This window comes from Protomyctophum parallelum (assembly GCF_964188405.1).
Source record: "Protomyctophum parallelum genome assembly, chromosome: 9".
NCBI classification, from domain to species: Eukaryota; Metazoa; Chordata; class Actinopteri; order Myctophiformes; family Myctophidae; genus Protomyctophum; species Protomyctophum parallelum.
The window spans coordinates 7,127,774-7,199,862 of record NC_139706.1 but is presented as its reverse complement, the minus strand read 5'-3'; the positions used below and the strand labels follow the sequence as shown (position 1 = coordinate 7,199,862).

General features: G+C 45.1%; 4 protein-coding genes across 4 annotated transcripts in view; 3 read left to right on the top strand and 1 right to left on the bottom strand.

The window, feature by feature from the left end:
- Window positions 1-6,208, top strand: part of LOC310863985 (T-box transcription factor TBX1-like) — a gene marked incomplete at both ends in the record, with an annotated part of 10,897 nt that extends 4,689 nt beyond the window's left edge. The window contains 3 exons of the mRNA XM_083772518.1: window positions 4,771-4,942; window positions 5,234-5,389; window positions 6,137-6,208. Coding sequence (XP_083628644.1) covers window positions 4,771-4,942; window positions 5,234-5,389; window positions 6,137-6,208 — 400 coding nt within the window. The remainder of the gene's footprint in view (window positions 1-4,770; window positions 4,943-5,233; window positions 5,390-6,136) is intronic.
- A 9,251-nt stretch (window positions 6,209-15,459) lies between these two features.
- Window positions 15,460-26,485, top strand: mfrp (membrane frizzled-related protein; the record flags this gene model as incomplete). The annotated part of the gene is made up of 14 exons (XM_083772517.1): window positions 15,460-15,513; window positions 16,507-16,615; window positions 17,034-17,120; window positions 17,348-17,527; window positions 17,651-17,758; window positions 18,301-18,520; window positions 19,466-19,590; window positions 19,726-19,851; window positions 21,098-21,174; window positions 21,656-21,804; window positions 24,086-24,216; window positions 24,322-24,456; window positions 25,529-25,656; window positions 26,261-26,485. 14 exons carry the CDS (start codon window positions 15,460-15,462, stop codon window positions 26,483-26,485), a joined length of 1,854 nt encoding a protein of 617 aa, XP_083628643.1.
- Window positions 26,486-28,332: 1,847 nt separating this feature from the next.
- Window positions 28,333-35,377, bottom strand: nudt8 (nudix hydrolase 8). Its single transcript, XM_083772998.1, has 6 exons — window positions 35,261-35,377; window positions 32,411-33,205; window positions 32,127-32,234; window positions 31,628-31,760; window positions 30,152-30,229; window positions 28,333-29,564 (listed from the first exon to the last, which is right to left on the bottom strand). Exons 2-6 carry the CDS (start codon window positions 33,202-33,204, stop codon window positions 29,358-29,360), a joined length of 1,320 nt encoding a protein of 439 aa, XP_083629124.1. The 5' UTR covers window position 33,205; window positions 35,261-35,377; the 3' UTR covers window positions 28,333-29,357.
- A 2,628-nt stretch (window positions 35,378-38,005) lies between these two features.
- Window positions 38,006-50,400, top strand: ftr86 (finTRIM family, member 86). The gene is made up of 15 exons (XM_083772515.1): window positions 38,006-38,198; window positions 39,468-39,621; window positions 40,386-40,630; window positions 42,141-42,236; window positions 42,986-43,228; window positions 43,555-43,714; window positions 44,245-44,319; window positions 44,849-44,890; window positions 44,984-45,034; window positions 46,583-46,702; window positions 47,397-47,438; window positions 48,189-48,260; window positions 48,814-49,016; window positions 49,729-49,973; window positions 50,229-50,400. The coding sequence occupies exons 1-15, from the start codon at window positions 38,037-38,039 to the stop codon at window positions 50,317-50,319; spliced, it is 2,001 nt and encodes a 666-aa protein (XP_083628641.1). The 5' UTR covers window positions 38,006-38,036; the 3' UTR covers window positions 50,320-50,400.
- Window positions 50,401-72,089: the final 21,689 nt, after the last annotated feature.

The following is a 72,089-nucleotide window of genomic DNA, read 5'->3' as shown; positions in this document are numbered from 1 at the left end:
AGCAAAGTCAGAAGTGGAAATATCATGCATAGGATTCACCACATAGAAGGTATTAAACAAATAATCACTGAAAATCTGGAGTAAAGCTGAACGCCAGTTATAATGCCTTTGAGATTTAAAACAATTAACTAAAAGCACTACTATGATAGGATACACAGAAAGCAACTTGGAAAGATGAATAGGACCCTGCAACATACTGTAACCTCATGAGCTTGCAGCTGCAATTAAGAGAAGGCAGGAATAATTTACCATGGTTTGATTTAAGGTTACCAGGCAGCTTCGAAACCATCAGCATGGCCTCTGAGCTAGAACATGAAATTAAACAGGACAAGCATCTCTACGTTGACGAACCTGGAATTAGACAGCTCTTAGAATGAAATAATCCATAACACAGATCCAAGTTATACCACTGAGTAACGTGTCGATAGATGGAACAGAGGAGCGTCCTTATTGATGGGTGATGCAGATCCCTTCATTATGACTGATCCGTTTCCCATCCCAGGTTTTTATCCGACCAAAGCATGCTACCGCTGCTTATAAGGTAGCTCAAATAACACGGAAGACTTGCATCTGCCGGCAAGTATTAAATTCAGCCATTTATCTGCAACCCATCTCCCTTCATACTCTTCCCCCAAGACCGTAGAAGGAGCTGCGTCCATGTCAACATATCAAGGATACAGATGTTTCAACCGAAACACTACTTAGGTGGCTGAGCGACTGCATGTGAATATAGAATTAATAGAACAAAAGCAGCCTAGGTGAAGATGCGGATTGATTAACTGATGACCTGCCTCATGGTTTCAGTAGCAGCAGAACCACGTATACCACCAATGTGAGCCTATCCGATAATGGCTGCAGCTGCGATGAAGACTGTATGCGGCAACCCACAGGGAGGACCTTCCCAGCATCCAAGGTTCATCTCATCAGTATAAAGGCTGTCGCTCAGGAAATGGAGACAGAAGCAGCATGAGAACAGCTATGAATCGCTTTAAAAAGACATGGATATAGCTAAAGTTGACGTTAAGGCAAATTAGCTTCAGTCACAGTGTAGTATCATCTAAGCCGTAACACTGATAGAATTCAAATCAATCATTTAGCAGCAGTGTTAGCAGCGTGGTAACGCCATACCTCTTTTCCTGGCTGAGCATAGGAAACACGACGCCTCTGTTCCTGGGCTAAGCATAGCAGAAATGTTAGCAATGAGCCAATTCCTGTCTTTAAAGACAGACTGTGCGTTTTATTTAATGTTAAACACTTCCCTGGAGCACCATAAGTACTTACCTGTAAAACAGACCCATAGAGTAAGACGGAGTTACGAAACTCAGTTCACTTCATGGGGCCAGTTCAATGGCGCGGCTCTTCTTCTACAAATGGGTAGAAGGACAGAAGTAGGCAGAAATGCCTGACCCAGGCAACAGCCCAGCTTTAGTATTCTTAAATCCATTATTTTAGATTGTTTGTAGTAATCGTATGACAAACACATTACAGAGACTTTAGTCGTCCTGAATAATACTTTTAAAACATGTCATGTTGCACACATGCCTAAATAGCTTCTTATTTGCACTGCCGTCGTTGAAAACAATGTATTTGAAACTCCACTTGTCCGCCTTTCAGGCTGCATGAACAGTGCTCGGTTTCTGCCCGCTCATCGTAACTCTTCTATTAGATGGCTCTGCTGTAACCCTTGCCGCCTATTTCTCCAAGAGTAGGCATAGGCATCGAGTCGGGGTGCTTGAGGCCTGAAGCACCCACTGACACAATGGGCGCGTTCGGAAATAGCGCACTGTGCAATGCAAACAAATGGACGAGTGCGCTCCCGCACTGGGGCCAGTGGGGCGGGGGGGCACCCACTATCACTATCAATTCGCATCCTAAATACCTCATAATAGGCCTACTAAAAAAAAATTGAGATTCCTGAATGTGCAAGCATCCACCTTATAGCCAGGTAAATCATTTATTTGAACAGCAGGATCAATTAGTTTATAGGTAGTTAGCATGAATCAATGGCATGATATTGATTCCTCCAGCCAAAAAATAAAAATAATAATATCCAGCATGGCTCTGCCCAACACTAGGTGCATGATACGGTACAATTCACACTGAAATATTCCTTGGGACCCAAGTGCCATGTGGGCCTATGCAACCAAGAGCAACCTCAATGCTCTCTCAGTTGCTCTGGTCAACTCCATTTACTTCTAACTGATGCTGCATTGGACGTTTCATTCTGATCAGAGAACTTGTGTTGCCATATTGGAAGAGACAAGCAGCTGGGTCAACGAAAACAAGCCACAAAACTATCTTGAATCATTATGAAAACAATCCAACGACGTCAAATAAGTTTATAATCATATAAAATTGAGGGTGCCTTGAATGAACCGCGGGTTTAAACAACAACAGACCCGGCAAGTGACTTAAATAAAACAAGCCCAAGACGCTTTTAATGTGCAGACGTGGCAACATACCTGACAGACGCGATGCGGACATACTCCGAGTAAACTAGTAATAGTGGCGACATTAGTGTTGACTCACTTGGCAACAATGGAATGCGGAAGTGCTCGTTCTATCTCAAGGGATAGTTCCAGCCAAGGAACAATGTTGGAACTATACAAAGCGTGTTGCCACTCTCCTACTCTACACTGTGGACAAATGCATGCTTTTAATCCCGTTGCCTTGAATCTATATTACGTCCACATATTGACTAGTAGCAGCCAAGACAAGAATGCGCACCAAGCGTGACCAGTCATAAAACGGATTATAAACTTTGGCCTGGATTTACATGTGAAGAACGGCGGAAAGCAGAGCAGACGGCAAGTAAGCTGCTTCCTTGACTAGTGCTGTGAGCAGGACAGGACCCGACGTGAAATTCATTGGCTAACAAAAAAAAACGATCTCGGTGTGATCGAGGCACAACGATACAAATGGCAACAGAGGAGGACATTTAAGCAGCAGCTTCAACTTAATCTAGGTTATTTCCGTCGGTGAACAAAAGCAGTGCACGTTCTTCCAACCAATTAAACTCACTGACTTACCAGAATTGTATGAAAGCAACGTTTAGTGCATAGCCTAATCGCCCAGACGCCACAGCAATGGCGAGACTGGTGACATTAGCAGCAGTCGTAGAATTGAGCACTTTGTATACAGCAGCGCACAGTATACAAAAAGCAGCAGCAAGCAAGCAAGCAGGAGGATGAATGCAAAACCTTCAGTTAAAGTAGCCGGTATAAGAGATTGGGTGAGCGTGTGATTGGCTGAGTGAATCATGTGGATGAGAGCGCCGGCGCGCTGACTGAGGTTCCCTGACTGAACTTGCTCTGCGCATGTCTACGACAGGCGCAAATGCTCATTTCTGACATTTTGTTCGACCCAGACCATGGGGTCCTGTTCCACTGCTACCATGCCACCTGGGACGCACCCATTTAAAAACATAAACAACATGTTTCGTGGCTCCCCGCGCTCTATGACGATATTATTCAGTGTGAGGCTTTCTGAATATGTGAAGTATAAGTATCCATACATGCCGCTGCGAATATCTCCTGTGGCGCGGAAGCCGTTAAGTATTTTTAATCTATGTTTGCCCGATTTGGAAGCTTGGATTAATCTCTTCCTTCCTTGTTTATTGACACCTCATTGTACCGCCTATCTGGCTAGCTAGTGGCGTTATAGCTATGACAGAGCAGATCAGAGGCAGGGACGTAGCCGCACAAGCCAACCGCACACCGGGAGGCGGTACAATAAACGGTAAACAAACAAGAAGAAATAAAGCGACCAAATCGGTCAAACAAAGATTAAAAATACTTAGCGGCTTCCGCGCCACAGGAGATATTCGCAGCGGGATGTATAGCTACTTAACCCATTCTGACCTGAGATCAGATTCATACGAGGTTTCCGACCGGACACACACTGGTCTGATGAACCCATTCTGACCTGAGATCAGATTCTAAAAAATGTCAGTCGCTCTTCGATTTTTCAAAAATAGCAGAAATAGCAGAAAATAGATCTGCTATTTTTAAATAGCTAAAGCATAACATGATGCTGACACCAAAATGGGTGCCCGGTCAGAATGGGTTAAAGTTCCCGAATTCAGAATAACTCAAGTAAAATAACGCCGTCTTTTGGCGCAGATCCTATTTTAGAGAGAATTGCTACATCCGTGTCCAGGGATTTCCATACGAAAATATAGTCATGAACAGGGACCCTACGTAAAACTCATAAAAATTTCAGAAAAGCTTTACGTAGGGTCCCGAGAGGGGCTACTTTCTATGGCATAGGCAGCTCCCGGCAGAATCCGCCGGGAGAAACTGTGCGCAGCTGCTGGACATGAGACTAATTAATTAGAGCGACAGAGAGAGAGAGGAGTGTGTGTGTGTGTACGGGCAGGTGTGCGTGTGTGCGTAAATTTAACAAAGGTGCAGACGATCAGAAATCAGCAGAGAGTGATCGACGTTTGCGCTGCTCTATGCCGAGCAGTGGACTCGGTCCCAGACTTTTTTTTTTCTCCCTGGAAATAAAACGTCTGGGTTTCCGAGGCTAGCAGTGGGTGACATGGAAAAATATAATAACACGATTCTTTTTCCAAGCACTATATGCACGATTCAAAGCGCTTTGGATGGCACTATATAAATGCAACATATTTGTTCCCGCGGTCATCAGGTATGTTTTGTTTGTCCCCGTGGTCATCAGGTATGTTTTGTTTGTTCCCGTGGTCATCAGGTATGTTTTGTTTGTTCCCGTGGTCATCAGGTATGTTTTGTTTGTTCCCGTGGTCATCAGGTATGCGTTCCACAGCTCGTCGTGGCTGGTGGCGGGCCGCGGGGACGTAGCGGCTCCGGGCAGGATGCACTTCCACCCGGACTCTCCCGCCAGAGGAGCTCAGTGGATGAAACAGACCGTCTCCTTCGACGCTCTGAAGCTCACCAACAACCTGCTGGATGATAACGGACATGTCAGTATGTCTGCCTGCCTGCCTGCCGAATGATAGTGTATTTATATAGCGCCTTTATCCAAGGCGCTTTACATACATTGTACATTACATTCACCCATTCACACACACATTCATACAACGATTTCGGCGGAATTAAACCATGCAAGTCACCAACCAGCACATCGGGAGCAATCAGGGGTCTTGCTCAAGGACACTTTGACACTAACTCTTTGAACCTTATGGTTACCATCCGGCCACTCCACCCCTGAACTCCATTGCATCAGTACCAGTGTCTCTGTGTTCTCTATGCAGATGATCCTGAACTCCATGCACCGCTACCAGCCTCGGTTCCATGTGGTCTACGTGGACCCGGGCCCAGACAGCCAGCTGCACGCTCACAGGAACTTCAGCTCCTTCTTCTTCCCGGAGACCCGTTTCATAGCAGTCACAGCCTACCAGAACCACCGGGTACGTACAGAGACAAACTTCATAGCGGTCACAGAACCACCTGGTACGTACAGAGACCTGCTTCATAGCATTCACAGAACCACCCGGTACGTACAGAGACCCGATTTTCTGTGGTCTGAAGTTTTCTTTGGGGTTTTTTGGGCCTTTTGAGCTACAATGAAAACAGGCAACACAGTGAAACAGTGACATCTGCTGGCAAATCCCATTGACATATATGGGATTTGCAGTAAGTGATGTCACTTACTGCCGGCAAATCAGAGCACCTGTTTGAGCCAGAAAACCCCAGATCACAGAAAATCTACTGAATGTTAAAAGTTCATTTTTTGGGTGCAATTGAGATTAGAAAACCTAAAAAAAATCAAGAACAATTCCAAAACCTTTTTTTTTATGTCACAATCCCTTTAAATCAGACTACAGGAAGACACTACACACAACACACTATTACATCATCACGCAGTATCAGTATATAGTTCCCAAACACTGGTTCTGGACCTATCTTTGGGTCGCGGGTAAATATTATTATTATAATATTTTGAATATTTTATAATGAATTGAATTAAATGCTATTCTCTTTTTGGTCTGCTAGTATTGTATCCCTCTCTATCTCTGTCTCTCTCTCTGTTGGCCTGTCGGTCTCTCTCTCTCTCTTGGCGTGTCTGTCTCTCTCTCTCTTGGCCTGTCTGTCTCACTGTCTCTTGGCCTGTCTGTCTCTCTCTCTATTGGCCTGTCTGTCTCTCTCTCTCACAGATCACCCAGTTGAAGATAGCCAGCAATCCGTTTGCTAAAGGCTTCCGGACCACAGACCCAGAGGACTGGTGAGATCCATGACACAAACATCACTTACAGTAACAATGCATTTCAAAATGTGCGTGTCTGTCTGAAAAAACAACCTTACAAATACGTAGTGCACTAAAAAGTGTAAAGCATAAAGCATTGTAAAATGACCTATTAACTGAAGTCAAGTAAAAGTACCTCCAGATTTTACTCAAGTACTTTACTTGCGTATATTTACTTTACTTTAGTTAATGTTACTGTCGGATCTTTACGTGGAAATGGTGACACAGTGCTGTGCGTGTGTGTGTGTGTGTGTGTTTGTGTGTGTGCGTGTGTGTGTCAACTGGAACACACCGATAAAAGCACGGCACACTCTGTGATTAATGAACTTTGACCTCTGTGTACACTCAGCAGTTTGTGTGTGTGTGTGTGTGTGTGTGTGTGTGTGTGTGTGTGTGTGTGTGTGTGTGTGTGTGTGCGCGTGTGCATGTGCAGGATGCATGGCAGTGGCAGCAGGTCTGTGACAGCATGGCATCCTCCACTAGAGGGCAGCATTTCACCGTGCAGCAGCTCCAGCAAAGCAACACAACCAACCAGTGAGTGAGCCCTGCTGAGACACTGGGGAGGCACTATAGGGAGGCCCTGGGGGGACACTGGGGAGGCACTGGGGGGACACTGGGGAGGCACTGGGGGGACAATGGGCAGACACTGGGGAGGCACTGGGGGGACACTGGGGGGACACTGGGGAGGCACTGGGGGGACACTGGGCAGACACTGGGGAGGCACTGGGGGGACACTGGGCAGACACTGGGGAGGCACTGGGGGGACACTGGGCAGACACTGGGGAGGCACTGGGGGGACACTGGGCAGACACTGGGGAGGCACTGGGGGGACACTGGGGGGACACTGGGGAGGCACTGGGGGGACACTGGGCAGACACTGGGGAGGCACTGGGGGGACAATGGGCAGACACTGGGGAGGCACTGGGGGGACACTGGGGGGACACTGGGGAGGCACTGGGGGGACACTGGGCAGACACTGGGGAGGCACTGGGGGGACACTGGGCAGACACTGGGGAGGCACTGGGGGGACACTGGGCAGACACTGGGGAGGCACTGGGGGGACACTGGGCAGACACTGGGGAGGCACTGGGGGGACACTGGGCAGACACTGGGGAGGCACTGGGGGGACACTGGGCAGACACTGGGGAGGCACTGGGGGGACACTGGGCAGACACTGGGGAGGCACTGGGGGGACACTGGGCAGACACTGAGGGGACACTGGGGGGACACTGGGCAGACACTGGGGAGGCACTGGGGGGACACTGGGCAGACACTGGGGAGGCACTGGGGGGACACTGGGCAGACACTGGGGAGGCACTGGGGAGACACTGGGGAGGCACTGGGGGGACACTGGGGAGGCACTGGGGGGACACTGGGCAGACACTGGGGAGGCACTGGGGGGACACTGGGGGGGCACTGGGGGGACACTGGGCAGACACTGGGGAGGCACTGGGGGGACACTGGGCAGACACTGGGGAGGCACTGGGGGGACACTGGGCAGACACTGGGGAGGCACTGGGGGGACACTGGGCAGACACTGAGGGGACACTGGGGGGACACTGGGCAGACACTGGGGAGGCACTGGGGGGACACTGGGCAGACACTGGGCAGACACTGAGGGGACACTGGGGGGACACTGGGCAGACACTGGGGAGGCACTGGGGGGACACTGGGCATATATACTGTTACTTTCTTAGCTTACGCATGTTTCTTGATAAATGTTTTTATGTGATCTATTCCCATGCTTTTTTTGTTCTTGCTTAATGTAAGTCGCTCTGGATTAAGAGCGTCTGCTAAATGCCTAAATTGTAAATTGTATATACTAGTCCTTACCCGTTCTGAATATATGCAAACAGCAAATCATGTTCAGTGTGTGATGTAATAGATCACATTACTGATAGGGGGGGGAATTGTTTACAGATGGTCTTGGGAAGTTGGGTTGGGCACTAAAGTATAGGCTAATTAAATGCTGTAGTACAATCATAAGTACACCATTGATGTGTGATGTAAATATGGTGGTGATATTCTGCCTATAAATGGAAGTTATTGAATATTTTGAAGGTCGGTGTTGCACTTTGTAGACGGTCCCTAACCGCTCACCGTCTGCTGCCCGTGGAGATATAAGCTATTAAACGGTGAACGCGGAGGTTGGCTTTTTGGGCTTCAAAGCAAGTTGTAGTTTGTTCTTTATATAATCAGGATAAGAATTAGATGTTTTGTGTGATTTAGGAACGTGTCGTTGTCATTGCATCTGTCTGTATGTATTTTGTCATTGTGTTGTTCCGACGGCACGGGATCTGTCTTCTCCAAACGTCTCCATTTGGCCACCCCGAGACCCCGACCGATAAGCATTCCGTTGTGATCGTGCTGTTCAGTGTGTCACGCAGCCACGCTGGGTGCGCGCAGGGCTGTAAGCTGTCGTTGTCAGTGTCCAGGCTTTGAGCGTGCATGTAGCCCATGTGTAATGCACGGCGAAGGAGGTGGTTGAGGAGGGGGCGGACAGTGTAAATGGTGCATTTATATATAGCGGCGGAGCGGCTGCAGTCCTGGCTGTGTGTCGCTGATCATAAGCCCAGAAACAGTGTCCTCGGAGCGGCTGCAGTCCTGGCTGTGTGTCACTGATCATAAGCCCAGAAACAGTGTCCTCGGAGCGGCTGCAGTCCTGGCTGTGTGTCACTGATCATAAGCCCAGAAACAGTGTCCTCGGAGCGGCTGCAGTCCTGGCTGTGTGTCGCTGGTCATTCACATCCAACACGGATACAGAACAGATGCTCCGACGGGGCTGGGTTTCGCTTCCTACGTCACACTACAAACGGTGACCTATCGAATTATGCGTCCCACACCCCCTCCACAGGCACACAATTCTTCAAGTTACAATTCTCCATGATCGTGTGGTGATGTAAAAACAATATCTGTACAGTAAATACGACAGTTGCGTCGGTAAAAAAGTAGCCTAGCTGGATTGTGGGAGCGTGCAGATTTATTTTGCCATGGAGAGATGTGTGCTAATAGTGTGGCTCGGTCGGAGATAGAGCACGGACAAATAAACTGGTTTTTATTCACTAATAAATTCATTATTAATCTTATTGGAAAAATGGCTTCGTTAAGACCTCCATATTATTATGGTCAATGCCTGTGTGAAAAGTGGGAGCGATTGGTGCAGGCAATGAGGAGATAAGTGTTTGTTTCTGACAGACAGACAGACAGACAGACAGACAGACATTCAGACATTCGCTCTATTATTATTAGGATATAGGCCTATATATATTTCTTTTTTTTGGTGCCCCCCTCCCCCATGGCGCCCGAAACGGCTGCTTCGTCGGCCTGTAGGAAGGGCCGGGCCTGGAAATAACACTCAGATGTTTTACTTAAGTAAAAGAATATCACTATTCACTACTGTCATTTAGAAATACTCCGGCCCGCAGCTTCATACCTGAACTGTATTATGCCATGTGGTTCATAATTTAATGTCATGTTGATATGGCACACTGACCATCAAGACAATATAAAAGCACGGCACTTCCATGTCAAAATGGTCGCCGACCCTTTGAACTGCTCGTGTGTTCCTTCCTTCCGCTGCAGGCGAAGAGAGCCAGCCCCCGCTGGCTGAGCAGTGTGGACTGCTCCTCCACCGTAAAGAGAGCCAGGCCCCGCTGGCTGAGCAGTGTGGACTGCTCCTCCACCGTAAAGAGAGCCAGCCCCCGCTGGCTGAGCAGTGTGGACTGCTCCTCCACCGTAAAGAGAGCCAGCCCCCGCTGGCTGAGCAGTGTGGACTGCTCCTCCACTGTAAAGAGTCCTTGGCCCGTACCACTGAGAGGAAGGACGGGGGGGAGTCGTCCTCCTCCTTCCTGCCTCTCCCGTCCTTCTGGGATTGTCCCGGTCCGTCTCTCTCTACGGACAGCCCACATGACCTGCTGTAGGACGAGAGAGAGATGCAGAGAGAGAGAGAGAGAGAGATACAGAGATACAGAGAGAGAGATGTTTATTTTTCCCCCACATCCAATTAGCTTATGTTTACTTGCTATTAGCCAGTAATCGATCGCAACTTGACTTTGAGAAGCTTAGCCAGGGTATATATATGCACATGCATAAAGTGAGTGGTAAAACGAGTGGCAAAGTGAGTTGCAAAGTGAGTTTAACGTTGTTTAACGCAATCAGATAGGACTTTTCTGTTTGGATGCATGGGCCGTCAAGGCCAGAAAGTAGTTTTTTGCCACTCAGTAGGCGTTCCCACATAACTATGACATCATAAATAATGATGGTGTCATGTGCATACTCTCTATAAATGGTAAATGGTGCATTCATCCAAAGCGCTTTACATATATTATTGTTCATTACATTCACCCATTCATACAACAATGGCAGAGGAGACCATACGAGGCACCAACCTGCACATCGGGAGCAATTTAGGGGTTCAGTGTCTTGCTCAAGGACACTAACTCTGGGGGAGCCCGCAGGGATCGAGCTGGTAACCTTGCGGTTCCCATCCGGCTGTTCTACCGGTCACTCTACCAGGGGTGAGATCCCTAATATCATCAGTCAGCGTCAGATTTTGATTGTGTAAGCCCCCCCCCCCCCCCCCCCCCCCCGCGTACCACCTGTTTCTAAATGTCACATAATGTCACGTTGCACTATTGAAATCAAACTCTGACACTCGCATAGATAATCACCTGCACGGATTTGTTTTGGCAGAAAGTAGCTCAGAACACGCCTCCGGTGCATTTTCATGAAACAAAAACTGTGCAGATAGAAAGAGGATAATTCAAGCTTTCTGTACAATGTTAACATTGTTTAATGCAATCAGATAGGACTTTCTGTTATTATGGACTGTCAAGGCCAGAAAGTTAGAAGTTATTTTGTTGCCACTCAGTAGGCCTACGTACTGCGGTACTGTTGTATATGCGTTATAAGCGTTCCCGCATAACTTCTGGGTACGACAAATTCGACAATGTCACGCCTCTATTGCCAATTAACGTGTGCCATGTTGAAATGTAAAAATCTTGTAAGAATCATTTATTGCAGCAACTCAATGGAGCAGCGTTCAATCAAATCAACTTACTTTCCAACTTTTGACACACCATCACTAAACCCGGGAAATAAGTTGAATAATGTTGGTATTATTTCAAAAATAATAATTGTTCTAATTCATTTTAACTTACTTAAGTGTAATAATGTAATTGTTACGAGACATTTGCTTTGTACTTTTGTTTAAATCCTAACCGTCTGTCACTCATGCAAAGTGTCATGTTTTTGTTGTGTGTGATGATGGAGGACAACTGAAGGGACCCTCTGTTTGAACCTAATAAAATAGACCTGGATATTTAGCTTTTGAGTGATATGTTTGGTTTTGTTTTATATGTGGTATTCTGTCTTCTTATGTTATCCCATTCTGACCGGGCACCCATTTTGGTGTCAGCATCATGTTATGCTTTAGCTATTTAAAAATAGCAGATCTACAAGCTCATATCTCAGCTCAGATACGAGCTTGTAGGTCTGCTATTTTTGAAAAATCGAAGAGTGACTGACATTTTTAGAATCTGATCTCAGGTCAGAATGGGTTCATCAGGACCAGTGTGTGTCCGGCGGAATCCTCGTATGAATCTGATCTCAGGTCAGAATGGGTTAAGTTATGTGCCGTTCTCCTTCATGAAAGCCCTGCCCCTACAGGTCTGGACCCAGGCCTGCATGCAGGCTGCAGCCCAGGGGCCAAAAGTATTGAAATCCAATTCAAGTGAGATTTGTGTGTTTTAGTTATTGTATATTTAGTTGTATTATGGTTAAAACATTGAGAGCTTCTGCTCTGATGTGTGCAATGCAGACTGCACTTGCCTGCTGTGTTGTGGGGTAGCTGTTGAAAGCCTGATCCAATCTAAAGCTCACCATGCACAGTGACTATAGTGTCTGTCTGTCTGTCTGTCTCTGTCTTGGACCCAGGTTTGGATTTTCATGTGAAGGACCCCGAGAATTATCTGAATTTGGCCGCGGACCCCCATCAGGAAATATGTTGTTCCAGGGATCCCCACCCTGAAAGAATATATATTCAAAGATTTGCGCCACATTTTCACGATTTTTCAAGAATAGCAGACCGACAAGTTCACTCGCAATCTGCTATATATTTCAATAGCTAAAGTGTAACATAATTTATAAAACACCAACAGGGGATCACTGGTTGTAATGTGTAGCCTACGACTATATATACTGTATATATACGTGTGTCCGTGTGTGACCCATTTGTGCAGCCAGTGCCATTTCTAATCTCTTGAAAGCCGAGATGTAATTAGCATTTAAATTCCCTTAACTCTGCCCTCAGTGCTGTTGTTGTGGGTTTGCAAATCGCCCGCAAGGCCACACTTATAAGTTATTAGTGAATGTGTGTGTGGGTGTGTGTGTGTGTGTGTGTGTGCGTGTGTGTGTGTGTGTGTACATGCGTGCAACATTGAGTGAAAGTGAAAAAGCATTAGTCAGTGTTGCCATGTCTGCTTATTATAAGGGCTTTGCAAGTCGCTCGTAAATATTGGTTAGTTACGGGATGCGTTTTTACATTTTCATGTCAAGGAGTCCTACATTAATATATTTGTCCATGGACAATGTTCCATCTGCCAATATTAGATGACAGGGACTCCCCATACAAGATTTGTATGTTAAAATGTTTCAAAAGACATTCCGAATTATCTTTTTTTCTTCTTCTAGATTTCTTTTGAAAATAGATAATCTACAAGCTCACAACGTGTCTTTTGGCCCTGTTTTATCATAGACCCGGTGTCATGAATGAGTACGGGATGAGGACCCAAAAACAGGCGACAGGCAGAACAGGTAAACTTAGAAATGTTGAATAACTAAACCAATAAGGTTCTTCCATATAAAGGGCAAAAATGGCAGGTAAAAAATAACAGGACTCTTGGAATACAAACTCCCTCAACAGGGAATCACGAACCAACAAGAACCAAATGCAAGCTGCAGAATTTAAATTGACACAGGATAACTACAAGGTAGGTCAGACAAGGTAGGTATAGCAGCAACAGCTAGGCAGACAGGAAACACTATAGGAACCATATACTACAAAATAAGATACAATAGAAACCAAGGCATCAACAGAGTAACAGAGAACCAAAACCAAACAGAAGAGGAGCACATGACCAATACAGAACACAGTGAAATGACAGAGACATAGCTTAATAAGAAGTTAAATAAGGACAGTCAAAGTCCACGGTCACCACGGACACCCGGCTACTTGTTTCTCGCATGAAATCTGTCAACGCTGGTATTAGTACGGGATTAAATGAAGGCTTTAAGCAAAGACCCTCAGCCCCTGGACCCTGACTCCCAGCCCCCCCACCCCCCCCCTACCAGGGGTGTGTGTGTGTGTGTGTGTGTGTGAAGGGGGGGGGTCCACTCAGTCCTCTCAGGTGACTGGGATTTGTGGAAAAGGCCGTGAATTCCAAAGGCAGAATTCCAAAAAGTCCTTTGTTACAACTCAGCAGTCTCACACACGCACACATGAATACGCGCGCATGCACACGCACCCTCCCTCCTTCCAACACAACCTGAGAAAACACACATATTCCGCAGAACTTTAGTGTATAACGGCACCGAGAACCACTTACACACATAAAGAGAGAGACATTCAGCGAGAACAGCATGGATGGACATGCAGGTTTTAAAACGCCCGGCAGGGAAGTCTGTTTGATTAACTGAATGCTTTATTATTCTTATTATTTTATGATACGGATGATGGATCATAAGAAAATGTCCGCTATACTATGCTGAGAGATTTTAACACAGAGGGCCACACTTTGGAGAGAAGTGTTTTTTTCTTTCCTTTTTTTTTTTAAATTTAAAGTTATGCTTTTAAGCGATATCCTCTGGATTGTTTTGTTTCACGTTGCAACGAGAGGCTGTGTTTGAATCCTGATCAAAATCCAAGAGAGAGAGAGAGAGAGAGAGAGAAGATGGACGACACAGTGAACGATGTCCTCAATCCTCAATCCTGTGTCTGACATCATCATGACATCATCATGACACCAGGCTCTGTGGTAAGAGTTAATTATTTGGACGACTGCCTGGGACCAGAGCCATATGAGGACAGTTGCGTCACTACCGGTCACTTCTTCTACCGGCCCAGTTTTCTACGCAGCGACCTCTATTGGCGAATAGTGACAAAGCCCTGACCCGGAAGTTCACGGAATGCACCGGAGTCTATGAGCCTTTGTCACTAATTCACTGGAGCCTATGAGTGTTTGTCACTATTTCACTGGAGTCTATGAGCGTATGTCACTATTTCACTGAAGTCTATGAGCGTTTGTCACTATTTCACTGGAGTCTATGAGCGTATGTCACTATTTCACTGAAGTCTATGATAACGTATGTCACTATTTCACTGGAGTCTATGAGCGTATGTCACTATTTCACTGAAGTCTATGAGCGTTTGTCACTATTTCACTGGAGTCTATGAGCCTTTGTCACACTGGAGTCTATGAGCGTTTGTCACTATTTCACTGGAGTCTATGATAACGTATGTCACTATTTCACTGGAGTCTATGAGCGTATGTCACTATTTCACTGGAGTCTATCAGCGTATGTCACTATTTCACTGGAGTCTATCAGCGTATGTCACTATTTCACTGGAGTCTATGAGCATTTGTCACTATTTCGAGTTACATGAAAGCACATGACCAGTGCTGTTTCTTACCCCTCATTGGGCTCAACTTTTCAATAGAAGGCTCTGGCTGGGGACCCTTGTGTTTCCTTGAGGAAGTGACATTGGACTCTGCGGAAGAAACAGCAAAAAGGTGCTTCATTTAGGAAGACTTGTCAGACCACACTTAATGCAAAATGGTACACAAACGGTGTGACAGCAGATGTCGTCGAATGTCCTATGTTGACAGTTTACCGGTGCTAGATCTGGTGAGAGTGTGACGCTGCATGGGACAGAGAAAGTATGGATTTTTCCTGATTTGTTTGTCTGGAAAGAAAAAGAAGCCATCTCAGCATCAGAATGTTCAGAACGGAATATCTGTGACGATCGGGTCAAATATTTAGTTCAGTGAACATCCGGTTAAAGAATATTTTTCCGGAGCTGTGTTCACATTCACTCTTATACTAATGAACTCCAACCTGCTTCCGGTCTCCTAAAAGAGGCGGGGTCATCCGTACGTGACTAACACAGATACAGGAAGAAGAGCGAGCCAATTAAACTATCTCGCCGTTGTTTTCGTCTTGGGTTGAGCTCTCGTCATGACCTCTGACCTCACACAGGTAGCGGTGTCGTCAGACTCTGACGAGTACAAGGTGAGTGAGTTATAACTGAATATATACAAATTGTATACAAATATTTTGAAAATAGCTGATCTACAAGCTCACAATGCGCATTGTGAGCTTGTAGAGCGGACTGGACTGCCCATAAGTCCGACATCCCGTTAGTCCGACCTACGTGGCCGGTAAAGACTGAGGTTAGGGTTAGTGACCTACGTGGCCGGTTAAGACTGAGGTTAGGGTTAGTGACCTATGTGGCCGGTTAAGACTGAGGTTAGGGTTAGTAACCTACGTGGCCGGTTAAGACTGAGGTTAGGGTTAGTGACCTACGTGGCCGGTTAAGACTGAGGTTAGGGTTAGTGACCTACGTGGCCGGTTAAGACTGAGGTTAGGGTTAGTGACCTATATGTGGCCGGTTAAGACTGAGGTTAGGGTTAGTGACCTATGTGGCTGGTTAAGACTGAGGTTAGGGTTAGTGACCTACATGGCAGGTTAAGACTGAGGTTAGGGTTAGTGACCTACGTGGCCGGTTAAGACTGAGGTTAGGGTCAGTGACCTACGTGGCCGGTTAAGACTGAGGTTAGGGTCAGTGACCTACGTGGCCGGTTAAGACTGAGGTTAGGGTCAGCGACCTACGTGGCCAGTTAAGACTGAGCTTACGGTTAAAGGTTAAAAATCTTTAATGTAAAAATGTCCCAATACTGTTGTTCATAATACAATTCAGGTATGAAGCTGCAGGCCGCATTTGGCCCGCGGGCCGCACTTTGGACACAGCTGGCTTATAGCAACCGGCCGGGCCGCATGTTCTAAAACATGCAGAATAACGAGGCCTCTTTATATCGAACACCAGATTTCTCGTATACCGGTAGTTGTCAGACAACGGGTGTAAATTAAAGTATGAGATATCTCGTACTTGGCAGACATTATTGTACAAATATACACGATTGACTAAAATAGTATAGGCTAATACTCTATACAGAAAGATGTTATAACTGTGTTTTTACAATACACGCACACACTCCCCTACAGAATGTGTTCTGCAATCCCGCCTTTGAGCTGGAGGGGGAGCGAGAGGACCGCGTGGAAGGATTCAGGACCGCCTCCTCCACCCCTGAGCTAATCAAACCGGCTGCAGCAGGTGAGTCAGCCAATCATCATTATTTTTTAAATATCATAATTCAAGTCCATAATTCATTCTGACCCCTCTCTTAAAAGCCCCAGCTTTAGAGTTATAAATAATAGAGACGGCACCAGATTTTTGGATGAAGGCTGGGCCCTATAGCCAAAAACAAAACTTAAGGTATTTATATAACTGATTATCACAAAAAATAGGAACAAAATATATTAGAATTGAGTGAAATCCCTGAATATACCTTTAATTAGTATGAACTCATGGTTCTTTGTCTCACCTCTTCAGTGTGTTTGCGTGTGTGTGTGTGTGTGTGTGTGTGTGTGTGTGTGTGTGTGTGTGTGTGTGTGTGTGTGTGCGTGCGTGCATGTGCTTCCAGGTCAGGGTGTGTTCCAGGAGTGTGCGCTGCGGTTCCGGGTGTGGTCAGGGTGTGGTTTGGGGGCGGTGCTTGTCTCGGCTGCCGTTGTGTTCCTCATAGCAGCCCTGGGTCTCACTCTGGTCCTCATCCTCACACGTGAGTCCAACACGCACGCACGCACGGAAGGAACACGTTATCCCAACCAGTTCCTTTCCCATCCATCAGGAGCCCCGGCTGGTCAGGGGGAGGCAGTATAGAGAGATAGAGATCACTGCATGTTTTTCTTTTGACACAAAAAGGCCCATTGGATTGGATTGGAGACATTTGATTGGGATTATAATTGCTGGTGAAATCAAAGCGTTTTGTTGTTCTCTGAGTTGCAGAGCTGAGTGGTCAGGAGGTGGAGGAGGGGGAGGTAGTGTCCGTCAGTCCTCTGGACCCCCTGGGAGGCGGGGGAGTGTCCCACACTGTCCCCGCGCTGGTGTCCAACAGCAGTGTGCAGGGGGACGTCGCCACCACCGCTGCCCCCCAGCCCGTGGGACACAGCCCCACGGCCCAGACACGTACGGGACAAACTATGTATTAATGATCCTTCTTACTGCCCCACAGCCCGCGGGACACAGCCCCACGGCCCAGACACGTACGGGACAAACTATGTATTAATGATCCTTCTTACTGCCCCCCAGCCCGTGGGACACAGCCCCACGGCCCAGACACGTACGGGACAAACTATGTATTAATGATCCTTCTTACTGCCCCCCAGCCCGTGGGACACAGCCCCACCGCCCAGACACGTACGGGACAAACTCCTTCTTATACACGGCTTGGTAGCTACATTCAAAACTAGTCTATACCGGACACCATAAAATGCCATATCACAATAGTACAATATCCAAAATCGCAGATTAATATCATGATACGGATCTAATAGTGATACTAGGGATTAGGGATGTCCCGATCACATTTCATTTTTGCTCCCGATCCGATTTTGAATATCTGCCGATACCGATTGTTCACAACCGATATTTTTTTAATGCCATAACACAATAATACAATATCCAAAATCACAGACGATATCCAGTGTAATTACATGATATGGACTATAGATTAGGGATGTCCCAATCACATTTTTTGCTCCCGATCCGATCATAATAAAATGACATGATCGGCTCTGATTTCCGATCACGTGATCGGATCGGGAGAACCCTACTAAGGATATCCCGAGCATGTAGTTTTTGCTCCCGATCCGATTCAGATTATTTGAAAATTACGTGATCGGCCCCCGATTTCCGATTCCCACGAGATAACCCATGCTAACGACGATCTCCTCATGCAGGGTGTGGCGGTATCCTGAGCGACCCGGAGGGAAGCTTCAGCTCTCCCAACCACCCCGGCTCCTACCCGCCCAACTCCCAGTGCGTGTGGGTGATCCGGGTCCAGCCGCCCGCCCTGGTCCAGATCCACGTTTCCTCTCTGACCGTGGAGGGCCCCTCCCCCTGCCTGTTCGACTGGCTGGAGGTCCGAGAGCAGACTGAGCACAGCGCCGTGATCACCAGGTATAGGTTTATGTCTACACTAGTACAGAGTGAGCACATACAAAGAGAAGAAGAAATGGTGCATTTATATAGCGCCTTTATCTGTTTATTTGTATTTTTCCCCCAGTTTTTCATGTGTTAATGAGGTGACAGTATACTTCATTAGACCCCTTGGTGTGGTTGTTATGTGCAATGATGTCTTCCCTTTGTATTTAGGGTTTCTTCCTGGAGGCTGAAACCTTGACAGCCAAACGTGCCAATGAATAAAACGGTCATCACTCTGTTGTGTAGGTTCTGTGGCAGTGTGGCGCCCCCTACGGTCAACACTCTGTTCTGTATGTTGTGTAGGTTCTGTGGCAGTGTGGCGCCCCCTACGGTCATCACTCTGTTCTGTATGTTGTGTAGGTCCTGTGGCAGTGTGGCGCCCCCTACGGTCATCACTCTGTTCTGTATGTTGTGTAGGTCCTGTGGCAGTGTGGCGCCCCCTACGGTCATCACTCTGTTCTGTATGTTGTGTAGGTCCTGTGGCAGTGTGGCGCCCCCTACGGTCATCACTCTGTTGTGTAGGTCCTGTGGCAGTGTGGCGCCTCCTACGGTCATCACTCTGTTCTGTATGTTGTGTAGGTTCTGTGGCAGTGTGGCGCCCCCTACGGTCAACACTCTGTTCTGTATGTTGTGTAGGTCCTGTGGCAGTGTGGCGCCCCCTACGGTCAACACTCTGTTCTGTATGTTGTGTAGGTCCTGTGGCAGTGTGGCGCCCCCTACGGTCATCACTCTGTTCTGTATGTTGTGTAGGTCCTGTGGCAGTGTGGTGCCCCCTACGGTCAACACTCTGTTCTGTATGTTGTGTAGGTCCTGTGGCAGTGTGGCGCCCCCTACGGTCAACACTCTGTTCTGTATGTTGTGTAGGTCCTGTGGCAGTGTGGCGCCCCCTACGGTCAACACTCTGTTCTGTATGTTGTGTAGGTTCTGTGGCAGTGTGGCGCCCCCTACAGTCAACAGCAACAGCAGCGTGGTGTTGGTGACCTTCCACTCTGACGCCAGTATCTCCGGAGCGGGATTCACTGCCCAGTACCGCGCAGTACAGAGCAGTATGTACGCACGCACACGTACACACACCTACAAAATTGCATTCAGAAAATCCCTAAATGTTGATGTCCCCACAAGCATATTAATACAAACCTGTGCGTGTGTGTGTGTGTGTGCACGCGCGTGTGTGCGGTCAGAGACCTGTCACAGAGAGGAGTTCCAGTGTGATGGAGGTCGTTGTCTCCTGCCCGTGTCAGTGTGTGACGGACACGCCCACTGTACCGACCAATCGGACGAGGCACACTGCGAGCACATACACAGAGGTGACACCTACTGCATACGCACACACGCACGTCCCCTAGCACTCACCTCTCCAGTCGGAGAGTGGCTCATGCAGTCGGTAGTGCTGTCGCCTCACAGCTAGAAGGTCCTGGGATCGATTCCCGCTGGGGACGCTGTGGGCGTGGGGGTGTGTTCTCTCCTCCGCGTCATAACATTTTCCTTCCACGCGCTACGTCCTACCGGGGGAAACCCCGCCCCCTGTCAGGTGAAAATAATTGGCTTGGTCTCCACATGCATTGAAGGAAGCATGAGGTCAGTCCGTTGCTCTCCCCAGGTTGGCAGAGCACAGGAATACATTAAATGACACTGGGTGAAAAAATGGGTTACAAAATTATCGGATACAAAAACATCAGACCCGTCTGAATTGAGTGGTGCTGTAATGTACCTCCCTGGCCTGTGTGTGTCTGTGCGTTAGGCTGTGCAACAGTGACACTTGGTGGTGAACAAACGCTATAACGCTATTTTGGTGCTCGGACCATAGACTGTAAAAAATATGGATAAAGCGTTCCCCGGGTCTAAGATGGACGTAAAATGAAGCCTGTTATTCCTGCACTGTAAGTCGCCATATTTCTAGATCCGTTTGGGCCCAGCTGGCCATTGGCTGGCTCCGTTTGGGCCCAGCTGGCCATTGGCTGGCCCAGACAACGAGGCGGGACTTCCCCTCTTACTCTTCGTTGGTTTTTATTTTGACTGAACGGGGGGTGGCTCCCGATCATAGACTGTAGCGGTAGCCACGCCCCTCAGAACATACGCGACTTTATGGTAATTTTTTTAATAAATGGGACCATCATTTTCCAAAAAGAATATTATGACATGAGAAATGAGACTTTAAACTAGTGGCTGGAAGCAGAAAGTATTCATGACCATGTTTATTAAGGTAATACAGTCTAGGTGAAGTTGGGCCCAAATACATGGGCCTCTATGGAGCTATGGGTTTTTTTGGGCCCACAACAGGCCATTATATGAACTTTCAGGAAGTCCCGATTTCCTCAGTGGCTTCACGAAATATCTGTCTGACTGCCCCCCTGGCTCGGACACAGCCACACACATTTTCGTGCTCGGACAGAGCCTTGCAGTCAGCCACACACATTTCCGTGCTCGGACACAGGGACAGACCCAGCCACACACATAGCTGTCTGTCTATAGGAGTGGTTGCACCACTCAAAAATAGATGTACCACTCAAAAATAGTGTCAACATTGTAATCTTTGCTGTTGTCATTAAACAGAATGCGGGGGACAAAAGAATGGATCCTCGGGGTACCTGACCAGTCCAAACCACCCCAGGCCTTATCCTCACCAACAGGTACAAATAATATACTATACCCCTATAGTTGCCATTTTGAAAACTGGCGGCCATCTACAAAAATGGAATTCTATGTGGCCCGAGGTTGATTATTGAGGGTGGTATAAAGGTGATCTGCGCCAGATTTCATGCTTGTAGCACCAACTGTGTATTAACCACGAGCAGATGTACAATTTATTGGCAGCCACATTGGAAAACATGTCGCCATTTTGGAACCTACTGTTATTTTTTTATCTTACTTGGTAGGAATACCTCCAGAACATATTCTCTTATATCAAAGATTTACAGCCCCAGCAAAGTGATATAGGCCTAGCCCTAGTCCAAAACGTAGGTCCAGTTGTAGTTGTATTTTGTAAACTGGCGGTCCACCTTGAAAATGTTGGAATTCTGCATGGCCCGAGGTTGATTATCAATTAATCAACCTCGGGTCTCAATTAATCAAATTAGGGGCTCTCTCTCTCTCTCTCTCTCTCCCTCTCAGTTGTGTACGTGGCGTATATCTGCAGAGGAGGGTCACGTGATCACTCTGAGTTTCCAGAACTTCAGTTTGGAGACGCAGGACGTCTGTGAATTCGACTACGTGGAAATCCACGACAGTTCGGACACCGGAGCCGGACGCACACTGGGACGGTACCGTTCTCATTAGAATTAAATCCAAGATAGCACAGACACCAGAGCCAGACGCACACTAGTCGGACGGTACCGTTAGAGCTAATCTTATACAATACAGCTAATGTTATTTTGAAAGAAACAAATCAGACAAAACAGGAAAGGGCACACACCAGTGTTGGTGAGGTGCTGGCCTAAGGCAGTAACCCCAAAATGTCACTTACAGAGTATAGTGGTTCCACAAACTGTAAACAGTAAACAAACCAACATAGACTACAGTATAAGTGTATACGGGTATCAATCACAAATTCCAATGTAATGTACAATGCATTATCAAATATTATTTAAGAAAGAGACAAACATTGTGAAAATAGCCGATCAAACTAAGCTGACAAGTTTGGCATACGTTGACTAGCAATGAAAAAATTGCCAGCACTCAAGAAATGTCCTTTTCACATGATTTCACTTTGGCGTGCATTCATTCTCAGTTATGAAACTTGCCACATCAGCTTGACATTCCACGGGCCAGTGGTTTGGATTACAGGATGTATGGAATTCTCTTCATAAAGCTGCTTTTGAATGTCCACAATGTGCATGCAAATGGACTTAACTCCCAACTGTACAATAAGTCCGTATCGCTGTCACTTATCCCTGCGTATTGTCATTGTAGCGCTTTTGCCTAGCGTGCAGGCAGCGTGTGAGTGTGTATGACCTCATTTATCTGCCATTTATCTGCCTGTTGTAAAAGTGTTATGACTCCGGTGAGACTTCGACACCCATTTTCAACGTATCTTCATATAAGTTGTCCTTTAATTAAGGGTGCGGTTCCCAAACTTTTCAGCCCGTGACCCAAAACAGAAATAAGATATTCGGGACCCAAACTAGTGAAAATAGCCGATACAAGCTCACAAGTTCACAACATGTAGTCAACGTGTCACTTCGTGCCACGTTGTGAGCTTGTAGATCGGCTATTTTCACTACTCACTACTCTAATTCTATGGAATTTCTTAGGTTTTTCTTTTATTTCTTCATAAATTACTGAAAACAATCATTACATTTTGTTTTTAAGTTTAGCTTTTTGGGATTAAAAAAAACTACGTTTTGAAATAATCATAACTAAAAAACAAATGTAGGAAACGTAATAAAATAAGGGGACCCATAACAATGTGTCCGCGACCCACAAATGGGTCCTGACCCTGTGTTTGGGAAACAGTGCTTTTTAGCACACCTGTGCTTCTATAGGTCATCAGACGATTAACACACGTGTGCTATAGAGCGGCGAAGTCCCCTTTCATGACGACGAGCGGCCCGGAAGTCAATTTCCAATTCATTTTTCCCCATAGACATTTCTTAAAGTATGTAATTACAGACCTGTAAGTCAACTCGGATCGTGACAACACATGACAACAACCCCACTCTGTTCTACCCTTTTTTTGTTTTTTTTCAAATTATTTGTTCGGCCCAAAGAATCATGTTTGTTGTCATGAGTTGTCACGATCCGAGATGGCTTTGACCGAGGCTTACAGGTCTTTAAATAAATACTTTATGAAATATCTATGCGGGGACAATGAATTGGCAATTGTCTTCCGGGCCACTCGTCAGGGGCGGGACTGCGACGCTCTATAGGTCCTCAGACAATTAACACACCTGTGCTATAGGTCCTCAGACAATTAACACACCTGTGCTATAGGTCCTTAGACAATTAACACACCTGTGCTATAGGTCCTCAGACAATTAACACACCTGTGCTATAGGTCCTCAGAAAAGTAAAGCCCTTCGCTAAATCTCACCCCAAAAAGCGATTGTCGAGTGCCAATTCAAATAGTTTAGCAACTGTTTCTATGCAGGTCAAGCTTTTGCCATCTCATAGCTGTCAGTGTTATTTTGCATGGCTGTGTTGTTGAACATATACAGTACATGGCTTAACGTTGGGAAAGTTACACGACTGACCCACCCAGGTGATGGCAATAATACTAATGACCGTAGTCTTACCGTGCAACATGAAAACTCCTGCCGGGCGCTTGTTAAAAGTTGATTTCTCCCTCTGTCATGTCATGCGCACATTTGCCCAGTACATAGCCTACTGCAGGCCTGGTTGACTAGACATTTTGAAGGTTTTGCTTCTGTAATGATCCATTATTTACAGTATATGGCGAAATCCCATCATTTAACATGCATCTCAATGGGTGAGAATGACAGCTTGACCTGTCTCTTCGCTGCTAACGTGCCTATTGGACAAGAACGGGTTGGGGAGGGACTTAGCGAAGGGCTAATTAACACACCTGTGTTAACACCTCTGTAGGTTCTGTGGCACAGACGTCCCTCCAGAGATGACCTCCTCAGGTCCTCAGATGACGGTGGTGTTTGTAGCCGACGAAGGAGTGTCTGACAGCGGCTTCAGTGCCACCTACCAGGCTGTGTCTGTGACCAACAGTAAGCTTGTTTTACCTACCAGGCTGTGTCTGTGTACCCCTACACGGGTTCATTAGAGGGGCTTCATTTAAATTCTAACGCCACTTGTCCTGTCCTGGGTGGCAGGGACGTGTACACCGGAACAGTTCAGCTGCAGTACCGGGAAGTGTCTCCAAAGGGAGTGGATCTGTGACGGATGGAACGACTGCTCCGACGGAGGCGACGAACGCAACTGTGGCAACGCAACCTACCCTCAATTCAGTGAGTCAATGTTCTCTCCACCTACGATCAATTCAGTGAGTCAATGTTCTCTCCACCTACGATCAATTCAGTGAGTCAATGCTCTCTCCACCTACGATCAATTCAGTGAGTCAATGCTCTCTCTACCTACGATCAATTCAGTGAGTCAATGTTCTCTCCACCTACGATCAATTCAGTGAGTCAATGTTCTCTCCACCTACGATCAATTCAGTGAGTCAATGTTCTCTCCACCTATGATCAATTCAGTGAGTCAATGTTCTCTCCACCTACGATCAATTCAGTGAGTCAATGCTCTCTCCACCTACGATCAATTCAGTGAGTCAATAATGCTCTCTCCACCTACGATCAATTCAGTGAGTCAATGCTCTCTCCACCTACGATCAATTCAGTGAGTCAATGCTCTCTCCACCTACGATCAATTCAGTGAGTCAAATCAATGCTCTCTCCACCTACGATCAATTCAGTGAGTAATGCTCTCTCCAGCTACGATCAATTCAGTGAGTCAATGTTCTCTCCACCTACGATCAATTCAGTGAGTCAAATCAATGCTCTCTCCACCTACGATAGATTCAGTGAGTCAATGCTCTCTCCACCTACGATAGATTCAGTGAGTCAATAATGCTCTCTCCAGCTACGATCAATTCAGTGAGTCAATGTTCTCTCCACCTACGATCAATTCAGTGAGTCAATGCTCTCTCCAACTACGATCAATTCAGTGAGTCAATGCTCTCTCTACCTATGATCAATTCAGTGAGTCAATGCTCTCTCTACCTATGATCAATTCAGTGAGTCAATGCTCTCTCTACCTATGATCAATTCAGTGAGTCAATGCTCTCTCCAACTACGATCAATTCAGTGAGTCAATGTTCTCTCCACCTTACGATTAATTCAGTGAGTCAATGCTCTCTCCACGTACGATCAATTCAATGAGTCACTGTAGTTTTGGTGTAGTTTTGGTTAACTAGTATGATCTCTCTGTGTGTGTAGTTTTGGTTATAACTAGTATGATCTCTCTGTGTCTATAGTTTAGTTGTAGTTTTGGTTAACTAGTATGATCTCTCTGTGTGTGTAGCTTCATCATGTGAGCTCATAGAGGTCCAGATGTGCAGAGATCTCAGCTACAATCAGACCTCCTTCCCAAACATCTGGCTCCCTGTGGCAGACCAGAGAGAAGCCTCCATGCTACTCAGACACTACCAGGTGACTCAACACTGTACTGAACACTGAATCACATTTTAGTTTTGTGTGTGCGTGTGTTTGTTCCAGACCAAAACACATTGCAGTACCCTGAATCAGCCTATAATCCTGTCCCAACATACACGTTGACCTTGCATTGTTTCATAGATGCATGCCCCTAGCTGTTCTCCATTTCCCCCACTCCTTTCACAGTAAAATGCAGCTAGAATGATAGAATGCTAGTTGCCTTTATTCATGCGGGTATTTTAGTAGCTCCAAACTTGTTTTCCTTTTTCATGAATAGTCTATGAATAGTGTCCTGGTACTCTACTACTCACACGTCACCCTCAAGCTGCCATTCACACAGAACCCAGGGCTGGGCCTTCATTTTCAGGCCTGTTGAGAACCCTACCGTTGGGTTCTGTATGAACGATAGCTTGAGGGTGACAAACTTTTTTTATTGTATTAGTTTTTTTTTAGCTATTAAAAAGACCACCTGCTTTCTACCATTCTAGCTGCAATTTACTGTGGGAGGGGTGGGGGAAATGGAGAACAGGGGGCATCTATGAAACGGGCTGATTCAGGGTACTGTAATGTGTGTGTAAAACCTCTTCTCTCCTCCATGCAGGTGCTGACGGAGCTGCCGTGCTTCGAGCCGCTGCGGCGCCTGCTGTGTGGGATGTTCGTTCCTCAGTGCAGCCCTCACGGAGGAGTCCTCCAGCCCTGCCGCTCCGTCTGCTCCTCGGCCCAGCAGCAGTGTGCCCAGGCCCTGGACGTCTTCGCCTTCAGCTGGCCCTTCAACTGCCACCTACTGCCCGACTCCCAGGACCCTATGGAGTGCTGCCTGCCTTAGAGAAGATACCAGCTAGGACCCAATGGACTGCATAGCCGCACACGCAGTCACGCATATGTGTGGTGAGGGCAGAAGAGTAAAACATCTTTGGCTCTTTAAGCACAAACAAAAAGCCTGACTGTCAAATGAAGCTGGCTTCTCCCTCCATACTGAGCTGAATTCACACTGAGTGAGCCTAAACTCCCTGCACAGCAGCACTGCAGCAGATTATGCCTTGATTGCTAACACTCAATAGGCAGCACCTGGAGTAATTAACAGGAAGAACTCTGTGCAGAAAACAAGAAACAAAATACATTGGCCTGCCCTGGCCTAGAGGGTGCTAAAACACTGAGGCCAGAACATGGAGTGCTGCCTGAGAAGATACCAGCTATAGGACCCTATGGAGTGCTGCCTGCCTTAGAGAAGATACCAGCTAGGACCCTATGGAGTGCTGCCTGCCTTAGAGAAGATACCAGCTAGGACGCTATGGAGTGCTGCCTGCCTTAGAGAAGATACCAGCTAGGACCCTATGGAGTGCTGCCTGCCTTAGAGAAGATACCAGCTAGGACCCTATGGAGTGCTGCCTGCCTTAGAGAAGATACCAGCTAGGACCCTATGGAGTGCTGCCTGGGACCCCCAGAACCCTATTGATTGATTGATTGATTGAATATTGTATTAGACAATATAAAAATGCAAACAGCACAAGGTACAGTCAGGCATTTTGGTCCAAAAGGATTTCCGAAGAAAGACGGTCTTGCGGTATTGTTTCCATTCGGGTCCTATGCACTCACATATATAGTCATGAAAAATCTAAAATAACAATCGATGGAATGATGCTTGCCTTAGTGGGAAGACCCCAGGACCCCATGGGATGATCACCGCCTTACTGAAGATACCAGGACGGCAGGACCACCAGGGTGCTGGTCCTGGTATGCGTTGCATTGTGCCACGTTGTGAGCTTGTAGATCTGCTTTTCTTTAAGCAGATCTCAGATTAAATCAGGCCTGAGGAAAAAACGTGCCTTTCCGTGTAGGTGTGTAGCCTGCCCTATACGAAGCTGTAGGCACTGAAAACAAGAGGTTATTTTAATTGTCTGTGAAAAGGACATATTTGTCGGATCTCGGGAGTGGGGACACCCAGCTTGAAACTGAGGACAATCCCGTACTGGGGTTCACTGTAAATGTATTGTCACATCACAGCTTTACAGGTTGAAAGAAGAAGAGGGTGAAGTTATTTTTTTCATACAATCGTTAAATCATTTACATTTTGCATAACGCTTGGAGGAGTCTGAAGTCTGTCCGACTGTACCACCGTCCAGGAATCGGACTAGCTTGGGAGACAAACACTAGGTCGGGACCCATTTGTGGGTCGCGGGACACATTGTTATGGGTCCCCTTATTTGATCCTTTCTTATACATTTCGTTTTTAATTATTATTTCAAAACATTTACAAAAACTTTTCATGAATTAAAAACAATAATAATTTCTGTTTTGGGTCACACAGGCTGAAAAGTTTGGGAACCACTGAGTTTCCATGCTATTCCCACAAGATGTGAATGAGATTAGCACTTTTTAAATAAATGTAATTGTTTAGATTTTTTATGATTCATTCAGGCATACTGACTGTATGAAGCAAATTAATGCTCTTAAACACAGGCTATAAAAACAAAACATGATCAACTTATGTTGTTTGCACTGTATTACTTTAGTATTGTACTGTTTTTCTGAATGAAAAGGTAAAATTAGATCGTTTGCATACTGTATAGAACCCAGGAGATGAACGGAGCAACGAAGATTGCTCGGTAGACAGGAATGAATGTACAGGGATGAATATAAATAAATTAAATATATTTTTATTGCATTGTGCAACAGCAACACACACATGAAGTAAGTGATCATGAAGGATCCAGTGGTTATGAACAGTCAACATGTCACCTTCTGTGATCACAAGGGGTCAGCATTCGACCGTAACCAGAAGGGTCAACATGTAACCAGGTTTTATGAATGAATGGTAGAGAGACTGATGGTAGTAAGTCTGCTCAAACGTTACTCTTTTATCTGCTTTTTACTAACACTAACTAGTTCTGATTTCTACTTTTGGGTCTTGGGGCTAAAACTAAAACTAAAACTAAAAAAAGGAAACCACTGATTTAATTTATAGGAAATTATTTCACTTATTTTGACCTGCCTTTAAAATAATTCAATAAAATACATTAAAAACAAAAAATAAAATAAAAAGTCCCAGACAGGTGTGATACATGCTCCTAGTAGCACAATATCAGTCTCTCTCCATTGAAAGGTTATTCTACAATATAATTATCTAAGCTCGTAGGTGTGCTATTTTGGAAACAGTTGTGCAAATCTTTGATATACTGTACACATATATGATCTTGAGGGTGTGGTTTGGGGTGGGACTATGATCTTGAGGGTGTGGTTTGGGGCGGGACTATGATCTTGAGGGTGTGGTTTGGGGCGGGACTATGATCTTGAGGGTGTGGTTTGGGGCGGGACTATGATCTTGAGGGTGTGGTTTGGGGCGGGACTATGATCTTGAGGGTGTGGTTTGGGGCGGGACTATGATCTTGTGGGTGTGGTTTGGGGCGGGACTATGATCTTGTGGGTGTGGTTTGGGGCGGGACTATGATCTTGTGGGTGTGGTTTGGGGCGGGACTATGATCTTGTGGGTGTGGTTTGGGGCGGGACTATGATCTTGATGGTGTGGTTTGGGGCGGGACTATGATCTTGAGGGTGTGGTTTGGGGCGGGACTATGATCTTGTGGGTGTGGTTTGGGGCGGGACTATGATCTTGAGGGTGTGGTTTGTGGCGGGACTATGATCTTGTGGGTGTGGTTTGGGGCGGGACTATGATCTTGAGGGTGTGGTTTGGGGCGGGACTATGATCTTGTGGGTGTGGTTTGGGGCGGGACTATGATCTTGAGGGTGTGGTCTAGCGCCACAGCCGTCAGGCCCCAAACACGGTGCTTGCCGTTGCGGAACACAGGAAGTGTGTATCCGTACTTGTCGCCGGTGCGGAAGTGTGTGTACCCGCGGTTGCGCGTGTCATACACGTGGGACAGCGACACCGTGAAGATCTCCTCCACCTGAAGAATGCACACACGCACACACACACACAAACAGAAAATATGTGTAAGAAGGTAGGTTTTCAATGAAACAAAAGACCCATTTCACCCATGTTCAACCTTATCGTTCAACCTTATTGTTAGGCAGGTTTGTTTAGGTTTTAAAACTTTGTATTAAAAGTTAAAAAAAAAAAAAAAAAAAAGCTCCTCGCCACTCACCCTACTCCCAGCGACGGCTCCAGAAAATTGTGACTGGGGGTGCTATGGGGGGGCTGGCTATTTAGAGGGGGGGCTAATGAATCTTGGTTTACATAGAAGTCAGTCCAATCGGGGAAACTCTGCCCTGTCAGGTGAAAAGAAGCAGCTTGGACTCCTCATGCATAGAGGGAAGCATGAGGTCAGTCTAGTGCTCTCCCCAGGTTAGCAGAGGGAGTGTAGCGCCCAGGATTACATTAGATAATTGACACCGGGTGAAAAGAAAATGGGTTACAAAAATCTTGGGATAAACATTTAGGATTTAGAAGGTGTTTTTAAAATGGGCCTCAGGTCTAAATGGGTTAATAGATTTAATTTCGTCAAGTAGTCCAGCAATAGGAACAAACAGGTACCTCTTGAGGGTTTGGTTTGAAGGACAGCGCCTCTAGTGGTCCAAGGTTGGCCAGCACAGGAGCTATGAGCATCCCAGACTGAAACAAAAGGGACGGAAATAATTACAATCGTAACATTTTTTAGAATCGAATTGTGGTGGCAGAAATTATACTAAAACAAGAATACTTAAACTAAAATATAAGGTGAGGACAAGATGATATGAGGCATTCAGTTCAATTTAATAGAGATCTCTAGAGCACAACCATCTTCCAGCATGTTGCATCACGATTGAACACAAGAACAATACATGTGTGTCAGTTTTATACAGTTTTACTCAGAGGAGGAGGAGTAACAGTCGGTCACATGACCAGACAGGTAGCCTCCACATCGGACAATGGGACAAATGTAATTAAAATGACAACAAAAGGTCGAATTCTAAGATAGTTGAGTGGTTTGGTGAAACTGTGAGGAGTAAACAGGACTATAACAAAGCATTCAAAACACAGAGGCTGGGCTGGTGTTGCTACTCAACAGGAGACTGGGACAGCCTCAACGACACCCCGGTCATAACGAAAACCTATTGATGTGCAAAAATGGTTGATTAAGTCAAGACAGACCTATCACTCAAAGTGTAAACCACACCCAGTTAGACCAGACGTCAGGATGACCAATATGCAGTTTAACAATTAGTGGTGTGAATGCACAATTTCATATTTCCTATTACACAATACAGTACAATGTTAATGTCACCGTTTAGTATCCATTATATACAGTATACTGTCTAGAAGTCATATTTGTTGCTGTAGGGTGAAAACTGAAAACCATGTCCAGAAACTTTCAGAAATAGTGATGGTAGCCTCTATCCATCTACAAAGCTCACAACGCTCGTGAGCTTGTAGATCTGCTGTTTTCGGCAAAAGCTTTCCCCACAAAACAGATGCTTGGGGGTGAAGTGGTTAAGTGACCAAAAAACAACAAATAAAAATTAAATAAAAACATTAAAAGTTGAAATATGGGTACACATTAAAGGTTTTTGTCCGACAGTCAAGATATATCTGTATAATAACTTGTTTACAACGTACAGATGTTTTCTAATGCAGTGGTTTTCAACGGCCATTATTTATTCAGCATTTGAGCCACAGCGAAACAATATTTAGTTGTCTTTGGATAAGATTTTGTTCACAATCCCATGCTGTATTAATGTTGGTACCATTAGGAGAGACAACAGGCAAACGTTGACCAAACTAATAATATATTACGCTGTGTAGACTAAATTAAGTAATGCAGATGTTTAACAATAATTGAACTCTTGAGAGCGTAAAATAAAAGTTTCATTTCTAGCTCCCAAGAGTTAAAGATCTATAAGGGTCCCTTTGGTTACCAACTCTCCATCATTTAGCATAATAGGGACCACCTGGAACCTCCTCAAGCACAACTGGTTGAGAACCACAGTTCTAACATATTAAACGCATAGCGTGGATGAACCGTCGTCTCACCATGTCTCTCAGCGGCTTGAGGACGCCCCACACCTGCCGCTTGTCCACCGTAATGCCCAGCTCCTCCTGGGCCTCTCGGAGAGCCGTGTCCACCACGTCTTTGTCGGCCTGGTCACTCTTACCCCCTGCAAAGCTGCACACACAGAGGTGGACCCTCTTTTAAGTGTAATTCTTTATAGAGTCGTCCACTCACAGTTAACAGTCTTTGTATTGATTGGTGCTTGAAATGTACTGTAATTCTGCAAACTGTTTGATGATCCGATCACCATATAAAGCTAAACATGTGTTTAGATGTAAGTATTTATATTTAAATAAGATGAAGAAAGTCTCCACTCGGATCCCCACACAGCCCTCCATGTTTACGCGCAGACAGACATATTCTGTACAGTGTACACTACACTGCAGTGTTTTTATATTATGTTTCCTTAAGCAATTGATGGGAGAGGCGTAAGTGCATTACATTTCAAAGTCACAGCGCTCGGCCAGACAGTCAACTGACCTGACGTCTCCCTTGTGTCTGCCCTTCAGCGCGTTGGAGCGCAGCGTGAACAGGAAGGCTGGCTGCTCCTCCACAGAGCACAGGGACACCAGGACCGAGGCCTTCCACCTAGATAGATGGATAGATAGAAAAAAAGAGACAAGAGTGAAGTTAACAACACAATAACCCCCCCTAGGAATGTCTTAAGAGGTCAGAATCATGAAACAACTGTTTATTCCAGGTTAGGACTACGATTGTCCTAGCCAAACGGCCGTTGTGTGTGTCGTTGTAGCCTTGCAACGCACCTGCCCTGGTTCTGGTTCCGGCCCTGGCTCCTCCTGGCCTTCGTGTCGTCCCCGGCCGCCTCGTACAGCTTCTGGTTGGGCGCCAGTGTCCGTCGGCAGCGCTGCTCATTCTCCGGCGACAGGCAGTCCTTCAGGGAGGCCTCCTCACGAGGCGCCGCGGCACCATGGAGCTGGGCTCTGAACTGGGCTCCGAAGGAGGAGGGCCCCGTGCACTGCTGTGGAGGGCTGCTACTACTACTGTGGTGGAGGTGGTTCAACGACCACCGTGACCTGTATTCCAAGGTGCTATAGGGCCTAAGAAAGAGTTCTCTGTGAGCGGAGTTTCTTTGGAGGAGAGCGGGGTGCCTTTGAGACTCGGCTGCAACGCGGCTGAGTAACGGATGATGATGATGGCTTTTACAGGGCTGAAGAAGACACTTGGCGGCTTGTTGAGCACAGCCGTGGGGGCTACTGATGGTTTTGTGATTTTGTGCTGCTAGATGTTTGAATACGGCCTCCGAACTCCGGGCGTCGAAGCTCAGCCGCGACACCCCGAAGAGTTTCGGATTTGAGGACGACGGCAGGCAGTCCTGGGGCAGGAAAAAGTCAGCTTTTAACCGATTCGCGGCTAAGTTGACGGAACGGGACCCATTGTCTCTGTCCGCTACGGGTCCTTCTGTCCCGTGCACCGCTCTGTCTTTGTGAAGGAAGGAGGCGGCTGCGGCTCCGTTGCATCTACAACAGGCGTGCGCCACGGCAGGGCCCAGCAGCAGGGGCCGGACGGAGCCGAGCGTCACGTGAGGGTTCCTGAACATCCTGAACGAGAGGAGGTGGAATCACAAGTTAATGTTACAGGCATCAGTAAGTTAATGTTACAGTAAGTTAATGTTACAGGCATCAGTAAGCAGGAACCGGGGGCGGCAATGAAGGACCAGGAAGTCTGGCGTGATGTTGTGAAATCCACCATCTCGACCGCAGTCGAAAAATGATGAGACAAGTTCATATATATATAAACTAGAGCGGTGCCCATTGGGCACGGGCCTACTTGGAATGATGCAAGTTGGAAATTAATGCCCCACCCAGTTATTAATGTCTGTGTCGCTTTTAATGATATAGACTATAGAGCTGCATCTATTAACCAATGTATTCTGTTGAGCTGGTCGAGTCATCGTGATGTCAGAACAGATGTAAGCCGTGACGACGACTCCGTGGGGGCGGCGGGGCTCGAGCCCCCATGATGAATTAGACCTGAATATGTAGGCCTACAGTATATTCGCCTAGTCGGTTCGTTCCGTTTCTACCGCGCCAGGTCCCGCCGCGCCCGTTCGTGCAATTCTCGTCTTTGCGTTGACTTTGTGTGTAATCGCGCAGCTCTAACCATCCAAGTCTGAACGCACGTTAACATGTCTTTTGTCCTGGCCCGGGGGCGGGTGGGCCGCGTTGCCTGTCCCCTTGTACACATGCAGATCAGGCACTCAAATGCTAATCTTGTTTTTACCTGCCAGGTAGGGTACAGTACTGTACTCTGCTTAGGCTACTTGTTCACGAATCACAATGAAAAGGAGTAGCCTGACCTCATCATCACACACACACAGAGAGATGTGGTGCATTTATAATACTACATCTCAGAGGCAAATATTGTACTTTAACTACACTACATTTATTTGAAAACTTGGCTACTGTTACTTTATTGATCTGAATTATTATTACAAAACATATGTGCATTATACACCGTCTTAAGCCCTATTTAAACTTTGGCCATTTGAAATAGCCGATCTACAAGCGCACAACTTGTTGTGACACATTGTCAGCTTGTAGAAGTGTATATTCATAGGTCTTGGATGGAGGACCCTTATGTAATCAAGTCTTTGTGCTTTTTTCTGGTATGCAGTTTTTGTATTGACTTGTGCTTTCGTTGAAATGTACCCACATAATACTGTGAATACAATTTAAATCAATCTGCATAATGAGTCATTTTACCTTTGTACTACTTACTTGATACCAATACTTTTGTACTTTTACTCAAGTAAATGCTGAATTCTGGTCTTGTAACAGAGTATGTCTACATTGCAGTATTGATACTGTTACAGTACTTTATGAGTTATAACTAACATAATTGACTATTTCTATAACATAATGACCATCACGTCCTCAGGACGGAGCTGCACGAGGAGGCTGTCTGCAGTCACGTGGTGAGTCAAACTACGGAAGCCGAATGAATTGAATGTCATCATGGCTGCCTTGTTGTGTTTTTTAGCTCCACACTTCAACCACAGAACATTTATTTACCTTTTAAACTTAAAACAATAACGTTAAACTCCCTCTGCGTTTAACGTTATTTATATAAGTTCATTACAACAACGACGGCATAGAGTCCATAAAATGAATCTAAAACTAGTTTAAATCACTGAAATGCTCGTTTGTTTGGCTCCTGGCAAACTAAAGCTAGCTAGCAGAGCTTAGCCATAGATTTCTAGCTAGCTTTACACTACACTTATACAGTTTAATGTTATTAATTTACAAATAAAACAAATGCCCGTTTCTTTACCCGTTTAATTGTCAGCTTCATATTAACTCGTCATTGTTAAGTTGTTAAGTTAACTTTACCTCTGCCAATTAAGCTAGCATGTTAGCAGCCGGCTAGCTCAACATTCAACATGTTGTGAATGGTAAATAGCCGGCTAATGTGCTAGCGCTAGTCGGCTAACGTTAGCCTGGTCAAAATATGTTATGTTAATATCATGCAAAATACAACGTTAAACTGCGCTCTTGTGCTTAAAACGTGTACGCCGTTTACATGAAGGATTTCTGTCCCATGAACACAGAAAGATAATTATATTAGTAATAAAAGTGGAGAATATAAACACTCACCTTGACTAGAGGGGCATACGGCTGGCCTGTCGCCCACCCACAGCTCTGCTAACTTCGGCTAAAATGTTGCTAATGTCGCCAGTGCTTACAGTACAGTCATTCAATATGGCGTGGTTGCTTTCACACTGAAGAACATGTGTTGCTTCATAGACATGGTACTGTATCCTGACTGAAACAGACCGTGGCCTCTTGTCTTGATTGATGGCCCCCCAGAGCCTTGTGCCCCCTGAGTGGCCCCCAGTAATTTAATCAGATGTTAGCAGTTTGACTAGTCATAGTCATAGTATAACCAGTCAAACTGGCCCTGGCCCACGGCCCGCCTAACTGTACATGCTTTTTCATGTCAAATATTTGTACAATGATTCTCGACTGTTTTAATTTCAAGTACCCCCATTTTCACATGCATTTGGCTACGGGCCCCCATTTTATGGCTTTTCTTTTTCTTTTTTAAATCTCTGGGACCCCACTTAATATTGTAAAATTGTTGCAGACCTGTAATAAGGGTACATTTGGTTTCATTTTGTACACTCTTGGGTTACAGACTTGTACAGCAATTTTTTTAGCTGCCATAGCTGGGGACCCCCTGGAACTCCCTCAAGGACCCCTGGGGGTACCTGGACCCCACTTTGAGAACCACGGAAAGTGTTTACTCTAGTATTAAGTAGGCTTACCGTATACTAATTATTTGAGGTCCTTTACAGTACATCTGTTTTTCAATACTTTACTTATAGGCTATACTCCGTTATTAAATCAGAAGCAAAATAATAGTAGTGAAGTAAAAGTAAAAAAGTGTTAATCATTTGCTAGGTTCAGTTACTTTGAGTTAATAATGAACTTGCAGATGTATATTATTAATCCAAAACATACACATTTGCAATTTAAACACTGTGCTAGACTACTAAAATGATCACCTGTTGTGAGCTTGTAAATCGGTTATTTTCCAGATAGACATGAGATTACCTGGTTAAGCAAATATGTACGATAGTCACAGTGCCCTCAATGACCTCACCTGTCGAGGTACTTCCCCAAAAGTGAGTGACACCCACAGCCACAACACTAGAGGGAGCGGCCGACCACCCAAATACAACACTGATGGTTTATTTTTAAACTGGCCTGAACAAACATCTATCAGGGGGGAGGGGGGGTTCTCAATCTGTGGCTCCCGGGCCCCACATGAGGGGGGGGGGGGGGGGGGGGGGGGGGGGGGGGGGGGGGGTCAATGAGCCAGAGTTGGGGATTTACAATTTAGGCATTTAGCAGACGCTCTTAATCCAGAGCGACTTACATTAAGCAGGAACAAAAAGCATGGGAATACATCACAAAAAAGCATTTATCATGAAACATGCGTAAGCTAAGAAAGTCACAGTGGAATATCTATATTATGAGACTATACATATAAACTATATATCTATACTACTATGCTATACATATGTACAATGGCGTGCTATGACTATATACAATGCAATTATAGTGCTGTCTACATAACATGCTATAAGTCTATCAAATGCTATCTAAGTCTACCGAAATGCTATCTAAGGGGGTAAGCCATGATGGAGTCTGAAAAGGTGGGTTTTCAGACTGCGGCGGAAGATTGGGAGTGATGCTGCAGTTCTGACTGCAATGGGAAGTGCATTCCACAGTTTTGGAGCCAGAAGGGATGTGTTGTTGTATTCATGGCATCATTGTGGGAAACGTGTTGACGAACCCGTCTTTCCTGCCCTGCACCTCAGCCCAGACTGCATGTTTGGAGCAGTGTGTAATAATGCATGTTGTGAAATCATGGCATTTCAGCTCTGTTGCTATTGTCTGTTGGCTGCATCTGGTGGTGGTTGGAACAACCTGGGTCACTTTAACAGCGTCTTGAGGTGACTACTGTGCTTGGAAAAGTCGCCTGCTTGTACGCTTCGTACAAAGCTAAGATTTCACCTCCAGAGAAAATAACCTGTAAACTAAGGTGTAGTAAGTGATTTTTGTTTTGTTGAAATAAGTATTCATTTAATAGCTCTATTTTCCATGGATGGTAGCGTCTCATGCCTGAAATGTTTGTATGACCAAGTCCTGTGTGTGATTTGTGAAACTGTGAAATGAGCCCCCTAGCCCCATTGGCTTGTGGTGGACATTTTTGTCAAAATTAAATATTTGCCATGGACATACAAAAATGAGTATTACAGAAATGCATACAGAGATAGCCCTGAATGACCGTAACAGTGTGGTAACTCTGAGTCCGAGAGTGTACACATGCACGCTTGGTACACTCTAAGAGTGGTGGTCCTTGCAAATAAAACGTTTGAGAAACACTAGTACCATGCAGTGGACTCCTGTCTCCTAATGTGTATTAAAACTCTTTCAGCGCCACCTGGTGGTCACCAGTTTAGGCTTTGAGTGCCAATTCTCCCATTATAAAGAGAGAAAGAATTTGTAATTCTATTATGCATGTAATGTGCATGTCATCACCTGTACACCAGATTAGAGGAATTTTCAAAATATGGATGAAAAAAAAAAATGCCTGTGGCATTACTTAATAGGCAATTAGACGTCTTGACTCGGACAAGGCCAAGACTTTGCTACGGACACATTTGTCCGCATATTGATGACCCCTGCCCCCATGCGGCCCTCCAGCTTTTAGATCTGCTGTTTTCGCTGTGCAGCATGCTTCTATATATAGAACACGTATACTGGTTTCTATGGAATCCAAACGAAATCAGCCGTGGTGACTGAGAACTTTAACGTATATTTTTTGCACTGTGCGTTTCCTCTCTAGCCGGACGTGGTCATCATGGCCTCAGCCTGGGCAGAAGAGGAGACGTTTGCGTGCTCCGTGTGTCTGGAGACGCTCCGAGACCCCGCCACCCTGCCTTGTGGACACTCGTACTGCCTGCCCTGTATCCAGAACCACTTTGACCGAGGGAAGGCCCAAGGACAATACAACTGTCCTCAGGTATGTCCTATTGTAGGGGACAATACAACTGTCCCCAGATATGTCCTATTGTAGGGGACAATACAACTGTCCCCAGGTATGTCCTATTGAAGGGGACAATACAACTGTCCCCAGATATGTCCTATTGTAGGGGACAATACAACTGTCCCCAGATATGTCCTATTGAAGGGGACAATACAACTGTCCCCAGATATGTCCTATTGAAGGGGACAATACAACTGTCCCCAGATATGTCCTATTGAAGGGGACAATACAACTGTCCCCAGATATGTCCTATTGTAGGGGACAATACAACTGTCCTCAGGTATGTCCTATTGTAGGGGACAATACAACTGTCCCCAGATATGTCCTATTGTAGGGGACAATACAACTGTCCCCAGGTATGTCCTATTGAAGGGGACAATACAACTGTCCCCAGATATGTCCTATTGTAGGGGACAATACAACTGTCCCCAGATATGTCCTATTGAAGGGGACAATACAACTGTCCCCAGATATGTCCTATTGTAGGGGACAATACAACTGTCCCCAGGTATGTCCTATTGTAGGGGACAATACAACTGTCCCCAGGTATGTCCTATTGTAGGGGACAATACAACTGTCCCCAGGTATGTCCTATTGTAGGGGACAATACAACTGTCCCCAGATATGTCCTATTGTAGGGGACAATACAACTGTCCCCAGGTATGTCCTATTGAAGGGGACAATACAACTGTCCCCAGGTATGTCCTATTGAAGGGGACAATACAACTGTCCCCAGATATGTCCTATTGAAGGGGACAATACAACTGTCCCCAGGTATGTCCTATTGAAGGGGACAATGCAACTGTCCCCAGGTATGTCCTATTGAAGGGGACAATACAACTGTCCCCAGGTATGTCCTATTGAAGGGGACAATGCAACTGTCCCCAGGTATGTCCTATTAAAGGGGACAATACAACTGTCCCCAGGTATGTCCTATTGAAGGGGACAATACAACTGTCCCCAGGTATGTCATATTGAAGGGGACAATACAACTGTCCCCAGGTATGTCCTATTGTAGGGGACAATACAACTGTCCCCAGGTATGTCTTCTTGTAGGGGACAATACAACTGTCCCCAGGTATGTCCTATTGTAGGGGACAATACAACTTAGGGCTTTTACGATTAAAATTTTAAGTTGACGATTAATATAAACACACCTCCTGTCACACAGGATAGTGTCAGTCAGTGCACTCCAATGACAATATGAAGCGGACGGTGACTCATTGTGATGATTGATTCCCACAGTGTCGTAAGGTGTTCAATCCTCGTCCCTGTCTGTCGAGGAGCACAGTGCTGATGGAGGCCATGGAGAAGCTGAGGACCAACAGCTTCAGGGAGAACTCCATCTCCTCCGCTCCACCGTCCATGCCCGTGTATCTGGAGCTGATTCCTGGGACAGGTCTGTTGTGAAATGTTTTTAGTTTTAGTCTTGATATTGTCGACAGAAATGCATTATGGGCCGATTTTACACTCGCTTGCAGGCTGAAAATAGCAGATCTACAAGCCCCAAGCGCAACCAAACATAAAATTACTTGCCTTTTAGTTATACTGTCTCTCTTCCCTCCCTAACATTTTAGTCTAGTTTTTATCTGTTGACGAAATTGTCAATATATTTAGTCTTAGTTTTTGTAGTTTGCATTTCTTTTTTATTTAGCTTTCCTGGGATGATAAACATGTTCCGTCATAGTTTCTAGTCCAGTGGTTTTCAACAATTTTCATATTATTATTATTATTATTATTATTATTATGTATTCGGAATTTGAGCCACAGACCACCATTTGATGAGATTTAACCTCTCAGACCCAAAACTAAAGAATATTTTGTTGTCGTTGAATTATATTTTGTCCACTAATCCATGCTGTATTGATGTTGGTAAAATTAGGAGAGATAACAGGCAAACGTTGATCAAAATAACAATTCTTCTACATTCTGTAATTGCGTAGACTTCTTGTAAATTAAGTGATGCAGATGTTTAACAATAATGTAAAATGAAACCAAATGGTTTATACACTCTCAAGAGTTCAAGATCTAATAAGGATCCATTTGGTTACCAACTCTCCGTCATTTAGCTGGGGACCACCAGCTGAAAACCACTGTTCTAATCGATGAAATCAACACAGAAATATCTGTGATTCTCTATACTAACTAACTAACGGTGAACAGCCTCCGACGGCGGCGGCAGTGCTGCGCCGGGGTGGCCCAGCAGGGAGGGAGGGCCTCCTCGCCGCCATGGCAGCGTCTACCCCTCGCTGCCCAGCGTGGCCCCTCGGAGCTGCCCGCTGCACCGGCGCCCCCTGGAGCTCTACTGCCGCGACTGCCAGGAGTGTGTGTGCGCAGAGTGCCGCGATGACGACGCCCACCGCGGGCACCATGTGCTGAGACCCGAGGACGAGAGGACAGAGAGACTGGTAATTATTATGAGAGAGAGAGACAGGCATGTGTGTATTATTATAATTCAAACCTGAGGACAGCGAGACAGGTAATTATTATGAGAGAGAGAGACAGGCATGTGTGTATTATTATAATTCAAACCTGAGGACAGCGAGACAGGTAATTATTATGAGAGAGAGAGACAGGCATGTGTGTATTATTATAATTCAAACCTGAGGACAGCGAGACAGGTAATTATTATGAGAGAGAGAGACAGGCATGTGTGTATTATTATGATTCAAACCTGAGGACAGCGAGACTGGTAATTATTATGAGAGAGAGAGACAGGCATGTGTGTATTATTATAATTCAAACCTGAGGACAGCGAGACAGGTAATTATTATGAGAGAGAGAGACAGGCATGTGTGTATTATTATAATCAAACCTGAGGACAGCGAGACAGGTAATTATTATGAGAGAGAGAGACAGGCATGTGTGTATTATTATAATTCAAACCTGAGGACAGCGAGACAGGTAATTATTATGAGAGAAAGAGAGACAGGCATGTGTGTATTATTATAATTCAAACCTGAGGACAGCGAGACAGGTAATTATTATGAGAGAGAGAGACAGGCATGTGTGTATTATTATAATTCAAACCTGAGGACAGCGAGACAGGTAATTATTATGAGAGAGAGAGACAGGCATGTGTGTATTATTATAATCAAACCTGAGGACAAGAGGACAGCGAGACAGGTTTTATATGATCGAGTTACTGCGAGAGTGAGGTCTAGCCAACACCAACTCGCTGCCCTCCACACTTTAACTAAGATCAGGTTCCTGAGCTCTACAGTGTTGCTAGCTAAGCTAAGCTACACAGTGCGTCTACGTACTGTAAGTGGTACGCTTCTTTCCCCTCCTGCCCTGGGTTGGCACCCATAGTCAATTTACTCAGGGACGTAGCTGACCATTTTTGGTTGCCCTATGGATATTTGTGCTCCCCCCCCCCCCCCTGCTATATTTGACAGTGTCAAAGAATTCTGAGAAGTAAACAGTTGATACAGTATGTATATTAAGCTCTACATGAGTTGTTCTTTGAGCCACTACTGGCTTTCTGTTACTGTACATTGAAGTGTCATGTACGTTTTGGCTCCTTACTCTAGTAAAATCTTTCATACTTTGAAGTCTGAATTTGTGTTTTTTTGAGCATCCAATACTGATTTCTGCCTCAGTTGAAACACTTTAATTAAAGCCTTTTTAAATGATCAGTTTGAGTATTTTACTGCACTTGACTTAATTTGTACATTTTTGTTCCTTAAATCATGTAAAGCCTTATAGACCAACATACAATACAACAGTCATTTAAAGTTGATAATTTGGACACTGGGAGCCAATATAAATACTAAGATCGTAAGTTCTTTGTATTGATAAAAGACTACACTCTGAATCAACTGCAATCTGTCCATTCTGGCATGAAAATGGCTCAGGCCAAGTCCTGTTTTGTTTCCTTTTGTTGACAGTATTTCTTTTCTTATTGGTCTTCTGCAGAAGGAGTTGGCTCAGATGCAGGTTGACCTCCAGAAGAGAATCCAGGACACAGAGAAACATCTCAGAGAACTGCCACACTTGGCCCGTCAACACAAGGTAAAGGACCCCCCAATTGACACACGTTAGCCTGCGGACCCCCATTTGCCAGGGATAAGAGAAGACCTTTACAGCTCTAGCAGTGATTCTCAACCATTTTTTATTTCAAGGACCTCCAGTTTGACATGCATTTAGGCTGCAGGCCCCCATTTAATGGCATTGCTATCTCGGGGACCCCAATTCATGTTGTAAAATCAATCAATCAATCAATTTAACTCACATATTAACCCATTCTGAACGGGCACCCATTTTGGTGTTAGCATCATGTTGTGCTTTATCTATTGGAAAATAGCAGATCTACAAGCTCATATCGCGCCACCGAGTGGCGCGATACGAGCTTGTAGGTCTGCTATTTTTGAAAAAAAATCGAAGAACGACTGACATTTTTAGAATCTGATCTCAGGTCAGAATGGGTTCATCAGACCAGTGTGTGTCCGGCGGAAACCTCGTATAAATCTGATCTCAGGTCAGAATGGGTTAACTGTACAAATGGACCCGTTTGTACAATCTCAGTGTTATAGATCCATAAGGGTCTTTTGGTTCCTAACAATCCATTTAGCAATCAAACCCCCAGAACTCCCTCAAGGACCCCTGGGGGGGGGGGGGGGGGGGGGTCATTGGGTTTTGAGAACCCAATGACCCGAAGGACACCTAGCAAGGGGCGTCATGATCATGCCAGTTTGTTTGTGACTCCATTTCCCATCATCCTCTCTTCTGTCTCCTCCTGCATATCCCCTGCATGCATGCAGGCTTCCATCCAGGCCGTGCAGACGGAGACCTCTGCGGTGTTCTCTGAGCTGGTGGGCAGCGTGGAGACGATGGCCGCCCAGGTGGCCCAGCTCCTCTGCGCCCACGAGGCCTCTCTGCCGAGCAGGGCCGAGGTGCACATCCAGGGTCTGGAGCAGGAGGTGGCCATGCTGCGCGGCAGGCGGAGGAACTGTGAGGAGATCGCACGGCTGGCCGAGATGGAGGATCCAGTATGCTTCTTGAAGGTATACAACTATACACATGCACGCAGCCACACACCCACACACATGCACACACACACACACACACACACACACACACACACACACACACACACACACACACACACACACACACACATTGCATAATGCTTTTGCCAATAGTGTTTCTGAGGTTAGGGTTGAGGTTAGGTTTAGGCAATAGTGTGTGTGGGGTAAAGGTTATAGGTTTATGTTTAGCCATATAACCACGCCCATCAGGTAGAGTGCTCTGCGAAATAGGCAGTCCCGACGATGATATCGGTCATTCATATGCATATTTTCTGGTCTGTTCCCTTGCGTTTCTTCCCCAGAACCTCCTGACCATGGAGCCCCTGGTGGTCCAGACAGGCGGCCAGTGGGGTCTGGCTCAGGAGGAGAGGGTGGTGACGGAGGTCCGCTCAGCCGTGACACAACTCAGAGGCCACCTCCCGGACCTGTGCAAAACCAGCCTGGACAACATCTTCAGGATACGTGAGCGCTCAAATCCTTTCCCCACGGCCAAGGACCGCCCAAATAGACGTTCACTCGCTGATATCCCCATTGTTTGTGGAACACAGTTCGTATTCGACACGATATTTTAAAAAAAATCTACGGGAATTCAGAATCGGGGGGTGGGGGGGGGGGGGGGGGAGCCACGAGGGAAGCATGGTAGGATGTGTGAATTACGTCAGACGTCGGTGCTCTATAGATATTATAGGTATTTTGACCGCGGACACCCCAATCTCTGAAAATGTTTTCTGACGGGGACCCCCAGAAGATTGATCTTTCCTTTTTTTAAATATAATTATTCAAAAGTTTTTTTTTCTTCAAATTGCCGATGTACAAGCTGACAGCGTGGCACCAAGTGACGTACGTGTGTGTGTGTGTGTGTGTGTGTGTGTGTGTGTGTGTGTGTGTGTGTGTGTGTGTGTGTGTGTGTGTGTGTGTGTGTGTGTGTGTGTGTGTGTGTGTGTGTGTGTGTGTGTGTGTGTGTGTGTGTGTGTGTTACATGCACTTTGCAGTGAACGACAGCAGTATGACGCCATTAGCCAGTGATGTGGCAGTGGGAGATATTCAGCCCACCACAACAAATACAGGTTAATGCAACTAACTAAATAACGTCTCTTTTCCACCGGGCTTGAACGAGTTCGGTTATTTTTTCCCGCCTTAAGCTATTTTGGGCGGGAACCCCTTTTGGTGTTGGCATCATGTCATGCTTTAGCTATTGAAAAATAGCAGACCTACAAGCTCATAGCGCTACGAGCTTGTAGGTCTGCTATTTTTGTTCTTTTGGTGGAAAAGGAGCGTAATTATATTCAATTCATTTACATTATATACTGTATGATGAGTCTGACCAATGGAAGAGTTTTGTGTCCGAATTACTGATATTTTGTCAAAAAGTGTCAAAGAATTATACCTTAGTTTTAAATAATCAATTTGACAATTAGAAAGAGGCATTTAGAAATACAGCCATGTGTGTGTGTAATTTATTTATTCCGCAATTGTAAGCTGTAATCCTGGGGAGAGCCCTGAACTGAGCTCATACTTCCTTCAACGCATGAGGAGTGAGCAGGCCGAAAATCTGCACTTTTAATGACCAATAATGACCCAAATCATTATTTTTAGGCGTCACCTCAGTGGATGAAAAGCAAACAAATCCCCATACAGGTAACTGTTACAACCTTCTCTATAGTCATAAAGCATAAATCACATGTCAAATATAAAATATTTACAATATCTCATCAAACCGGTTTTCTTTAGTTTATGACATGGCGGTCAACCCTACACCGCGACCTCCTCTTCGACCTCAAGGTATGTTAACGTAGATCCGGGCCGGGCATCTTTCTGGGCACACAGTGGGGGGGGGGGCAGTGGCTCAGGGGGTTGGGCATCTTTCTGGGCACACAGTGGGGGGGGGGGGCAGTGGCTCAGGGGGTTGGGCATCTTTCTGGGCACACAGTGGGGGGGGGGGGGCAGTGGCTCAGGGGGTTGGGCATCTTTCTGGGCACACAGTGGGGGGGGGGGGCAGTGGCTCAGGGGGTTGGGCATCTTTCTGGGCACACAGTGGGGGGGGGGGGGCAGTGGCTCAGGGGGTTGGGCATCTTTCTGGGCACACATTGGGGGGGGGGGGGGCAGTGGCTCAGGGGGTTGGGCATCTTTCTGGGCACACAGTGGGGGGGGGGGGGGCAGTGGCTCAGGGGGTTGGGCATCTTTCTGGGCACACAGTGGGGGGCAGTGGCTCAGGGGGTTGGGCATCTTTCTGGGCACACAGTGGGGGGCAGTGGCTCAGGGGGTTGGGCATCTTTCTGGGCACACAGTGGGGGGCAGTGGCTCAGGGGGTTGGGCATCTTTCTGGGCACACAGTGGGGGGGGGGGGGGGGGGGGCAGTGGCTCAGGGGGATGGGGATATCTTCATATAATAGGTCCTCACTAATAATCATGATAAAATGGCACGATTCTTTTCTACTCGGTCTGTGTCTCATAGGAGGGCTGTGGGCAGTTCAGAAACCCGTCCACCAGTGATATCATCGATGGGGAATCCAAGCTAATAGAAACTGCAGTCTTTCTAGTCCTGAAAAGTTGCAATGGAAAATGGAAGCCATCGTTCTCTCAATAATAATAATCTAAACATTTTTGTTATTTTTTTATTTTGTTTTACTGAACTGCCCACAGCCCATCTATATGAGACACTTAAACTTAAGCCTCTCCAGCTGATCCAAAATGCCGCAGCTCGCTTGGTCTTCAACCAGCCAAAATTCTCACATGTCTCCCCCCTGCTCCGCTCTCTCCACTGGCTCCCGGCCGCTGCCCGGTCGCTGCCCGAATACAAAACTCTGATGCTGGCATTCAAGGCAACCAAAGGTATGGCTCCCCCATATCTTGCAAGTATGATTGAACCCTACAAACCCTCCCGCGCACTCAGATCAGCCAACGCAGGGAAGCTGGAAGTACCCTCAATAGAAACGCCGGGACAGCGCTCCACACGTCCCAAACTCCCAAACTATTCCACTGTTACTTTCTTAGCTTACGCATGTTTTATGATAAATGCTTTTGTGATGTATTCCCATACTTTTGTTCTTGATTATTGTAAGTCGCTCTGGATTAAGAGCGTCTGCTAAATGCCTAAATTGTAAATTGTAAATTGTAGACACAGACTGAGTAGAACAAAATGGTGCCATTTTATGATTATTTGTGAGGACCTATTATATGAAGATGGGTTGAAAAGTGGCGAAGTCGTCCTTTAATAAATAATGGGTCTTGATATAAAAATGGTTGAAAATCTCGTTGACACTCGTTGATCATCAGTGAATGATTGTCCTTTTTGTCTTTGTTTTATTGTGACTGATAATGATGATGAAGCCTCATGTCCGCTGCCGTCTCGAGCTAGTGGCGGAGCCACGCCATCTACCCAATCAGCTGCCACCACCCGCCCTAAAGGCGGAGCCTTGACGGGCACCCTCCCACCCTCCCATCGTAGAGGTAAGACCATTTAAACACCCGCTACACTATATCTATCATTGTTGATCCAAAAAAAATATTTACATTTTGGATGATATCCAAATACGGATTAATTGTAGTAAGCCTTGTCTCATTAGGGCAGGAGCCTATCGCCTGTTTGTGTAGCGTGAGGCCAGGGGGTGTACAAGTACACCGACCCCCTGGACATGAGGCTAGCATGTCGCAGGGACTTACCCCCAATCCAACCCTTTGATGCTGAGTGCCAAGCAGGGAAGCACTGGGTCACACGCACTGGGTCCCATTTGGTCTTTGGTGTGACCCAGCTATAGGGATCGAACCCTGACCTCCCAGTGTCAGGGCGTCCGCCCCTCTAACCACAAGGCCACTGATTCAAACTTAACGAAATACTGGTGAAAACTGAAATATTATTTTGATATCCGTTCAATTATCCATTCACTAAGTCCCTCCCCAAACCCATCCTTTTCCAATAGGCACGTTAGCAGCAAAGAAAGCTTGACCTGCATAGCAACCGTTGCTAAACTATTTGGATGTGGCATTTTGGGGTGGCATTTAGTGAAGGGCTAATTGCAATATTGCACTTTTAAGGCCAATATTCCCAATCCTTTAATAATTGTATCCCTCCCCCCCTCCGTCTCTCTCTCTCTCTCTCTCTCTCTCTCTCTCTCTCTCTCTCTCTCTCTGTGTCCCTCTCTAGCCTCAGCTACACCTCCACCTCTCCCTCCACCTCGTGTTGAAGGTAACCTGTAGGAGCCAAAGAGTGCTTAGTTACAGTAATTTTCACTTGGTTGGTGATGGGCGTGTGGCCGTGTGCACCGCATTGACGCTCCATTATCTGTGGGTGGCCACTGGTAGTTTACAAAATACGGGTGTCTGTACCAGCTCACTCTGAGGCTGTTTGAACTTGGAGGCAGGGTGAGCTGGGAGGATACATTTTGTTGACCGCACATGCACTTTATTTGATATTTTTTAATTCACTCACGTTTGGTTTGATCGTTGTGTTAGATTCTTTGCACAGAGAGGAGTATAACCTTTCAGGAAATTCTGACGAGCAGGTTCCTGTTTTGCAGAGGGTGTCAGAGCCCTATTGTTAATGGGCTCCCTGGCTCCCTGGTACAACACCATGGACATTAACCCTGTATGGTACAACACCATGGACATTAATCCATTCTGAACGGGCACCCATTTTGGTGTCAGCATCATGTTATGCTTTAGCTATTGAAAACTAGCAGATCTACAAGCTCATATCGCGCCACCGAGTGGCGCGATACGAGCTTGTAGGTCTGCTAGTTTTTGAAAAATCGAAGAACGACTGACTTTTCTAGAATCTGATCTCAGGTCAGAATGGGTTAATCAGACCAGTGTGTGTCCAGTGGAAACCTTGTATGAATCTGATCTCAGGTCAGAATGGGTTAATTTACCCTGTATGGGACAACACCATGGACATTAACCCTGGCTGTCTCACTGAGGTGTCCTCTTTTCTTCATAGCATCCCCTGTGACAACCGTTCAGACGACAGCAGTCAACCCAGAGCCCCAAACCAGAGAAGACATGTTGAAATGTAAGTGTTTTATATTCAAAACCAGAGAAGACATGTTGAAATGTAAGTGTTTTATATTCAAAACCAGAGAAGACATGTTGAAATGTAAGTGTCTTATATTCCAAACCAGAGAAGACATGTTGAAATGTAAGTGTTTTATATTCCAAACCAGAGAAGACATGTTGAAATGTAAGTGTTTTATATTCAAAACCAGAGAAGACATGTTGAAATGTAAGTGTCTTATATTCAAAACCAGAGAAGACATGTTGAAATGTAAGTGTTTTATATTCAAAACCAGAGAAGACATGTAAGAAGAAATGTAAGTCTGTTAACTGAATTGATTAGTCTTATTATTAACCACTTAATGCCAGAGCGCTCAGCCCGGCCAAAGATACCCTTTCCATGAATTACTTATTTGACCCAACTCAGGGAATGGCGTAACATGAACGCTCGCCCCAAAAGATACTTGCCCCCCCCCCCCCCCCCCTTGGTAAACAAATCAATCGCTTAAGTGGATGAAGTTGACAGATTCATGCTTCCCCCCTCCTCCTCCTCCTCCTCCTCCTCTCTGCAGATCACTTTGTGCCCACCATGGACCCCAACACAGCCTACCGTAACGTGCTGGTGTCAGACGGTGGGTGGAAGGCCACCCTGAAGGCAGAGAACCAGAACCCAGCGGAGCACCCGGACCGCTTCAGCTACTGGAGGCAGATCCTCTGCAGCCAGGGCCTGGCCGGGAGCCCCTACTACTGGGAGGTCGACTGGACGGGCCAGAAGGTATGGAGGGATTAGCATACCGTACAGTAGCTCCGTTTGGATCGCGTTCGCTCCGAGAAGAGGTTCCGTATAGAGGTATCCCTGCATCGGTAGAACGGGGGTTGAGCCGTCCAAAAACGGTGGCGAAAACCCTTTTTTGCAGTATCGTTTGCAAAAAGTAAAGGTATCAGAACCGAGCTACATATGATAAACTTAGGATAGGCAGGTAATGCTTTCATGAAACAACCGCTTACGAAGCTTATGAAGTCAGTCAGTAGCATGTTTTCCCAAAGCAATCTTACGGGGGTTGACTGGACTACATTTTTATTTAAGCCTGATTTAAGCAGTTAATTGTGTCACCCCTGTCTTAAAAATGTCAGTCAGTGCCTATCCTCAGTTTATCATCTGTAGCTCGGTTCTGATACCTTTTTTACTTTTTGGAAACGATACTGCGAAAGGGGTTTTCGCCACTGATTTTGGACGGCTCAACCCCCGTTATACTGATGCAGGGATATCCTGACACGGAACATCTTCTCGGGGGTAAGGCGTAGATATGAGGTTCCAAGCGGAGCTAGGATTAGTATAACATTACACTGGGAGGTTGACTGGACCGGTATGGAAGGATTATAACATAATACTAGTAGTAGTTCCAGTAGTAGTAGTTCCAACTCTCTCTCTCGCTCTCTCTCTCTCTCCCCCCCCCCCCCCCCCCCCCCCTCCTCCACACACACAGATAACCATCGGCGTGGCCTACAAGGATCTGGACCGTAAGAGCTCGGACGAGCAGAGCCGCCTGGGTCGCAACGCGTCGTCGTGGAGCCTGTACTGGTCCGGGACGGGCTTCTCCTTCTGGCACCGAGGCCAGGAGACCCTGCTGGGCTCGCCCAAGGCCCGGCGGGTCGGGGTCTACCTGGACCAACACGCCGGGGTGCTGGCCTTCTACCGCATACACAACGGCCAGGCCCAGCTCATCCACAGGTATAGGGGGGGGGCCGCTATCCAAAATGACCGTAGAAGTACATTGAACGCACACGAAAACCCCCAAAACACACACAAACAATTACAGGTGTACAAGCTCGCAGCATGGCACAAAGTGACAGTGTTCACGGGTTAATGGGGACAAGTATATGTCCATGCCAATATGTTTACTCAAGTAGAACTTCACTTCTAATGCAGTATTTGACCCACAGGTACGAGACCCAGTTCACTTCTAACAGAGTATTTGATCCACAGGTCCGAGACCCAGTTCGACGGTCCTCTGTATCCAGGCTTCAGGTTCTGGACCGCGGTGGGATCCACCGTGACCATCTGCAAACTGGACTGAGCTTCAGGATGGAGAAACCCCTCGTATGTCCACTGGGCCCCCCCTAACTCGGGGGGCCCCTGGGCCTGGGCCCAACAGGCCTGTTGGTAATCCTCCCCTGACTAACACGCTGGTGTCCTCACATGACTAACACGCTGGTGTCCTCACAGGGAAAACGGATGATCTACAAGCTCACAATACAGGTGTCACGAGACGCAACCTATTATAAAAGGCTTTACAAATCCTTCTGGCCCTGACATCTGATCCTCTCGTATTGTAACCCTACTGTTAATTAGTTCTATGTTCTTTGGCCCGTAATGTTCAAGAAATGATATTTGTTTTTGAATAAAGTAATGTACATGAATATGTGTAATAGTGTGTTGTAATAATAATTATATGCCTTAATGATAATGCATTTACATATCGCATCAAATCAAGTAGTTCAGAATGACATAAAAAAACAGAATAAAAAAAGTTAAAGCTGCACTATGTAACTGTCCTCTTCTACCCCAGATTTGAACCAGGTTTCCTGCACAATTCTTTTTATTTTTCGTTTTTCTTAAAATAAAATGAACATTCAGTGGACTTTCTGTGGTCTGGAGTTTTCTCTGGGCTTTGGAAGCCTTATGAGCTGCAATGAAAACGGGCAAAACAGTGACATCTGCTGGCAAATCCCATTGACTTGCAGGCTTGGATTTGCAGGCTGGGACATCACAAACAGCAGGAAAATCAGAGCACTTGTTTGAACCAACATAATGTCACAATCCCTTTAACATACTCTACCATACATATTGCGTAAGTTATGTTGTACCAGTAAGACGCCTGAGGGCGAGGTTGCTTCGAAAGGGCATGGGGGGTCAGATCAACATCTGGAATGTACTGGCCATATAAGGAGCGTGTCTTGAGTGTACAGGGTTTGATGAGGTCCCAGGTAGGGCCGGGCCTTAATTTTCGGGCCTGATGAGAACTCTAGTTTTCGCCGGCTGTGGGCGCGGCTAACTTTGGGACAGGCCCGTCTAGAGTTAAAATGGACAGGTGTCAGTCAAAAGAGAGACGTCGAAGAGGAAGGTTGGATGGGGAAGGATCAACATAATGGAATGTCGTAACAGGTCGGCTCCATATATGGAGATCTAAGTGTTTGAGGTTTGAGGTCAGATGTAGAGTTGCTGGCCAATATTGATGACATCGGGTATGTCCATCCCTGATGATGTCACGAGGCATGATCATGCCTGGGGTGACGGACTAACTAACTAACTGACAGGAAATGCACGTTTTCATAGTGCGGTCAATTAACATACTCTGCCATACAGATTGTATGAGTTCTATTGTATTAAAATACTCAATGGAAGATACCATAAACGGACTGGACACAATTACATTGTATTCATTAAAAAAAAATCACACCCGTGTGAACCGAGTGGTGCAACTCCCCCCCCCTCCCCAGTACTACAGCACCCCTACTGCCCCCTACTGGTATACATACTGGTGCTCATTAACGTCACATAGGTGCATGACCAACATCTCTCTCCCTGTTTCTGACAACAGCGCCCCTACTGGTACTAATAGTCACACTCGTGCTCATCAACGACACATAGGTGAACGACGCGGACATTGCTGTTCCTTGGAGTGGTTGCACAACTCAAAAAGTTACAAACACTGAATACATAACATGATAAAAATCAGCTTGCGACAAAAACCTGTCAATAGCCTGTTGAAAGGAGCGAGTAACACAAGCTCCTGTTCTGATTGTTGATAACGGTGGCCCAAACGTTGAATGACATGGACCTGGATATTATGCAACTCCTAAATGTTTCCATCCCACCTTATATAAGAACCAGCAACGATGGCATCTGATTCATTTGATGTCGTCTCTGTCGGGTGGAAACCTCATATGTCCAAAGCTGCATATCACCTTTCAGGATTCAAATCTGAAAATGGCAAAAGCAATAGATCTACAAGCTCAAAACGTGGCGCTTTGATGCTTTTGTGTGACGATGTAGTATAACATGAAATAAACTTTATTCATATAGTACTAGTATTTATTTGGCATTTGAGCCACAGAACCTTTTGATGAGATTTATCATCTCATACCAGAAACTTTTAATATTTTGTTGTCGGATAAGATTTTGTCCACAATTCCACGCGGTGTTGATCCGAGAGATCAGATACAAAGAGATAACAGGAAAACGTTGATCAAAATATTGATGAATTATTTTGCATTCTCTATTTATTGTATAGACTTCTTGTAAATGAAGTGATGCAGATGTTTAACAATAATCTGCTGCCTATCAAGAGTTGAAGATCTATAGGCCTATGGGTCCATTTGGTTTCCGACATCATTTAGCTGATGGGGACCACCTTGGAACCCCCTCAAGGACCACTGGTGGTCCCCGGACCACTGGTTCAAAAGCACTGACCTAGAAGACCATCGCAATGTCCCTCATGGGACCTTACGGTCGTATCTGTCCATCTCCGTCCCTCCTCCACCTCACCCTGCATTCAAAGATAGAATCATGCACATTCTAGACCCGCTCCCTGTGGAACTATAGATGAGGTGACCTCTCCACTGCATGGTCAGGCCAGCTGCAGTTCTCTGGTTTTCTGGGACAGCGATACCATCTGCCCTACACACTGACTACACCTACACAATGTGTAGCCTACATAGATAGTGTATAGTTACCGATATGCGTTGTTAAAAGGATTAGTGTCGGATAGGCAGCTTTATATTATATTCTGATTGAGTAAATCATTGCTCCAGACGTGTTTGTTCAGTAACGGGGGTCTCGCCAACTCTCCAGATTGTTAAAAGGACAACTCCACCATTTTTTAACCTATCTTCATATAATTGGTCCTCACTATTAAAGGTATATTCAGTGATTTGACTTAATTCAAATATCACTTTTTTTGTTTTTTTTTGTGTATATAGAGTGTGCTGACTATATACCCCCCCACTGTAGAGCGTGTGCATGTGCATATCTTGTTCCCGGGGCGGGACCAGGTTTTTTTCCAAATCAGCCAAATCACTTGAATGCTCCTTTGTCAATCTCCTCCTTTGTCAATCTAGCCGAGTTTGACTCAGACAAACACGACATCAGTTCTGGTGTTCCACAGGGCTCGATTCTTGGTCCTCTGCTGTTCTCCTTGTACATTCTGCCATTGGGCGAACTCATTACCAATCACGGAGGCAATTTTCATTTCTATGCTGATGATACCCAACTATATCTTTCTGTGGCCCCAGATGATCCCTGTGCTTTAGACCCGCTGTTGACCTGTCTGTCTAGCATCAAATGTTGGATGAGTGAGAACTTTCTCAAGCTAAATGAGGATAAGACAGAAGTTCTCATAATCGGTTCTAGCGAGCAGAAATAATCAATAATAAGCAGACTTGGCAACCTGACTGTAGAAAGTAACAGTACAGTAAAGAACCTGGGGGTTATTATTGATTCTGAATTGAATTTTAATTCACACATTAATCATGTTACCAAGATTGCCTTTTTTCACCTTAGAAATATTGCACGAATCAGAGCCTATTTGTCCTTGGACGATGCAAAAACACTAATCCACGCCTTTGTTTTTTCTCGGCTTGACTACTGCAATGCACTCTTTTCAGGACTGCCTAAGAAAACGACTGACAGATTACAACTTGTCCAAAATGCAGCAGCTAGAGTTTTAACTAGAACTAAGATGAGAGAACATATTACTCCAGTTTTGGCATCACTGCACTGGCTTCCGGTTGTTTTTAGGATTGATTTTAAAATTATTTTACTTGTCTATAAAGCTCTCAATGGTCTCGCACCGACGTACCTCCGTGACTGCCTACCTAGATATGTCCCTAACCGCCCCCTCAGGTCCTCCAATGCTGGCCTACTTGAAGTGCCTAAAAGAATGTGCACAAAAAAATATGGTGAGGCAGCTTTTTGCTTCTACGGCCCAACAGCCTGGAATAAACTTCCATTCGAGCTCAGACACGCACCCTCTGTAGACATTTTTAAATCTCAACTCAAGACTCACCTCTTCACTCTTGCTTTTAGTTGAGTTTTACTATGCACGTTCCTGCCCTGACTGACTTGCTGCATGTGGTGTTTTTATTTGTTTTTATTTATTTTATGTTCTTATATTCAATTTTGTTCTTTGCCATTGTTCTATCATTTTAACTACTTGTGTTTTATTGTATTGTATTTTTATTTTTTATTTTTGTGTCCTGCCCTGTGAAGCACTTTGAGCTGCATGTATGTATGAAAGGTGCTATACAAATAAAGTTTATTATTATTATTATTAAATGTTCATGAAGAATTAGGGAAAGATAATGTAGGAGGGCTGTTGGGAGTTCAGACAAGTGTAGTTCAAAGTGCTTCACAGGAAGAAGAACAAAAGGGAGAGAAAAAAAAGGAATCGGAATCAAAATACAATAATAAGGCATAAAATACATTATAGAACATAAAGTATAGATATATATTTTAGTACAAATATAAAGGAAGACATCTAAGTCTGAGATCATGCAATGATCTAAGTAAAGGCAATGCTAAAAAGGTGTGTCTTAAGACTTTTCTTTAAAAATGCCCACATATTCAGAGAACTGTAGAACCCCCTGGGCTTACTTCGTGACACGTTGTGAACACGTTGTGAGTTTGTAGATTGTCTATTTTAACTATAGAGACACTTCTATGTCACTAAAGAACAGAACAGGAATTCATCATATAGGAAGCAAAAAGGGAAAAGAATCAGTGAGGGGAAATGAGGGGGGGGGGGGGGGGGGGGGGGGGCGGTGGGGGGATTCAGATTTTACAGAGGCCAGTTTCGAATTGCAGCCATCCGTAGGTGCCCTTTGAGAGCGGTTTTGAAGGAGTCAAGGGATTCACATGTCTTAATGACTGTTGGTAGGGCGTTCCACATTTTGGTGGCATAGGAGCGAAAATAATTTAGACCCTTGTTTGTGCCGAATCTGGGTTGTACATGGTTTGTTGCACTCCCTCTGGTGTTGTGGGTGTGGACTTCGTTTACATTAAGGAAGTATTTAGACAGGTACATGGGTATCTTGGTGGTGTATCGAATCTTGTGGACCAGACCCATTGCAAGATGCTGTACTCTGTCGTCGACCCTAAGCCATCCCAGCCTGTCAAAGTGGGCAGGGGTGAGGTGGGTTCAGGGGGTGAGGCCAAGTAGGAGCCTGACCAGTTTGTTTTGGGAGGTCTGGAGCCTTGTTTTAAGGGCCTTTGAGGTGCTGTGGTACCAAGAGGTGGATGCATAGTCAAAGAAACCTTGTACGAGGGCTCCTGTTAAGGTCTTCAAGGTGTTTTTGTTGACCAGTGAGGAGATCCTGTAAAGGAATCTTGTTCTTTGATTGACTTTTTTTATTACGTTGGTGGCCATTTTATCACCGGAAAGATTGGCCTCCAGGATGGAACCTAGGTAGGTAATTTGATCTTTTCGTTGGTTAGTTTTACTGAGTTTACATTTAGAAATAAGATTAGGTTTAGGCATAGTTTTACACGAGGATACATTTAGGAATACGCTTAGGTTTAAACAGTTTTACTGAGTTTACGTCTAGGAATAAGGTTAGGTTTAGGCATAGTTATACAGTACTGATGTTACGTTTAGAAATAAGGATTACATTTTGGCATAGTTTTACTGAGGTTAAGTTTAGGAATAAGGTTAGGTTACTTTAGACATAGTTTTATTCAGGTTACATTTAGGAATAAGGTTAGATTTCGGCATAGTTTTACATGAGGATACATTTTGGAATAAGCTTAGGTTTAGAGTTTTACTGAGTTTACGTCTATAGGAATAAAGTTAGGTTTAGGCATAGTTTTACATGAGGATATGCAGGTCTGTTCAGGCATACCTTGCGAGCGTGCGTGTTTATGTGAGTGAGCGTTCTCGTATTCTATTGACGTATACAGTATACTTAATGCCACCGACACAACATGTTTAAATCACACCTCGCATCAAAGTACAGCCGACACCCTGCAATTGATACGAGTGCGCACACGCACACACACACACACACACACACCCTCACAGTATCCCGATGGGCACCAGTCTCCCTCTCCCATCCCGTCCCGTTGATACACAATCTGACACCCATATTTCAGCATAATGCTATGCAATGCATGTACACACACACACACACACACACACACACACCACAGGGCCATTGTTAGCCGTGGTGGGAACAACACACACCAATATCCCCCAAGGGGACAGACACTTCCTGGCCTAAATCTACCTGACAAAGCCTTATGAGGTGTGTCTGTGTGCGTGTGTGTGTGCGTGTGCGTGTGCGTGTGCGTGTGTGTGTGTGTGTGTGTGTGTGTGTGTGTGTGTGTGTGTGTGCGTGCATGCATGCGTGCGTGCGTTTATTGTATTACTATACAAGTTGTGAGTGCCAAAAGTAGAGTACAATTTGAGAAATAAACTTTGGGAGAAAACGTTTTTCTTGTCTTTATATGATTATAACATTATTAACTTTATTCATGCTGCCGCAATGCTGTCGCTGGCCCAGCATAGCACACGACATATATGGAAACATATACTTTTTTTTGGTGCTATCCCTTTTGGACTGGAGCGTTTGACTGTACTCTGTTGCTGTTTCTACATTCTGTCACTATTCAAGCAATCAATCAATCAATCCATCAAAGCACCCAACATAGCACCTATAGCTAGCTCGTACCTAGGTGGGGGGAGCCTATGGAGAACAAGGAGGGGGAGTGTCTCTCTTCACCTCAGAGTTTAAAACCCAGAGTCGTCTCTGTCTCTTCTATCAGTCCGCCATCGGTCCTCCTCCGGCATCTCCACTGGAACAATCCTCGTCACCATCCTCCTCCTCTGAACGCCAACATGAAGGGTAAGAGGACCAGGAATTTCCACCGATATAGATTATGCATTCGGGCATTTACAATAATTGACAATTTAGACACTTAGCCGACGCTCTTAATCTACGTAGCCTACAGTAAGAGTACAATAACACGAGGCAATACGTCAAATACATAGAAAATAGTCATCGAGGATCATAAGGAAGCCAAGAAGTAAGAACCTATAGCATCAGTCTGACAGTAGACTATCCAAAGACGTTCAATAATCTGTACATTGAAACTATATAAACACTATACACAGAATGCCAGGTCAATGACATGGCCTCTGTCATGCTATCTAAAATATTAGTTTAGCCTCTTTGCATCCTCATAACCTCATCTTGTCTCTTGTCAAATTTAACTAGATTTGTTACATTTTTTCATTGGACAAAGAACGTGTTTCACGACACCCGATGGAAAGTCATAGCTGGGAAAGACGTTTTTTTATAGCCTGGGGAATCTATAGCATTTCCGGGTTTCCTATATCCGGTCCGGAGTGGAAATACTGTAACTTTGCGTCATCAGGCGGACCGGAAACCAGCGACCGGACCTTCCGGTGCTGTGCCGTGCTCCTCCAAAGTTATTCCCCCTATAGTTTAAAATGTGTATAATCCTTTCCTTTCTTAATTGTTTAATAATTGTTTGTTATGTCCATCTTTTATTCTAACTCTAAACTAATTGGTTCACATTATGTGGGGAACAAAAACAATGCGACACCAACAGGAACCCAACACCGGAACACAATAGTTTTTATCTTTTTACTAAACTGTATCACACGGCTATAGTTTCAGAACGGATGCCAGGCTTTCCTCGGCGAGGTTAGACGTTTCATATTGGGATTCACAATGGGTGTAAAGCATTCATTCCCAAAGTGGGGTCCGGGGGTCCTCGAGGGAGTTCCAGGGGGTCCCCGGCTAAATGATAGTTAGGAACCAAATGGACCCTTATGGTGTGTGTGTAACTCAGAGTGTACAAATGGAACCAACATTTTGATCCCAATACTTTTGTACTTTTACTCAAGTAAATATTGAGTACGACAACATGCACTGGGGATCTGTTTTGAGACATGCTTACATGTCTGTTATACATTTGTCTGTCATGCTTGAGATAATATTGTTTGAATTATTAAGATATAGAATAGTCCAGACTGGTGGTTTTCTAACTGTGCACCAATGGGTCCATTTGGTTCCACTGTTCCAAAATAAATGTATGTAATTTATTTTAATTTCATGTATGCAATTCTTTAGATTTTTTTAAATACTAATACAGTAGGCTATATTCTCTAATGTAGGAAAAGTATATACTTGCGACCCACAAACTGTTTGAGAACCATGTGCTCTAGTCTACACTAATAATTCATAGTGCATGCTTTTCACTGATTAACAGTCTACCTTGTTGTTTTGCTACCAGACATTGTAGTTGTGTGTCTGCTGGCGACCATAGCTGTAGTCCATGCATCTGATCCCCCCCCCTTCTCCTGGAATGGACCTCAAGCTGGCCCTGACACAACGAACACCGGAGAGAACAACTGTAAGACACAACACACGGTGTGTGTGTGTGTGTGTGTGTGTGTGTGTGTGTGTGTGTGTGCGTGCGTGTGTGTGCGCGTGCTCCAACTTGTAACCCCAACTTATGCACACATCTACATTATGATGTTAGCCCAAACAATACTTATTTTCTATCAATGAAGCCTTGAGTTCATGCAGATTTCTTTGTTTTGGTCGCATTCCGTAGCCAATAATTTGACAATGATGATTTGAGTCAAAGAGTCTCCATTGAGTTTCGACCTTGTGCATCTGCTACTTTTGTCGATTTTGTCTGACACTGTAGTATGATCTAGTAGGCCGTCAACGGCCTACTAGATCAAGGGGGCTAAAAACCAAAAAGTTATACTTAGAGATAACTTAGAATTCATGTTAAGTCTTCCAAAAAAATCCTAATGATCTCAGATACTTCATAAAAGCAACCCTCTGGCATGCTTGGCTGTATGGCTACCAAAACATCATAATTCTACATAGTGTACTAATTGTTTTGCCTAACAAGAAAAACAAATCAGTCATGAGATTTTATATTTTGCGCAGTGTGCTTGACGGACCAGGCGTCGTGCGGCTGCTGCCTCATGCAGAAGCAGATGCACAACATGGAGAGTTTCTTCAACCACAGCCTGAGCAGCCTGACGATCAGCCTGAACCGAGTGAAGCACGTCCTCGACAACGTCAGAGGTGAGTGAGTGGCATGTATCTGTATACGATGCCTGAACTTTACAAAGTCTACACAATTTAACATAATGGTCCTTCGAGCCGGATGGAGACAACCTGAACAGAGTGCAGCATGTTGGCGACAATGTCAGAGGTTGGCTGGCCTGTAACAATTATTACATAATTGCCAATAATGACGGTAAAGCACACCCTCCCGTGTAATATTGCCTTAAATAACATACCGCTGATTTCAGCGATTGACCAATCAGAATCAGGCTTCCAACTGAGCCGTGTAATAACTTGCTTTAATCCCTCCCTCCCCTCCACCCATGCAGCCAGTCGCAGTGCCTTCTCGGTGGCGCTGACCAACCAGGCGTGGCACTGCTACGGCGATTTCCGTGACGTCGAGCCGGTGCGTTACGAGCACGTGTTCATCAACATGGGTGACGGCTACAACTCGGGCACCGGCGTGTTCACAGTGCCTCGCTCCGGCGTCTACAGCCTGGCGCTCACTGTGTACAGTGATGCCGGAGCCCCCGGGAACAGCCTGCACGCCTGCGCCGCCCTGACGGTCAACGGCGTCATAGCTGTCAACACCAGCGAGACCAACCAACAGGTAGCAATGATGACAACAGTGTTCATGTTGACAGCAAATTTTGATTTAGTTTTAGTCTCTTGGAACATTTCTTTTAGTTTTGGCCACATTTTGGTCATCTGCGGCACACAAACTGATTATACTGTAGATGTTCAATTGTTCATAAACGAGAGCTTTCTGCACCCGGCAGTCATGACTGACTCATTCTTGTTGCTTAGTTTTAGCTGACAAAATCAACACGGCTTTGAATTGCCTTCATGGTGATGTTGTGGCGGTGGTGGTTGTTGAAACATACGACAATACAAAATAACCTTCTCATCTCGTCTGGTCTCGTATAGGACCAGGAGGACAGCACCACTACAGTGCTGGCCCTGCAGCTGAATGCTGGGGACAGGGTGGCCGTCATCCTGCCTATCGGATGTCAGCTGTGTGACTCCAACAGCCACTTCAACACCTTCTCCGGCTTCCTGCTCTACGCCACCGACTGAGTCCTTCTGTTCTCTCTGTACCACATCTTTACCTCTACAGTACACTTCACTATAGGGTTTAGAGGGGCTTTACCCCTACAGTATATGCTTTTTTTGTTTGCTCTGCGACTCACGTTCCATCCTCTTTAGGTGTGCGCGCGTGCATCTATGCGCGTGCATGTGTGTGCACGCGTATAAATTACTCTACATTATCATTATAACTCTCAGATTTCCACTGGTTCAAGGGTTTCTCAAACCCTTGACCCCCCCCCCCCCCCCCCCCCCCCAATTTGCACCCCGGAGGGCCATGGAAAGCACCCGTAACTCTGCGAGTGTACAAATGGAACCACCGTTGGAGTTACAGGCCTATAAGGGTCCGTTTGGTCAATCCTTTAGCTCGGGGACCCCCTCACGGACCCTGCTTTGAGAACCCACTGCACACTATAGTGTTCCCCATATTGATGGGGATCAACCTATGGATCTCTGAGCGTTACAATACTGCCAACATTGATTTCCATTTAATTTAATCACCACAAACCCCAAATAGTATCGTTGTCATGAATGTACACTGTGATAAAATACAGACGTTGTGTATACTGTATGTTTTGTGTGAAAATAAAAGGCAACGTTTTATCAAAGGACATCTTGCTTGATTTAACATTTTATTAGTCACATGAAGGGGAGGCAGTGGCTCAGGGGTAGAGTGACCGGATGGTTCGAACCCGGGCTCCCCCAGAGTTAGTGTTGAAGTGTCCGTGAGCAAGACTCTAAACTAGGGCCGGGACTAATTGCGATTAATTTAGATTAATTAACTACAGAAAAATGTATCGCGATTAACTACAGATAAATTAATCGCACCTTTTTTTTCACCGCGGAACGTTTCTCACTGGGCGCTTTTCTATAGTACTGAAAACTGGAAATAATAAAAAGTCACCCCATTTTGTGTTGCCTAGAACTGGAGGTCTGACAAAAAACAGTAACAATATGAAGTAAGTACAGCTTTGTGATGTCACTGAGATGTACTTGTTACTGTTACTAAAAGAAATTCAGACCTCCAGTTCTAGGAAACACAGAATGGGGTGACTTTTTATTATTATTTCCACAAAACATTAAAAAAAAGGTTTCTCGCTGTTCTCGGGTTGAATATTGATATGCGATTAAAATGCGATTAATCTAGATTAATTAATCGCAAAGCCTCTGATTAATTAGATTTTTTTTTTTAATCGAGTCCCAGCTCTACTCTAAACCTCTAATTGCTCCCGATGTGCAGGTTGGTGCCTTGCATGGTTTCCTCCGCCATCGGTGTCTGAATCGGTGAATTGTAATGTACAATCTCTGTAAAGCCGAAGCGCTGTGGATAAAATTAAGCTCTATGCTTTTATGCAACATTTAGCATTTTCCACAATATGTGTACACAGCACGGAGGTAAGGTAAGACATTTAGGCTAAAAGGATAACACAAACGGCACATGTCCTGGGGACTTGTTTCCATTGTGGTCCTAATTCAATTAATCAACAGAGCATATAGCCAAGGATATCCTATTAACTCTTATCGCCCAGCGTCATTTATTTGGAACCATTAAATCAGTGCGCCCAGCGATTTGCGGCTTCAGAGCCCATTTCAAGGTCAGATCACCCACCTTACATCCCGTACCAGAAGCATTTAAACACAAAGATAAATCGTTCATATATAGACTAAATAAAATTGGGGATAGTATTCCCCCTGACGGACAGATCGAGTTAGAATAGATACATGGAAGGTAGTAGAGGTTACATTTCCCCACTTCACCCTCATTTTCTGATGTGCATACCAATACACCAATATCTTAACCAAATCACTGCATGGGGACCGCACTTTTGGACAATTTTATGAATAGCTTCTCATGATTAATACGGTCAAAGGCTCTGGACGCATCAATAAAACACATAGGGCTTCATTTTCGTCACTGCTAAACCCCTTATCCCTAAACTTCTTTGCCTTTTTTTTACTATTTTGAAAAACATTTTTGAAAAGTTCAACTAGCCGATCTACATTGACACGTTGTGAGTTTGTAGACTTGCCATTTTAACTATTAAAAAATGTTTTGCAAAATAGTAAAAAAAAGACAAAGAAGTGTGGGATAAGGGGTTTAGCGGTGACGAAAATGGAGCCCATAGTTCCATAGTGGAACTGTGCTTGTTATACAGTAGTTATCCAGCATTTCCTTTAGTGCAAATATGCAACGGTCAGTGCCAAGTTTTTTTCTTGAAACCCAATTGGTTATCTGTAGACATCACAAACTATATACATCAAAGCCCCTGCCCTTTCGGAGATTTTTGTATTTGTATTTTTAGGTACTTTGAGGTGTTTCATGGATTTACTGTTGTCTGTTTTGTAATGTCATGTAGCCTACGATGTAGGTGTGTGTATGGTGTAATGTAATGTGTATGGGTTCATGGGTTGTATTTCTGCCTCGCCAGTTCCCACTTTGTTTGTATTTACTGCAAATAAAAGTACAGAACCGGAGGTCACCAATTTCACAGTAACACTGCCATGCTGGAGTGACCGAGTATGAGTGAGAGAGTGGCCAAGATTTGGGCTATTGGAATTTGGCTCAGGTGTGGTTGGGTGTGTAGGAGAGGAGAGGAGAGGAGAGAGAGAGGAGAGGAGAGGAGGAATTCCTAAGGAGAAAATGGAGGGAGTGTCTCTGATCTGATGTCCAGTCCATTTAGACCGGGAACGCATTGTTGTTAATATCATCCATTTCAATAGGGCAACCCCTTTTTGTTGTTATAATAACTTATAGGGTGAGGATTTAGAAGGCGTTTTTCTTTTTTAGAATGGGCCTCTGAGGTCTAAATGGGTTGGTTAACAACGAGACGTCTATGCATGTCCTTATATCAGTCCTATGCCTCCATCACTCAAATCCATCTGAACCGGCACCTCACCCTCTGAGTTTCAACATGAAAGGTAAGAAGACCCAGGGACTGCTACCACCATATTTATTCATGTATTTGTTTAACTCAATGTAAATGGGCCAGAGTTTGCCGAAGCTAATTTCCATCTGTAGTCCCTGAGCAGGCTGTTAAGTGGTGATATAACTATCGATATACAAAAACATACATACATGCAGGCCTACAATACAAAGACAAGTCAAAATGATACAGGAGACAGGGCAATATCACAGTGAAATGTGAGAAGTGACCGCAATGACAAATGGAGCTGATAATTACTCATGATTACAAATGTGGCTTGCTTTAAGCCACCTCTTAAGGTTAAATTTGAAGGTCAAACATATAGGTGGTCTCTCTTACTTCTGTAGGGAGACTGTGATGGGAGGCTCTAACAGAGAAGACTGTTTTACCAAACACACTACATCTGAATAGAATACAGTAGATCTATCACCACAAATGGCACTTTGCAGTTCCCATTACTCTTGAGATTTGTTATACATGCATTTAATAGAACCATTTTTCAAATGACTGCACTGAGCCCGAGTGGACCAGTGACAATTAGGTCTTTCATTATTGTCTCCACCAGGCCGAAGGCATGGGGAGAGAGTATGTTTTGCACTCCGTCAGTCCGTATGTGTGTGTGTGTGTGTGTGTGTGTGTGTGTGTGTGTGTGTGTGTGTGTGTGTGTGTGTCCTTCTGTTACCAGCTAATCTCCAGTAGCCTACTGTTAACAGTCAATGCCAAATTTGGCACACACACTCCCTGGATACCAACATGAACCTCTGCCCCAAATTATCCAGAACGGCCTGTTATAGCGCCACTAGGAGGCCGACATTTGTAAAACACATTTTTTTAATTTGATTTTTCAAGACGGTTCTGTCCGATATTTCATATTCCATCCTAATTGGGTAACATTGGCTTTCAAAGTTTGCAGGATTGGCCCGTTTTGGCCCACACTTTTTCATGATTGCCGGTTGCCTCGTCTCTAGGCTGCTTCTACGCCAATGGGAGACTTATAAAACCCATACTCTGAATTCCACAGCCGAGGCAGAGGCACAGAATACTGCAGATGTTCATAAACGAGTGCTTTCAGCACCTGACAGTTATGACTCGCCATTCTTGTTTTTTTTTTTTTTATTGTTCCTCTGTACTATAGTTTACTACAATGTTTAACATATTTTTTTTAACTTATCTGTGTTCCTTTTTTACGGAGCTATGTGTGGGGCTGGGTGGGTGTCTGGTATGAGCACGAAAACAGCATGGTTGTTTTTCAACACCTGTGTGCAACCTAACACACACATAAACACACACGCACTTATTAACTGTATGCTTTTGGGTGTGCCAGTACCAGTACAGTACAGTGACAGTACAGTAGAAGGACCGCCACACGGTGAATCTGTCATTTCTCAACCGTTTCGGACGCGGGGTGGCATGCCGGAACCGGCCCGGCCCGCCCCCCCTGGGCACGTTCCTGGGGGTCTGGAACTCCCCCAGGAACCCCACCCCCACCCCTGGGGACCCCCACGTGGTAACTCTGTAATTTCTCTACCGTTTTGGACGGTCATTTGTGGACACATTTGGACACATTTGTGGTGTATTATGAATCATTCTGCAGTAATGTTCATCTTTTCAATTAAAACCCATGAATGTCTGTCAATTGTCATCTTTATTAATACATTTAGACAATACCGGTAATACCTCACATGTAAATATCTCATGTAATTAGTGGACAAGGTTAGGTTTAGGTTTAGGGTTAGGTTTAGGCATAGTTGCGAGAACGAGAACTGTCAATCACAGCAACAACTGGCCAATCAGAGAGGGGCTCCAAAGGCTTAAAAATGTATTAGGTCCCACCTTACACCATAGTGGACATGTTCTTGAGCTTAGTCCAGTTACCCTGGGTAAACATAGTACCTTTCCTTTTTTCGTCTTCAGTCCATGCTTAGTTACAATCCAACTTTTTTTTTCAATTTACTTTTTATTTAATTTTAATCAAACATACATGTAAACGAAATGACAATTGACAATACTGTCATGGTCACGTCCTGAGCCCCTCCGTTTGTCCATGAGTTTCCTCTGTCTCTCCCAAGTCCTGCTCCTCTGACTCTGATTGCCCTGAGTGCCATCACCTGTGGGGACCAGCTGAGCCAGGTTGGGTGATGAGCTCCAGTGACTATTTAAACTCTGCCTTGTGTTTGTTCAGTGCTGGATCTTAAGTTAGTGTCAGGTTAGTTTATGTGATCTTCTTGTCCTGCCTTTGTTTGAGTTTCCTGCACTTGGGTCCTAGCACCTACAAACTGTGACAGTACATACAACAGAAACAAAACAAAACAAGACAATATACATACAATACACACAAGGCGAGATATATCTTACAATCCAACTTTATTTAGAAAGCACATTTGAGTTGACCAAAGTGCTGTAGGTCATAACAACAATAAAAACACAATGCAATACCAAAAGAACACAGTTCTTTTCAGTGGGGTTTGTCATTATTTTTTAAAGAAATCTACAAAGAAATACACATGTTCATGGGTTGAAAACTAATTCAGGAATAAAATAAAAAGTATAGTGAAAATAGCAGATCGGCAAGCTCGCAATGCGGTGACGCGTTAATTGTTGTGAGCTTGTAGATCTGCATTTTTCACTCTAGTTTGTGTCTTGAGCTAAAAAGTTTGGGAACCACTGATGTAACATGATAAGAGATGGACTAGGTCAGTTGACACACGCACACGCACACACACACACACACACACACACACACACACACACACACACACACACACACACACACACACACACACACACACAATACACAATACATGCTCTCTATATGTCTCTGCTCTCTGGAGACAAACTGTTGAGTCATTCTTGCTTCCTCTCCTCCATAACCACTGCACCACCCAACAGGTGTCCTTCATATTGTATAATATACAGTAACTATATGGTTCTAACTATATAGTAAACACTTCACACAACAACCACCCAATAGATTATTATCATACAAGACAATGGACAGAAATTGTATTTTGTGATTACAAAATTAACCAAAATAATGACGTAATTTCCCAAAATCCAGATGTTGGAGTGGCTAGTGCCCCTCAAAATCAATGAATGAAAGAATGAACGAATCAATCAATCAATCAATCAATCAATCAATCAATCAATCAATCAATCAATCAATCCCATTATGTTTTTTAATAAACTCTGCATTTCCCATCACTGTCATTCTGTCAATAAAGGCTGCACAAAACATACGGAAAAGAAAAAGAAAAAATCCAAATGATGTAAGTTGAGGAAGGAATATATTGTGCCAGCAAGTGTTGGGGTTTCCTTACACCTCCCTTTGTACAGTGGTGTCAATCTTGTGATATAATTTCTTTACTGGAGTATTTCCAATTTTAAGTACTTTACTTCATGTTATTACAAAACATGCATAACCACTTCAGCACTATATACATTTCGTCCATTTGAAAATAGCCAATCTACAAGCTCACAATGTCACATGTTTTTCAAAATATATTTTTTTACACATTTCATACATTTCAACTTGTGAAATGGGACATTCTTCATCATGAGTACTTTATACTTTCAGTACTTGCATGCAGAGGGCAATTCATAACTGGGGGCAAAAAATGGGAGTAAAGAGCTGTGCCTGTTATCTCTCCTATATGTACCAACATCAATACAGCATGGAATTATGGTCTTGGGTCTGAGAGGTTAAGGTCGCATTCATACCAGAGAGCTTTGCTGCGATTAAAACGAATCCTGCTGCGCATTGTCAGAAAGTGCGCTTCGTTTGGCAGGTGTGAAGGCTCATTCGAATCCTAATGCGCAGCAAATAACCGCATTTTACTCCGCCCAAAAACGTGGGTTTCGCTTCGCTTCGAATCGCACTTGACTACGATTCGGTGCAGGTGTGAATGCAATCCGCAGTAAATAAAGGAAATGAAGCAAACATAATGTGGCGGGTGAGGAGCTGAACACAGTTGGAGACGGTTAAGGCATATTTTACGCAGCGCAAAGATGTCCCGTTACTGTGGATAGACGTGGTCGAATAAGGAGACTGAAGCCCTGATCGAAATGAGGACGTGTAGGCTACAATAATCAATTGCTTAAGAAAACACATAAAAACACTGCAGTGTATTATAGCCTACATAATATTCTGTCTGTCTGTCTGTCTGTGCGTGCCGTAAACATGGAGTGCTGTCACTGTGTGGGACTGGGGAGTTATATCAGTGCGCTCATGCAGCGCTGTGCCTCCATGCCCAAAAGAACAGTGTGTGGCGGCTGCGTGCGTAGAGAGAGAGAGAGAGGGGGGGGGGGTCCCAGACGGCACGACACATGCACGTTATGAGTGTAAATTTATCACCATAGATTTCACTGTGTAGGCTATAGTTTATGAACGGAACACATTGATAAAGGTCCCCCCTGCTGCGTTTCCAATTCCTGCGAATGACAGTGTGAAGGCAAACCGCAGCCAATTAAATATGCAAGTATCCCCTTTCCCCGCCCATACGGATCTGAGTCTACCGAAGTATTAGGTGAGAATGTGACCTAAATCTCATCAGATGGTGGTCCGTGGTCGAATAAAACAATGGACCTTGGATATGGAAAGGGTTGAAAAGCACTGAACGAACCCAATATTATGACAGTTCAGCCACACTCTGCCAGTCACACCATGTCAACAAGATAACTGACCACCGGGACATTTACTCCCCCACCCATACCATGTCGGCCATAACTCCGGCTTTCCCACAAACATGCAAACGACACCCCTGGGTCTTCTGAAGGTCTCAATAAAAAAAAAAGGGAGGCTGCTGTTTGCAAAGCCTGAGCATTAAGCTGACGCCGCACAGGCGCACAGCACTGCAGATCTGGGTCTTGTTCTGATCAGCATGACGATAAGCAGCCCACCGGCTCCTTTTACGGTGTCTAATTGTCTTGTTTTATTCTATCGTTTTGTTCTAGTTTTGAAGCTCATTCATCTTCTGTCCCATATCAGTCACAACGAGGCCATGGCGTATTATATCCTGAGATTTGACAATGATGTCCAACACACCTCTCTCATTCAGAGAGAACACAGGGATGTGTCCATAGGGAGCACAGCAATATACACCCATGTCCCGCTAACAACAAACCCAACACAGCTACTGTATAGTGGTTTGCGCACAATAACGCCAGTATGGGAAGAAGAAGTGCTCATATGTTATACTTAAAGTAAACATATCCATACTGCAATTACGTCCTGTATTCAAAATGCATCGAAAATGCATCAAAAGTATACTGAAGTACCCACAGATAAAAGTGCTCATTGTGCAGAAATATGTCCCCATTTCGCAAGTTTGAACATGCATATATTTTGAGCAGAACAAGCTGTAGCAGAACAAGAACAACCTCACAATGTGCATTGTGAGCTCGTAGATCGGCTATTTTCAAATGGCCAAAAATATGTATAGGCCTGAATTGGTTTGCGGTATGTAAACGGTAACGGTTTTGTAATGATAATCAAAATCTACAAAATACATTTTTGGCTAACTAAAGTTTTTATTGCAGTAAAAAGTGCAATATTATTTGCCTCTGAGACGTAGTGGAGTTTTAGTATACAGTACAGTATGTGTGAGAGCCATATTTAGAACATAAAATGTCTATGAGTGTATTTGAGTTATTTCATTGTGTGTACTATATTGAAGGACATTTCTCGATTACACATTTTGTGCAGCTTAACGAGTCTAACTGAGTTAATAGAGCCAATTAAGAATTCAGCCTATTGGAGTAGAAGCCAGCAAGCCAGTTAATTCAGTGTGCATTATCAGCAGCTGTGTCCAGCACGTTTTTAGTTATTTCAGAGCTGGAAGCCTGAGATCAGCTACAGTTTTTTGACCCACTTTGGAAAATACTAACCCACGTTGGAAATATTAAGCCACTTCAGAATTATACTAGACCATTTCAGAATCGTTTTTGTATCACATGTTGTTTGTTGTTCTGTACACCTTTTTGTCAAGTAAAAAGTTAAACACTACAAGCGATGTGGACGTGGATTATTTGTTGGAGTCAAGCTTACTGCTTCACGGGCTTTGGAACTCACAGTATGTATAAATTGTAGCACAGCTTGTGTAGATGGCCAAAATATACACAAAATAATGTGCTAAATGATGCTAGGCATGTGCATGATTACTTTGCTGAATATTGTAATAAATGACTAGGAGAAATACCAGCAATGGGCTTTATACAGTATGTACACGCACGCACGCGCACACACACACACATATATTGTACACAAACCAACAGACAACTAATTTAACATTTGGCCCGGGCCCGGCCCCAGACTGGCCCAGCAGAGGGTCGGCCCACCGGGTATATTAATACGTCCTGTGGCCAGTCCACCCCTGCCCTTCCCTATACTTCCTTCACAGGTGTTACCGATGATAAATGAAGGCTCTGTTCCATTCTGGTCAAACAGAGTGAGTGTTAATGATACTAATGAAGGCTCTGTTCCATTCTGGTCAAACAGAGTGAGTGTTAATGATACTAATGAAGGCTCTGTTCCATTCTGGTCAAACAGAGTCAGTGTTAATGATACTAAAGAAGGCTCTGTTCCATTCTGGTCAAACAGAGTCAGTGTTAATGATACTAATGAAGAAGGCTCTGTTCCATTCTGGTCAAACAGAGTCAGTGTTAATGATACTAATGAAGGCTCTGTTCCATTCTGGTCAAACAGAGTCAGTGTTAATGATACTAATGAAGGCTCTGTTCCATTCAGGTCAAACAGAGTCAGTGTTAATGATACTAATGAAGGCTCTGTTCCATTCTGGTCAAACAGAGTCAGTGTTAATGATACTAATGAAGGCTCTGTTCCATTCTGGTCAAACAGAGTACAGTGTTAATGATACTAATGAAGGCTCTGTTCCATTCTGGTCAAATAGAGTACAGGGTGCTGCTATTGTTGCATGTTGGCTCACTGGAAACACTCTTATACCAGTGGGTCTCAAAGTTCCTTGAGTGGGGTTCTAAATGGCCCCGTACGGGTGTGTAACTCTGAGAGTGTACAAAACAAATGTGTACACTATTTCTATTTATATTAGGATAGATTTACGCGACTGTAAAGCCGAAACGGAAGTGGGGGAGAGGCTCCACCTCCGCTTTATATTTTACTCATGACAGCTCTTCCGTTGCTCCAGACTGTATGATGGAAGCATTTGGAAATTGGGAGAGGCAACACGCAACAGTATGGTAACGCGAGAAGGAGTACGTGTTATTCTGTTTGCAAATGGAGCCCATTAGAGGAAGTAGGACGTGTTATTACAGTATGTGTATAGGAAAATCAGAATGCAGAGTGTGTCCAAATTGTATCAATTATTCCCACGAGTGAAATTGAGAACATATATTACATATTGTGAGAGCGGACAAGAATGTCCATACGACCATACCTCTCCCATTCAGAGCGGAACTGGGAGATCTTCTGGGTGGGTGGGTGGAGGGGGCAACACGACACCCATGCCCCGCTAAAAGATAAATAAACTATTGTGATCCTCACAATGGAGCATTGTGTCGCTAGATCTGTGCGTTTTAACAGCCAACAACAGCTCCTTACGTTGATGAGGAGTTGCCCTTTTATTTCCTTGTTGTGTTTTTGGCTACATTTCGTGTGTGCGTGCGTGCGTGTGCATAATTATGCGTACGTCTTTTGTGTGTGTCATAATTGATCCCGTAGGTGTATTTGAGGTCATTGTGTATGTGTGCGTGCGTGCGTGCATGCGTGCATGCGTGCGTGCGTGTGTGCGTGCGTGCGTGCGTGCACGTGTGTGCGTGTTTGATCTAGGTATTATTATGCTTATGGAGACCCAGAACCATGTTTGATCCCGTAGGTGTATTTGAGGTCATTGACCTTTCGATAGGTGTATTTGAGGTCATTGACCTTTCGATAGGTGTATTTGAGGACAATTAGTGAAACATTCAGTGAAGAATTATGAAGAACAATTGGCAGAAGAAGAATTGCTTGCTTGTGACTTCCGGTACCACAAGTAAATACAGGTGTGTGTGTGTGTGTGTGTGTGCGTGCGTCTGTGTGCATGCATTTATTGTATACGTGTGTGTGTGTGTGTGTGTGTGTGTGTGTGTGTGTGTGTGTGTGTGTGTGTGTGTGTGTGTGCGTGTGTGTGTGCGTGCCTGGGTGTGTGTGTGTGTGTGTGTGCGTGCCTGTGCGTGTGGGTGTGTGTGTGTGTGTGTGTGTGTGTGTGTGTGTGTGTGTGTGTGTGTTTATGTGTGTGCGCGTGCGTAGGCTACGTGCATCGATATGGATATTTGCGTGCGTGTGTGCGTGTGCACGTGCGTGCGTTCGTGCGTGGGCATGTACACGTGGAGAGGGGCGTGTCTTGTTGGCGTCCACCTGACAAAGGGGCGGAGCAACAGGTAACCTAAAGCCAGCCCACACATAAAACTCTTCATAGACTGCAGCAACGCTCCGAGTCTCACACCAGGACTGTTGTTCATAACCAGACAAGACAACGCTCTACAGCAACACACACAGTAAGTCTGATGGAGCTGTACCTATACTGTACACGAAGGTGCATTTTGTTGTTAAAGAATAAGTCTTAAATAGCACCGTAATCCCATAGTAGGCCAAATCATTGCTATAGAGTGTGTGTTCAGTAACAGTGTTAAATAGCTCTATATTGTGACAGTAATCATTGCTATAGAGTGTGTTCAGTAACAGTGTTAAATAGCTCTATATTGTGACAGTAATC

Bases quoted from the DNA above. Each gene is read 5' to 3' on its own strand.
- nudt8 (XM_083772998.1), bottom strand. From the start codon at position 33,204: ATGTTCAGGAACCCTCACGTGACGCTCGGCTCCGTCCGGCCCCTGCTG. The intron at 32,235-32,410 runs GTGCGTTGCAAG...CCATCTATCTAG, and splicing joins CGGAACCAGAACCAGGGCAG to GTGGAAGGCCTCGGTCCTGG. The intron at 30,230-31,627 runs GTGAGACGACGG...CTTTTGTTTCAG, and splicing joins TCAAGCCGCTGAGAGACATG to TCTGGGATGCTCATAGCTCC.
- ftr86 (XM_083772515.1), top strand. From the start codon at position 38,037: ATGGCCTCAGCCTGGGCAGAAGAGGAGACGTTTGCGTGCTCCGTGTGT. The intron at 43,229-43,554 runs GTATACAACTAT...TTTCTTCCCCAG, and splicing joins ATCCAGTATGCTTCTTGAAG to AACCTCCTGACCATGGAGCC. The intron at 43,715-44,244 runs GTGAGCGCTCAA...TGCACTTTGCAG, and splicing joins GGACAACATCTTCAGGATAC to TGAACGACAGCAGTATGACG.